The following is a 72089-nucleotide window of genomic DNA, read 5'->3' as shown; positions in this document are numbered from 1 at the left end:
TGGCAGTGGTGCAACATGGACATCTTTTCAACATAACATAATATAAAATCCGAGCTGCGTGGATCAACAAAGAAGCAACGATCCCTTACATTTTCCATCTATTCTCAATAACATAATTCAGACCCCTCTCTTTCAGATATGCCAGAAAATCTGGATGCCATGCAGAGGCCAGTAGTTTTCCACTAAATATCCCAGTAACATAACTAGAGCTGAACAAATGTACTTACAGTGCCTAAATTGCATACTGGGCTCAAATCTGTGCTTCACCACTTAACTTAAATGTGTGATCCTGGGCAATCAATACATGTTACTCTGACTAAGCTGAGAAAATTGGGAGTCTCTAGAAGATATTGAGTTCACTGTGTGTGCTCTTTGAAAGAGCAATTAAAAATAATAACTGACAAAGCCAACAACTGTGGCATGTGGAGAGAGAACACACTTTGTTTTTTGTAACATATTCACCATGAAAAGAAATATTAATTGTTATCAAAATGTGTGGGTCTCCCTTAAGAGATTGGTTACATGTGCTACTGCTGGTAGTTGAGAGGAGTTTGAGTGAATTAAATCGGATAAAAGCATATTTTAAGTCTTTAAACGCTGAAGCGCGGTTATTGTCTCTAATTATACATTCAATTGAGAGCAAAGGTATTACAAAAAGAGATTTCGCAAACACAAGAACAGTTTTGCAGCAGCAACACCTGGAAGTTCATGCTTCAGATAATTAACATAAATGTGATAATGCAAGTGATTATTTTGTCAGTGTTGTCTTCTTTGTAGAGTCCACTTATTACTTTTAAGTAATTTAATTCTAAGTCAATAAACTAGCCTTCGTTTGTATGACAATGATTTTATAAAGTTCAGAAAGGGTTTCAGTGCAGGATGGGCAGTTTGGGACTGCATTCTAGTTTTTCGCCTTAGGTCCTTTGCTGTCTGAATCTGCTCTGCAGATACTCATTCCAGAGCCCAAACCCTCTTTTTCAATGTGTTGGTGCTATTGTAACCTGTACTGCTTCCAAACTCATTTACTTAAAATGCCATATTTGTGGGGAAGACACCCTTTCTTGTCAGTAGTACTGTTGGGAATGTGATAGAACAGTGCCTCGAGAATGACGTAGGAAAGATACCTCTACGTTTGCTGTCTGCCTTCCCAGTTCATATGCAAATTGAAAAACGAAAGTAGATGTCCTATTACATAACTGCTTGTGCCCTTTCAGATTTGTGTTGATAAAGCAATGGTGTCCTGTGTAATACAATTATGGCATTGTAGGTCCCTCTTTACTCTTAAATTAAGAGTCAGTATTAATTATATTACTAGTAAAGTTGTGTGCTACAGAGCATGACAGCAGAGAATGCTCACACCGCCATAGGGTCATGCATGTAATGAGATGAACATGTGTTTAATGGGTGGTAATTTACAGAGATGTTTCAACCAAAGTGTCACTGCCAGTGAAAAATAGAGCCATGGTGTGAAAAATGTAGGGGCTGTGATGAGTCAGAAGAAGAGCATGGTCTCTTAGAGGACATGACATATACAGGTGTAAAGAAAGAAAGAAAGAAAGAAAGAAAGAAAGAAAGAAAGAAAGAAAGAAAGAAAGAAAGAAAGAAAGAAAGAAAGAAAGAAAGAAAGAAAGAAAGAAACAAAGAAAGAAACAAAGAAAGAAAGCCTAACTTTCCCTATGACTATGGGTGATCCTTGCCTATTTTTACAACTATCGTGTGCGTTTGTCAGTCGTGAATGTCCAAAGTAGCAAGTCCCCTGTCCAAATCTACCCTAACTGCCTGTACAACCAAGAGAATGACTCACCTCTACTCAGGGTACTGCTAGCAACTATCTTGAATACAAAATCTGTGAATAGTATATTGTGACGTTGTGGATTCATTCCTTCAATTCCCCAATTGGGTTATGCACTTTTTCTCTTCTTCTCGTATTCCCTTTGGTTCTCTCTTATTTGATTTACGATGTTGGTCGTAGATCTGCTGGCATTGACTTTTCATGGGTCTTCACTCTCGCTCTATAACAGTTCAATTGTTCCTAACTGACAGGATGTTGTCTCTGATTCCTATATATAGGGTCACTGCCCTGTCTTTCTTCTTCTTTTTCACTAGGTTTTTCTTGTTCAGTATAGCAATCTGTTTTCTCACCTTCCCAGGTTATTTTCTCACACTGATTCTCTTTCTTGTTGCCCACGCTTACCTCAGACTTTTCTTTTAGTTTGCCACCGTCGTATCTATTTCATTCCCAAGTTAATTGTGTTTCCTTTCTTCTACAGTGATGAGTTAAATGTGTGTTCTAAATACTTTCTCTTGATTCACAAGCTTTATAGTCATTTGGATTCAAAGCTAACTTTGTTTCATGTCTTCTACTGTGACAAGTTAGCTTTTTCACTTGCTGCTTGGGTAAACATGATCTAACCTACTCAAACTGAGTTCGATCCACCTGCATCACCGCTCAAAGCTCAGTTTGATATTGTCGAACCACCAAAGACCTGAAACAATGTACCATCGACCAATAACTGGTCCCTTCATCCATGTTGGGCCGTAGAGACTGGTTTGGTCACTTGTGAACCTTTTTAATACACATAGATATCCTTTTTGTGGTGTATAATTTGACTACCACCTGTGACGGGTCAGAAATGTGAGGTGGACAACTCTGTGTAGGTTTTCAAAAGATGCCATTTAATTAACTTAAAAGGTTTTATGAACGCCTCACTATCCCACCCCTGACAAGGATTTCCCTGCCTAAAATGAACTAAAGGAAAACACTAACAAAATGGTTTCTGTCCCTCACCCTTATACACAATAAATCAACAAGGAAATATATGGCAGTTTAGGAATAACAAATATAACAGTATAAGTCGTACCACAATCACTGCTTCTTCCTGGGTGAACTCCCCTTCCCCAGATTCAAGCAGGTCTTTCTTTAAACTGTCAAAAAGGATAAGGAAATCCTGTGTCTTAACAAAAAGTTCCACTTCATCTCTCTTTCTAATCCAACTTGACAACACAAAGTTCCAACTTGTATTCCAAGAATGGTTCACACATTTTTAACAAAGTTTTCCTCTTTCCACATGTATTCAAGGTCTTGAGACATATGTTTCAAAACTAACATGATGAGGAATGGAGACTGTGTCCTTTAAAAAATAATTTAAATCTATAATAAATCCTTAAAACATCTCTTATCATACAATATACACACACAATTAGTGAGACAACAATTCATTTTCTCAGCAATACCAATTTTTGAAAAAGATTTTTGAGCAAAATGCATTTTGTGCAAACATCTGACATAAGGTGAGACAGTAATTCTTTTTCTCAATATCAGTTTTTTAGATTTGAGTTTTTTTGTTTTTTAGAAAAAAGTTTATTTCTTTTGTAATTGCCTAAACTCTAAAACATGCTACAAGTCCACCATTGTGCATCAACTATAGGTGTCCAAACTTTTTAACAATATTATTTCATTATTGGACTTCCTTTTCTATAGTTTCGACTTGACATCAATTGGTTAGTTCTTTCACAACCACTGGTGAACATTTTCTTCAGGATTAGCAGACTTTAGCCCAATAGTTATTCAATGGCTTTACAAATATTAAAATAAAAAATAACACCACTTTATTAAAACATTTACAAAAACACTTAAAAACTTTAAAAAACACAATCTCTTATTCCACCTCATTTTTCATAATACGGGGAGCAAACACACTTAGTTTTATTGCTCAAACCCAATTTGTAAGGGGTCAAAACAACCTCCTTTGTGGTCAAAGAAACACATTACATCCTCCAAACATGGTTCAATCAGTCCCGTGGGTCTTCAGACTAAGCAGGAGAACCCTCCCAGTAAACACTCAGACCAGAAACTGCTGATCCTTTCAAAGCTAATGACAATGAAATATAATCATTTCAATTGGCCTACCAGTCAGAATCGTGTAAGAGTAGGTGGATAGAAACCAAATATGTCAAAAAGCAAACCATATCCTTTTGAATCTAAAGCCTAACAAGCCTATAGGTGAAAGAAAATAGCTTAGAAATCTCTTGTTTGCAGTCTTTTTCTAGTATAATGGCTGAGACCGTTATATAGAACACTTCGGAGTTCTACATATGTTTCTCAAACCTACTCCGGCTCATCATTTTATTTCCTATGTAGAACAACAAAGGGAAATGATCAAAACTATTCTGAGGACTTTGCTTAACATAGATAACATAATCACTACAAATACATTACCTAGTCATTAAAGGCAACATTTCAGTGAGCTTCCACTTCGCTGCTTGCAAAACTTTGTGAAACTTCATAAAGGAGTTGCTTTAGTATTCCCGTGTTCTAAATACTTCTAAAAATGTATGTACATGAGCCAATAAATGGCAATTGCCTTAAAGTTTTTCTAATTCGTCACAGATAGGATGCCAGTTGCGTGCTTAAGTAACTTGCTGCTGCGCAGTTTGTCTGTACTCGTTGCTGCGTGATGTATATTCCAGCACGACTGTGCACCTAAAGTTTAAAAAGCCTCATAATAATTTTTTCCTTTTTACAGGGTTCTCACACTTTACTAAATCTAGAAGATATATATCAATACAAAGGCAAAGACAATTACCTTAATAAATCCTGATCGCAAGAGTGGCACTGCTGGGCAACGAGCAATGTTTCCGAGCCTGTTAAAGCAGCGTAATCCTGCACAGAAGAGCGGCGTGGAAGGACGCATCCATATAGCTTCCAAATTGAACAGCGTCTTTCTATTGTGTGACCAATTATATTACCCGATTCGGCTCATACGTCACCGTAATCATAGAGTCTGATAGAGCGACTCTTGGGTATAGAAATAAAGGCAGGACTAACGGCTACGTGTCCATGTCTAATGTTGATAGGACTCCATGTTGGACAACTTATTTCTGTAGTTTGTTCAATTGTGAAGGCCATAAATATCACCAAACTTATAGAGTCAGAACATCTGAATGACTCTAGAAAAAATAAGAATAATAAATGAAGAAAAATAATATCCATATCTAATATCCATTCAAGGTATATGCAAAATTCATCAGATCTACAAATATTATATATCTAAAGGATATCTATCCTAGGGTCAATTGGTACACTTAAGGATGTTTCTAGATACCAAGCCATACACGTACCTCATGGTAATCGCAAGCAACTCTTAAGAGACCAAAACAGAGAGAGAACGGCACCTTCACTACTCATGCCTTTATTCCTAATATGTAGGAGATACCTCAAGTGTTCAGGATAGACCATGCATATATATGTTAGCCAGATTTCAGTTGTAACCAATATTAGTCCCAAGGGAATGCACAAATACTGCACCCTCAAATGTAAGATCAGATTCCTGGTCCCACATGTCAACCCCATTCCTCCCGTGAATTTAAGCCATCAGTATAACTCCTGGTGTGATACACCCACCATTGCTCTCTTTGTGCCAACCTATTGGCAGTATTGGATGAATCAGTGCCTATTACTTTCTCTACAGCCCACCATCTCAGGGCATCTGGGCTGTGATTACATTCAAGATAATGTGCCACAAGAGGTACATTCTGTTGTTTATTCCTAATCTTAGAGCAGTGCTCAGTAATTCTTAATTTCACAGGGTGGGACGTCTTCCCGATGTATGTTTTCTTACAGTGGCATGTAATAGCATAGATAACATTGTTACTTTTGCACGTGGTGTGATCCCTCAGCGTCCATTTCCTTTTTATAATTGTAACATTAATAGAAGCTGCAGTCAGAGCACAATTACAACAGCCCCCACATGGATAGTGTCCCAGAATGGCTGGCATTCCCCATGCGGCTGTAATAGACGGTTGTCTATCTTGTATCGTATTTCTATTTGCTTTGCAGATCCAGTTTTTCAATATTTTTTCCTCTTTTGAAAGCAAACATAGGTTTGGACAATGTCGGAAGATTTAGTTGGAGCAAATGCCAATGTTTGGCTATGATCTTCTTTATTTTGTTATGAAGTCTATTGTATTTTAGTGCACATACAAGTCGATCATTCGAAGGTCTAGATTTGGCATCCTTCTTAGATAACAATTCCTTGTGATGCTGATGTTTAGCTCTTTTCTTAGAGTTTCTTAATAGCTTTGTGGGTTATCCTCTATTCTTTAGTCTTTCTTCTTTAATATTAGAATGTTTAACAAAGTCTTCTAACTGAGAATAATTTCGACGAGCTCTCAGAAATTGTCCATATGGGGTATTCGATCTGAGTGCTTGCGAATGAAAACTTGCATGATGCAGGATAGTATTCCTGTCTGATTCTTTCCTGTACAGGTCAACCAACAGAACACCATTTGTTTCCTTGATTATTAAATCCAAAAATGGAATTTCTTTATTATTAGACTGCACAGTGAATTTCAAGTTAGGCTTCAATTGGTTAATCCAATCAAAGAATGCAAGATGATTACCTGCTTTTCCATCCCATATTATGAGTATGTCGTCGATGTATCTCGTATAAAAAGCCAATGCTTTCTTAAAGGGATTGGTGTCTGCCAAAATATTGCATTCTTCAAAGGCCCACATATATAGTATGGCGTAATTCGGGGCAAATGCAGCCCCCATTGCAGTGCCTTTGATCTGCATAAAATGGGAATTCTTAAAGCGAAAGACAGTTTTGGTACCTGTGATATATTTGTATAGAACATTGATTGGACATTCCCTTTATTTTTGACTTTGTTGCTGTGTTGTTTTGGTCACTACTGGGGGGTTACATACACACCCTATTAAGAACATAGCCTTCCGTCATCCCACGTTACTACACAAACAAAAGGGGAGGTAGGCATACCTCTTAAACGCACAGGTTTTCCTTTATAATTGTAAAGGCTCTTGGTTTGTAGAAGTATAAGGGCTGAGGAGAAATGTTAGTCTCTACTCATCCTGCTACTCCAACAGGCCAGAATTCAATCTCTCACACAGGCCTTCTCTGTCTTTACCGCCAGACTCTGGGACCCTGTACTTGTCAGCTGCAGACTCACCCCTTTGCTTCTGCAGTTCAGAAGCTACCTCACTGAGGAGCTTGGCATCTCTGGAGTTCTATGATCCATCTAAGAAAGGACATGTGCAGACTTTAACTCCATCACTGTAGGAAGGTAAGAACCAGAAGACAGGCCGTCTTTGCCCTCAGAGTTTGGAACCTCCTCCTCATCAGCACCAGACTTGCGGTTTCCCTTCTACAGTTTAGGAAGTCGCTCAAGACCCTTCTATTTAAGGAATGGCTCATCCCTAACACCCACGTCCACCTAATTTCTAGCATTGGTGCCAAATAGTCTGCACTCCGCCTCCTCCATTGTTAGCTTCCCGCACCCTTGCATCCATCTCATGCAATCTGCATCCCTCACTATGCACTTCCCCCGTTGAGTTGTAAAGTACTGTGTTGCTTCCCAAAGGTATGTCTCAACAGAATACATTCCCTAATATAGAAATAGCATTAATACTAATAATAACAATATAAATATTCTACACATAGTGTGTGTGTGTGTTCATGCTGTGTCCCTGTGTTTTTTTGTGTGAGACAAAGTGTGTGAAAGAGAGAGAGAGAGAGAGAGAGAGAGAGGGAGAGGCCTCCCTTTGTATACATCACAGCAGAAACTTCAGTGATCAATTAAAGAAGGCTTTTCTATGGAGAAAAGTTTTTAGAATGTCCCTGATCTGGGTTTTGTGGCGGGATCTGTGCCCCGAATGTTAACTACAGATTGCTGCCATAGGCACGTTAACCCCATGACCTATCTGGGTGCAATAGAAAATTCTGGCCTTCAGCGTACAAGCATAGCTGCGCAACAGGTATATCAGGACCTTTGATTGTTTTGTATAGATTAGAAATTAGATTGACCTATTCTTTTTTCCATTTAATTTGTTCATTTCGGACATGTAAACACAATCCTTAAAACAATAACATCAGAAAACAACAATAACCAAATCTGGGTCGAATAAAAACCTGTTAGGTATTTTGTGTAGATTTGGGACCTAGCGGTATTTTCTTACCGCCAAAAACAAAATCCTTGTATTTAGATTGGGTTTGGTATTATAGTGGTATAGTGGCTATGCATTATTTCAGTACACAGATACATTTGGTTGGCATACATTTCATTGTGGTATAGTGGTGAGCATAATTTCTTTGTTTTATTTATGGCCCCAACATACAAAACCCCTTTCTTTTGTTTAGACTGTTCTTGTGATCTCTAGAGGCCTCAGGCTTCTACATTATTCAATAACACCACATTTTCATATGGAGTGCCATTTATGGCTGTTATCACTGATTTATCTACACCAGTGAGCTATGCTTCCATAAAGTATTCACAATAACATGTGGTATTATCACTAATGTATTGACATTAGTGAGATTATGTTTCCATGGAGTATTCACAATAACATGTGGTATTATCACTAATTTATTTACATTAGTGAGGTTATATTTGCAGAGGCCTCTCTCTCTGCTGACTCATGTACGTCCAGCAGACTATTGTGTTATGTTCCACTCAGAAGACACATACATATACACTGAGTGGAACCACGCACACAGCTATTTATAATTGCTCATAACATTACTTTATCTACATAGGCAGTTTGGCACATATATTACCATATATTACCTAATAACCTCCTCTTTTATTATGTGATATGGGCTAAATGCACCAGAGAAAGACAGAAGCAAAACAAAAACTTTACACAGGTTGTGATTTATACCAGTTTCATTTCAAAATCATACATTACCAGCTTTGTGAGGCAGTCTTTTCTAGAATAAACAGAAGAGAAACAATTGCAAAAATACAAGGCATTTCATTAAATTCTTTGCAACAATAAAATAAAACAGTACATCAATTGACTTGCGTTTAGATGGCAACATAAGACTGTGGCATTTAAACACGGTCCAATAGTGACTATCGCTACACTGCCTGCCTAATAATAAATCATTTGTCCGTCACAGCAAACTCACTCCATTTGTATATTTACCAGTTATTTGTAGCTCTCCCACACGCAATCTCCCGGCTGGACGCCTCCGATAAGTGGCTCAGGGTCTTCTTTTTAAAGCACCCAGCGAGAACATGCAGTTCCAATCTGCAATCTTTTGTTCTCAAGCCGGTGCTAATTGACTGGACACTCCAGTCTCCGAAGGTCATCAGTGCACTAGAACAACGCTTTCCAGCAGTCCAGCCAGGCGACCCCACAGCAACTCCAGCCAAGTCTTCACTGAAGCTCTGCAAAATGTCCCCTCCCTTTCTCCCTCCCCGAGATGCTCCAAGAAACCTCTGTTACAGCCCCTAAAGTGACGTATACCCAATCAAAGTCCATCATGTCATACCCTCCTTCTTCAAACAATAGCTCACTTTTACAGTAAGAAACTGTATCAACTGATTTCCTGCTATTCGAATTTTTTGCTTCCTGCAAAGACCGTGGACAGAGCAAAGAGAGAAAAAAAAAAATCTGCACACCCGTTTAAAATGAATCTCAGCCTGCCTCATTTTGTACATGGAGAACACATTATAATATTAAGAAGTTAGAATCGTGTTAGTATTTGTTAATTACATTAATTAATTAAGTATCTAATGTGTCTCCTGCAATAGAGGCATTTCAGGTGAGAAAATTTAAAAAAATGGTGTGCTTTTAAACTAATTATTGAGAACAAATAATGTGTTTTTACAATGTGTAACTTGTCTTCATGTACATGTCCATATGTTACACTGGCAACACATGACTTGCTGTACCACATTATAGTAATACATTGATCCCATGCAGTGGTGCTGCGCTCTCAAAACACGCTAAATAATACTACATATCCAACAAAATATGAATGTAAAATCACTGAACACTCATCATAAAGTAATAATTCACATTACAGACGGGTATAGAGATGTTCTTCTTTTCCAAGCGCTTTGTAGGTAACGTGCACATTTGAAGGCGCTAGTAGCATCTGGTGCACTTAATTTATAGTAGCATAAAAGCAGACTTCGAGCAAATAAGACCAAAACCGCTGAATAAATATAAAAGGTATCAGTTCCGCAAATTAGATTGACCGGTTTGATGCTGTACCACAGTGCTTAAAATTGGAAGATTCTATTCTAATCGGCTACTTCCGGAATCAAGTAAATCTGGTGCTAATTTGAATAGTGTGGTTGCTCCATGGAACAACGCTTTTCTAATTTTGCACCTGCCTCAGAACTATGCTTTCTATTACATATGCCCAGGACAAAGTTGAACACTCGAGAAGACTACAGATGCTTCTGGACCGATTGGAGGATGCGGGCCTAACCATTCATAAGGAAAAGTGTGAGTTTTTCAAGACGGAGATATCGTTCTTTGGCTACAAGTTCACATATTTTACAAGTCCCATAGTTGCTTACACTTCTTATGCCATGGTGAATATTTCTTCTGCCCCATCAATACTTTTTTAATGAATTATTAGGGCTGCTCATCCAATTGAAGGCACTAATTAACCACCTAACCGTAGGAACAGACTTCTTAAAATTACCTAACGCCTAATGTAAACAAATTATCTGATCATAGTAGAGAGCAGTCATGACGGATGAGAAATGGCAGTGATTCTGGTAGAGCAATGTCGCCTCGGCTCGATTCTGAGGTACATGGAACAATAGAAAAGTGTTGCTCCATGGACATGCAGCACTTTCTTTTTAAAGCACCATATTCTGTGCAAGTAAGAATGTGGTGATCTGGGATCAAAGCCTCAGCTGTTGCATGTGCCTGATGAATGGCTTGAGAAAGGCCAGAAATGCATGGGAGGCTGTGTGAGGGAATTCTCCTTGCAAAGCCCAGGTTTTGAATGTAAAAAAAAGAGTTAAAATATGACACTTGTGAGGTGCTGTTAAAATCTACTGCATATGTTTTTTGAAAATGTTATTTTCAAGGCTTTTCCCAGACAGCAAGCACTGCTTTTCACATTTACTAAATGCTCAAGGACACTTTCATAAATCCAAAAAGTGTCAGACTATTTGGATGAGTGTTGTTGGTTCTGTGGTAAGGGACCTATTCACATATGTTCTTCGAATGACTGTTTGTTTATAGGTTTTGGCAAGATTTGGGAATTTTATTAAAAAAGATTTTCAAGATAGCACTCCCCTTATCCCTCACAAAGGTCGTATTGGGCAGTATTGCTTGGGGCAAAAATTTGAATCACCCCTCTGATGACCTTCTGTATGATCTTTTTATCGCCATTGCAATTAAATTAATAACGTCCAACTGGAAACTTATTCAAAACTTAAATATCACCCGTTGGTGGAACAATATATGTCATGTGCATAGACTTGAACGTTGTATGCCATTCGTCTCCATTTAAAGACCAGATATGATGATAAATGGGCATGACATTTCACAATATGTCTGCTTATGGCTCTTGAATTGTCCTATCAGACATCAATCTATGTAATGTACTATTTTATCTTCTAATCAATTATCAGTGAATGATTTCAAATTGTTTGTCTTTCTTTCATTGGATTCTTGCACCTGCTCACTATCAATCGACAGCATCCTATTTCCCCCCCTCCTCTTCTGTTTTCCTATCGTGTCCTGTCTGTCTTGTGATTTTTGTCCTTCTGCCTGCTTAGTGTAGTTTACCTCATCATATATTTAGATCATATTGTATGGTAGGCCTCAGCTCTAGCCTAGTAGTACATTTATACACGGTACTGTTGTTTTCTAACATATCACTTTTGATATTTTTTCTCTCCTCTTTGTTCTCTATTGTTAGAGTACTACTGTAAAGACCATTGCTCTTCATGATTTCATGAACACTCATCTATTCAATTCATAATCTTCATTGGTGTCATTGTGATCTAAAGCTCTGTGTATTCTGTTTTTTATTGTTAAAACCTCAATAAAAAGTATTACACTTAAAAAAAAGGAAATACAGTGTCACTCGTGAAACACACTTAGTGTCACTGGTGCACATACTTTGCCCACAACAATAGATTTTAGCAGCTTTTGCTGATGTAAACCTTCCTTACAGTCCTTCAACCCACCTCAAAATGGCGGTGCTGGAAGCTGGAGGGGAGAAAGTTGACTTTTGCCGCTACTTTTCTCCTGAGCGCAAGATCAGGTCCTCATTGGAGACATGCTCTTAAGATTTCAGCTGCTGTTGGCTACAACGTTAATGCATTACTGGCCTTCATCTTCTCATCTCATTGCACCAATTATCTGTGCCATACTACATAATCCATGTTTTCGTGTTTTCTCAGGCTATTTAATTGTACGCAAAACAAAGGGGGGTCTGTGAATCTCTCTACCAGCACGAACACAGCCCAATGACCTGTTCTTGGGTGAATAACCCCGGGAGAGACTCAACCAAGTCTTTAACTCACTGTCCCTTTCACAGAGAAGAAATGTCTCCGCATATCAGTCTTTGTCCTGCCCAGGGGCAGTCCAGCACCGAAATGCTAGGCAATTCTCCTCTGAACAAGAGTGCCAACAGCAACCCCATACATGTGTTTCAGCCTTGTTGGGCATATTCAGTGAGATGAAGTGGTGCCTCTCTAGGAACAGTGAGCAAGGGGTCCACGTCTGGATCGCCCTGGTAACTTAGGGTGAGACCCAAAGTTAATTTATGCAAAACAAAGGGGGATCTGGGAATCTCTCTACCAGTACGAACAACCCCACGAGAGACTCTACCAAGTCTTTAGCTCACTGTCCCTTTCACAGAGAAGAAATGTCCCGCATACCAGTCTTTGTCCTGCCCAGGGGCAGTCCAACACTGAAATGCTACTCAATTGTCTTCTGAACAAGAGTACCAACAGCAACCCCATACACGTGTTTCAGCCTTGTTGGGCATCATCAGTGAGGTGAAGCTGTGCCTCTCTAAGAACAATGAGCAAGGGGTCCACGTCTGGATCGCCCTGGTAACTTAGGGTGAGACCCAAAGTTAATTTATGCAAAACAAAGGGGGGGGTCTGGGAATCTCACTACCAGCATGAACACAGCTCAATGACCTGTTCTTGGGTGAATAACCCCAGGAGAGACTCTACCAAGTCTTTAGCTCACTGTCCCTTTCACAGAGAAGACATTTCTCCCATATCAGTCTTTGTCCTGCCCAGGGGCAGTCCAGCACCGAAATGCTAGGCAATTCTCCTCTGAACAAGAGTAGAGAGATTCCCAGACCCCCCTTTGTTTTATTTAATTGTATGTATTAATCACATATTAAGGAAAATCAGAAAAGGTAAGAGGTACAAGGTCCTATATCACAGAAGCGTTTTATAATGGCAAAAAAAAACCCTGAAAACGCTCTGTGATCAAGGGCCGAAGTCCGTTCAATTATATACAATTGTAAAAGTTAAACACTGTAGAATTAACGTACAAAAAAGCATGCTGTGTTCGGTATAACCAAAGCTCTCCGATGGCGTAGCGCTCTGCACAGCTGCAATGCAGTCACCACACAGTGGGTGCGTTGCTGAAAAAGGGCCATTCACTGATGTTTTCTCTGCTCCCCTGCTCCCCTGCCTTCGGGAGCCAGGAAACTGTAAGCTAAGCGTGGCTTCCAGTAGCTTTTTCAATTGAAACCACGAGTTGGCTATTCCTTGGGCCACTGCCACGTTTTTAGTTGTTGACCTACTTACTGTAGCTGGCGCTATAAATTAGGACCCCGCGGCAGTCAAGTCGATCACGCCTCAAAACATTTCCCACTGGAAAGGAGTTTTTCGCGGATCACGGCCGCCATGAAGCTGTTGCTCATCCTCGTCCTAGCAAACGTTAACTTTTTTTGCATTTATACCGCTCCCCCAACGTGTTATTCGCGGGTTTTGGCTTTAAGTAAAGAAATCATGGACACTTTTGAAACGTTGCAGAGATCAGTTCCAGCGGTGAGTCTTTTAAAATTCCTGTTTGTGAGTCCAGGAGTTTCCGTGTTGACTGCTTACATTTTTTAATTGAACAAAACGACAGTTAACATTCATAATGAATGTGTGTTTTTTTGTTTTTTCCCCGCAACAGGGTCCATGCATAGATTCGGTTCCTAATCTTTACTTGGATATACATGTAAGTTTAAGATGCATGATGGAGCAAATGAAGAACCTGTCCATTGCCATCCCATTTACTATAAGGGCTGCATTGCTGTTCTGTGCAAATTGTGTGCAATTGTTGTCGTATATACAAAAATATTTGTAGTGCCTTTATCCAGCACTAGGACTTGTGCATGCATGTAATAATGATAAGTTATTTATATAGCGCCTTTATCCAAAGCGCTTTACAGAGCACATAGTTACATACAATATCACCCAACCGACATTGGTGCTTATTTATCGACCTCGGAAGGATGAAAGGCTGAGTTGGCCTTGCCGGGATTCAAACCTGGGAGCTGCAGATCACGCTCAGATTGCAGCAGCCAGTGCTTAATCCGCTGAGCTATTTTATCAGTTTACATAATCCTTCAGAGGCACAGCCAAACACACTGCATTCAAAAGGGTCTTGTAAGGAGCAGATGTTGGGGAAAGGCAACATACATTAATGCATAAATACATGAATACCTCTTTTTCCATGTTGCTCCCAAAAGCGTGTACCAACCTATGTTTGAATCTTTAAACGGCGTTACTTTTAACTCCTATCAGTGAAGGATTTCTGAACACCTCCATTCGGATTGATATTTTGGCAATCGTCTGTTTCTATGTATCCTGATAGATAATGGCAATGTGCGTGCTTTGAATTTTGAATGTGTGTTTTAATGAATGATGTTATGTTTTTGTAATTGTTTTTTTTTAGTATTGGTATTTGCATCATGCATATCTGCTATTGGTTCTGGCCTTGTGACGCTATAGGCTGCATAGTTCTAGGGGCCATGGTCTTCGTGCTTGTGTAGAAGGGCGTCTGGCTAGGATGTGGTTGTAAAAGCACGTGCATGTTAGTTTGTTGACTGTTCTTTGGGACAGTGTAACAAGACTACTTCACAAATATATGGTCCCAAAAAAAAATGTAAAATCACTGATATTATAGGAACTCTTAATATAGATATTAGAGATTGAGTCGCTAATAAACAAGCATTGTCAATGTCAACAGTTTGGGATGTTGTGTAGGCATGGCAAAGGCACTTGCTAGGCAGCACAGCCGTAGTAGTATTAACTGCGCATTGATGGTAGTAGGTGCAGAATGGTGCCAGACCTGAGCATCTAATTGCAATGCCTGGCAAATGCCTAATACTTGTACACAAGCTAAAACTGTTGGCTTTGCCAATGCTTGTTTTTAGCATGACTTCTGTGAAAGACACGCACACTGCTTAGACATCGAATGGCTGAAGGCAGACCTAATGAAGACATTTATATTACACCAGTAGCGGGTTTACAACTCCAGTAAAGTCATTAACACTCAGAAGTCTGCTTTGAAAAAACAATGGCAGGCACTTCGAGTGCAAAGTTTTATGGTACGGCTTGAAAAAAGCGAGCTCAAAAAGTTTCCATGAGGAGGTGTTTTGGGCCGGGAGGGGCAGGAACTAGGTGTGTATGTCCACAGGGATTAGCATGGCCACTGGCAGTCAATGGGTGGGCAAGTAGCCAAAAAACACCTACAAGCTGTGTGTCCCTCCTCATATGCAATTCCTCCCAATCTGTACTCTAATGCAATAGTTTTGGCTTGTACCCCAAACTAAACAGCAAGAGGAGAAACTAAGCAACAGCTAGAGGTCTATGTTTCAAAGTTACTCAAAAAGAAGTCATTGTTAATTTTGAACATATAGTTGTAATATCATCAGGTTTTATGTAGAGCTTTAATCCATATTCCTCGAATTTTAATATACTGAAAAAATAAATGTTGGTTTTCACTGTATTCAATGCAAGGAACTAGTAAGAACGATGAGCTGAGTCGTAGTTGCCTGTGTATTTTAGCAGTCTACTCTGTTTAGTAATGCCTCCATGATGATTTGATCATATCTCTAATGTTATGTTATGATGTTAAAGGTAATTGTACTCTGCACCGTCACCACCGGAAGTGGTCCCCAGGCACTCTGGCGGATCGGAAAGAGGAGACATGTTATTTTTTAAGAGTGGCAAGGGAGGATAGTATCACAATGTGGGCATAGTTTTCTATTCCTAACACCTTCCAAAGTGTTTGTTTTTTCTATTGCCCTCTGAAAGCATATGCCTTAGTGTGTCTTATTTTACTGGCAAAGCTGGAGCATTTTCCTGCACAGTGTTGTAGCCGATCATGCCGTGTTTTCTATCAATAACATCTTGATATCGCGTTTTAGACACCCAGCATATGCATGAAGTATGCATGTGTACTTTCTACCACCACTTTTCCTTGATGTACTTATTGTGTAATGCTAGATGATTTATTTTAATTACATGGATGGATAAATGTGATTTTGTATTTTTATTTATTAAATGTGCAAACGTTTGTTCTTAACGGAATATAAAGTAAAAGGCACAATACAATAAAAAATATTTTTTTTAAAAAACATTCTACCACCAATGTCTTTTAGGGCCAAATATCTGGTCTACTGAAAGAAAGGAGAGGGTTCCATAAATCGGCATGATTTTTGCTGTTGCTCTGAGTATTTTTCTGCAGACATTCTTTTCCAGTGGAATATTTAAATGCATTTTCCAATATGGTTACATGTCCCATGGGGTTGCCCCCCAGCTCTTTGTATAATTATATGACTTCTACGTTCACATACATTGTATGTTATTTATTTATTTGAATTTTTTATATGCCGCGCCAAATGCCCGCAGGGCTCAGGGCGCACATTTTCGGTGAGAAATCGGGTTCTGACACTCAATAAGTGATGATCTTTCCATCAGATATTCCCATTGAAGGCTTGCTTGCTTTAGAGCAGACTCCATGTGGCGCCTAGCGCAAGGGACAGAGCACAAGGAAGGGTGGTGGTAGTGTGGATTAGAATGTGGTGTATTGAAGCGCGAAAGTACCTGATTCCTGTACCATCAAGACACTGTTGAGCTGTCAAGGGAGAAGGGTTTTACTTTTTGATACAGAATGATTATTTAAGTGGATTGTTCCTTAAGCATTATATGGACCATTTTCAACTGGTTGTCAATGAGTTGTTACCAGGTTTATCCACATATGCTTATGTGGGAAGCATATTCTCTAGATTGTCTTGGGTATCTAACTGAATGACTAACTACTTTCAGTGTATCAATTGTTTTTGTTGTGAAAACCTTAGCTGCTGTGGTCATTGTGTTCACTTGTGGTGCTCTAATTCTGAAGCGTAGTGCCAACGTTTGGACTAGGCTACTCATTTTATATTTTTTATTGACATATTGTGCATGTGAGCTTTCAGAATTCCTCGCTGTGTCCTCTACTTTCTTCTGCACTATTCTTCTGCAGGTCCAGAAATGAAGCGTAGTCCCAATGGAGCATTTCTGCATTTGCTATCCTGCATCACTGGTCCTTAAGGGTCATGTCCAAAATTAGAGGTGTTTCAGAGAACAGCAAGGTGAAAGACTGTGTTGTGTCTGACTTCTGTATGTGGGTGGGGGCGGGAGAGGGTAGCAGCTGTTTATTTATGCTCAAGATAATAGGGTGCAGATAATTTCATGCTTAATGGGGAATTGACTTGGGGTGAAATGGTACTGAGCAAAAGCATAATGAGCTAGCAGGTGCAATGGATATACTTAATAACATATTGATGGAAACAATAAGCATAGGGGTGAACAATGATGATGAATTTAGGTGTAGTATGAAATGCAGTATTATTCCATTCGACATTACGTTTGTGGTAACTCAGGATTGTTGAACATGCAGAATGGATTCAAATTGAAGAGAGGAAGTTAAGGCATAGATTGTAACATGATAAAAAGAAAAGGATCAGTCGAAAGAAAAGAGAAGTCAGTGATTGTGTCCAAATCCAGTTGAAGGAAAGAACATGAAGGTGATTATCAAATATTTACACTACTATTGAATTAGTGTAGAGTTTGTCCAACTTTCTGAATGCTGCTGTATTTGGTACGGTCAGGAATCTTGATAGAGTAACTTTCTACCAAGGGAAAAGATAGAGGCAAAACTGGAAGGGAATTAAGGTATGATATAGGTAAGAAGTAGGGGCGGGAAAGAGGCACAGGATGGAGAGGATTATGGTTAGATAAACATTTTAGAGGGTTTGGTTTGGTATAGAGATGTGTAGTGTTTTGGATGTTGGACATTAATAAATGTGTGGTTTATTGAGTCTAGGAGTGATGAGTAAATACTATACATTTCGTTTAGAGAGCAGTAGATGAGAGAGGAGTAATTGGAGATCAGGAATGAGAATTAAGCTTGGCATATACATTAGTTCTTACATCTCTTGTAACTTAATGTATTCATAGTAAATATTTTCTTAATCATGTCATCAATCAATCAGATAAAAGTAACCAAAAACAGTATTACACATTACAAAATACTAAATTAGATTAGATTAAAGGTGACTGTAGCTCTAGCTTCCAGTTGGAGACACTTGACACATAACTCTAGATATAGCCTATTTCTGAAATACAATAATAAATTCATGTCACCCAGAGCAGGCCATACCTGGATAATAGGTTCTGAAGATGATGTGATCCATTCTTTTCTATTATTTCTAGGATAGGTTTAGTTAAAACACGATTCAAACGATGGAAGAAGCAGCATCCCTAAAGCAAGAATAACACTTAGACTGTACACAGGATATTGTGGGGCTTCTTCTTGAGCATGATTAAAGAAACAGTGGGAGCTTCCATGATTGTAAAGTTTTGAAAAAAGTGTGATCAAAGATATGTGTTTTTATTGTGCGTAGATTACCACAATTGTGAACACATCTCCCAACAATAGTAGATGTTAAGGCTCTGGCCAAGATAAATCTAATGTTTGCACCATTAACCCAGGCATTGTTAAGAAGCATATCATACAATCATGCTATAACTTGCTATGACCCAGTGTCCTCACTAATAATTCTGCAACAGATTATGCAAATGAGAGGATCTCTCAGACAATCTGACCTGGTGACCTGGTGAAATACAAAAAACACCCTTTCCAAAACAAGTCTATCCTTAGTTTAGCTCACACTAAACCATTACTCTGCAACACTTGCTTTAAATATTAGTTTATGCTATTCTTGAAATGTGATTTGTGGAGTGGTGGTGCATTGTGAGTTATTAATTGGTAGTTTAATGCACTTTATAGGCAAACTTATTCCTTTCCAGAAATGTTCCTTTTCTGCTGATTTTATTATTTGTGAGGTTGTTAATGTACTGTACCATAATGATAAAACAATAACCTGGCCAGATGCTACTCTTCTGCACTTCCCCCGACAGTAACATCCCAGCTCACACGGCAGCCATCAAGGTGGTCATGGGATTTCAGCAGCAACACAGTATCGGAGATATCAAGTGGGGGTGGGCAAGCAGTATGCATCCTTGTTGTTAAAGTAGGTTCATATGTGCTCAGACACACCAAGTAGAATTGGTGGACCAGAAGTTGGGACTATTTCCTGGGAAGCAAATATCCCCAAGGAGCTATCAATGCTATGCAATGAGTTATATTCTCTCTTTCTAAAGTATTTTAATATGTAATCTTATGCTATGTTATGGTACCTTGCTCTGCGGACATTTGCATGGACTCTTGCCGCCCTATCAGATGAGAAAAAGAGAGGGGAGGGATTTGTTATTGTATAAAATGCAAGATGGCGTTGCTGCAGTATTGATGCTTGCATTTCAGAAGTTCCACATCTGTTTCTGAGTGGTCCATTTCGAGAGCACTTAAAGTATCCACAGCGTAGACCTATGTGCTTATGCCACAAAGATGTTCTGGTTGTGACTCTCATATATAAGTTACTTGGGGAGGTGTACCATTCTGATGTCTGTTTGGAGTGGTATTCAATTGCCATGTGACGGTAGAAAAGTTGGTATGCATATTTTGTGCATGAACACAGAATGTGGAGACTCTGATGGGCATAGGGAGCATCCAATCATGTAGCCGCGTTAATGATTTATTAGAGGTGAACCTCATTCAGGGTACTAGTGAAGAGAAGTGTAACAATATCCTAGAGTGGGCTGGTATGCCTGACAATGGGAAATGAGACTGCCTGGACCTGCATTACATTGGAAAATGGAGGAACAGACATACAGGAGTAAGCAACAGTTGGTTGAAAGGGAAAGGCACATTAGAGACACCCAGAGGTAAATCAAAATGTGTCAAAGCCTAGCCGTGAATCACAGCAAGAAAGATGGAAACATACAGGAGCTAATGGAAGTGGGTACTAATTCAAAAGTGGTGTGAAATCACTCCAGGAGAAAAGTCACAAATGGGATACATATGAGCAAATCACAGTGGGGTAAAGCCTTAGTAGGACACCTGGGAGCAGAATCATGGTGGAGAAAACTCACAGTGGGAGAAGTAGGAGCACAATAACAGTGGAATGCCTGGGAGGAAAGTATAGTGGGCCACTTGGGAACAAAGCTTCAGCGGAGCACAATTACAATAGAACACTCAGGTGTAAAATCAGAGCAAAAGGTCCAAGAAGGACCCCCTTCTGATTCCCACATGACCTTATGCAATGCCCACCACCTGTTGTACTGCACCTACCTCGAGACTACTAATCTTTTCAGAAGGGCTATCATCAGGGCTATGCATGTTCCCAAGCAACAAACATCAACAAATACAACAATAAAACATGGGCAAATGTTGATTCCACAGAGTTCCAACATTAGCGACAAGGGCCTTGGTATACCTAAAGTTAGCAGAACATATTTTGTTATAATTCACATGAGACCAATCATATTCCATAGTAAATAGTCCATAATGAATGTTCTTCAATTCAGTAACAGATGAATTTTGTACAAGCGGAAAATGAGCCATGATATAAACAAATGCCCCTTCGTCATGCTGAAAAATCATCCATTCTTTTGCGGGGTGCTCGTCTGTCTCCTCCCCAGGCAATTTTCATAGCTCCAAAATGGCTAGTTGATTCTGCAACTGTTTCCCTTTGTATGTGCCATGTAAATATGTACACTTGTGTTGCAGCACTGATTTTGAATGCGTGCCCTCCTGCGGCCAGGGCATAAACATTTTGCCTGCAGTGTCCTTCTCCATTGGGTGTCATATTTCACTAGTTTGTCCTTATACTGGGGTAATGCTTTACACACATGAATGATGGGAGTGTCTCCCATAATGATACATCACACTCTGACTTACTGATAATTACCAGATTTTACCACAATTCTTGCTCACCCTCTTTTAACTCCCTTTTTTAACACCTTTCCCCAGTAGTACTTTCCGTTTACTTAATGTTTGTGCATTTCTCTGTGAGACCACGCCTCCCATGTCACAAAATACTCCAAAAGAACACCACAGATGTCATCGCTCCCAGCAGCACTGCCTTGCTGATGCCTCCAAATGTTCTGAGTGATGCCACAAATGCCACACAACCCGAGCAGCCCCACTTCACCGCCCCCATACCGGACCACACCGGACCACACTCCTCAGTTCACACCAGCACTTCACATCCTCCACAATATACACCAATATAAAAAACAAAGTGACTTTTCACAAGACTTAAGCTTCCTTACAACACTTGACTGGCACCAGCAGCTACTACACAAATAAATACACTAAAGTCATTTTCCTAACTCTTGGTGATGTTATCCTTCTCTTTATTATTACACTGTAGCGAGGTTGACTACATGACCAGACCCTTGTCAGAAGATATCTTATCTCGCCTGTCTATCCCATCACAATCCCCCAATATACAAAACAATCCCGTCCCCTCATTTTTGCCAGGCCTAGTTTCATACTTACATCTGTGGATCAGCTGAGGGTCTTCGGTATTGAGTCTCCCCAGCTGCTCTTCGCCCTACGGGGTGTTCTGCTCATGTTGACCTCTCTCTGTTACGCATGCTCCGCCACGCACAGTAGGGGGCCCTCGAAATCCGAGCACTCTAACTCGTCATCCTTTTCTACCAACTGTATGAATGGCCTGTGACCCCCCTCCCCCCAACTTATGCAGATGACCAAGTGTGAAGCAAAACCCAGCTTTATTAACCATAAAAAATAAAGCAGGGACAGCATAGAATCACAAAAGGTGTCGATCTCAGAGCTCTCATTCAAAACAACAGTTTTTAAGAGGAGCTTTCAACATAACTGATGTCACACTACAGTCTTGGCTACAAAAAGCTATGGGGTGAAGGGATTGGTTAAGGGAATTTACTATATTCACATTCCATGTGGGTTAAACTTCTGATTCTATAGCACCTCCTGAGACCATCTCTAAATGGATCACAGAAAAAAAACGTCATTTATACGATTGAATATTGTTTGGCGCACTATGCACTGTACAGCATTCTACTGACCAACCCAGGACAACTGACAGGTCGTCAAGACATAAACCAGACAATAGTAGGGGCAAAAAGGCACAGAGACTGTTTTCCTTTCAATTAAAAACAATATGCCATCCCATATTCCTAGGCCATGAGCCAGGGCAAATCCTCTGTAGTTGGCCTTGCATGATGCCTCATGTCTGGGAATATGTGTGAGGAGTGCGGCAGGTGTCCTAACTGTGTTCGTTGCTGATGAATAGACAGTATTCTTCAATTATGGATCACGTGTGATGAGACCGCGTTTGGAATTATTTCATCCTACATGTATTAGGATTTTAGCTAAAATTGGAGCAAGTGTTATGGTTTTCTCTACCACTGGGGTGATCTAATCCCCATGAAGTCGTTGGGCTCATAAATATGCTGGATCTGGTTTACAAAGGCTGGTTGTGCTTTTAATTAATCTAAGAACATATGGCTTGTACCCTGGGAACACTTATATCATGCATAATTTTTTATGTGGGGACCCTCCCTAGTTTCTCAATAACCCATGCTTTGCTATCTACTGTCTGAGCTATGCACGGTTCTGTATTTCTGTTGTTTCAGCTTTTTAGATGCTTTCAAAGTCTTGAAGCCTTTCATTTAATTAGAAGTGTGTTATGGCTTACATTCTGGAAAATATGGCTGCCCATTACTATGGCGTTTCTATGTTAGTGAGCTATATGCATGTATCATTCATGTTGCATTCAGCTTATATATCGTTTATCTTAGTATTCTTCATGTTCTATGGATGCAATATTAATATTCCTTGTGTATAAATGCATATTAGATCTAGTGTTCACGTTCTTAATGTTGTGTGCTGTAAGAAACCTGACAATGTTCTCTCAACCACTCCCTCAAGATCTTACATTCAGGTGGCCACGCAAGGGCCATCACTTTTGGATCTCGACCCTGGGGGTGTACAAGCGAGGGAGGATCACTTCGGTGGAGGGTAATGGGGGATTGGGAGGAGAATGCCCTCAGGCGAGACATGGTATCTTCCCAGTCCAAAGACAACTTAACCTACTGTCCCTCAGCCTTTGTGTGGTGTTTACAATTACACCTCATCACCACATCTCCCCCCTCCCAAATCTCGAGAAATACTGAGACGAGGAGGAGGCCACTGAGAGCCCTGGAGATTACCCCTAGGAATAACATGGGAAAGCAAGGGCAACCAACTGTAGAAAACACTGAAACTTTCCCATTGATAGAGTCAGGTAGAATCAGGCACCCAATACTGACGGTTTCCACCTGACTTCACTTAACAAGCTGGTTCCCTATATAAGGTGCCGTCATGTTCGTGGGAATGAGCAAGCTCGGGAATCAGAGAGGACCCAAGATGCAGAGGAGCTGGGAGCTGCTGGAAGAAGCATCTGGAGGAGTGCGACGTGCTGGAATGCTGACCCGGTGTGCAGAGCGGGCTGCAGCATGTTAAAGGAGCCATGCCTCCTGCAAGCCGGAGGAAGGCAGCTAGGAACCTGCACCGAGACCCTGCAAGTGCTTGCTCCTCTGGGATACTAGGCTGTCCCAGAGGTATCTGTGGGACGGGTGGTGACAACCTGACCTCAGCCGCATCCCTGAGCAAGAAGCCACCAGTGCCGCTCTACATGGGATAAGAAACAGAGACCCAATGGCTTGTGTTTGGTTGATGCAGGCTAACAATAGTGTGAAGTGCCAGGTAGCAAGGAGAGAAAGGCAAGTAAAGCAACTTTAAAAGAGGTAGGTGGAAGCAGAAATAGTAAGCAAGAAAGTAAAAGTAGGAAAGCAATTTAAAGGAAAAGAGTGGTGCAGAAACAAAGACGACAGAAAGCAAGCAGAAATTAAAGTGTGCAAGGGACCTGAAGCAAAAGTAAAAAGCAAGTTGAAAATAAAGCTGGGCAAGTGGACAAAAGGAGTAAAGCAGATAGAAAGAAGCAAAGTGAAGCAAAGGAAAGTGCAAGTGTGCACAGAATGAAACAAAAGGTGCAGGTGCACAAGAAAAGCAAAAACATGCATGAGGCACAAAAATAAAGTGAGAGAAACAAAAGCCTAGAGAGGGGCAACAGGGTCAGAGTCACATCCTAGGAAAACTCAAAAGTCTGGCGTTCTCTGGTACTACCCCAAGAAGAAAAACTCTATGAAAGAACCTTTGGGTAAAACATATTCCAAGAGTGATGTGTGTTTAACAATTGGAATCAGACTGCAAACTGATAAAGAGTGACTTTATGTTTAAGAGTTGAAAGGGTCCAATGCTTGGGGATGGGAACCACAAGTGGCCTGAAGGCTTGACATTGTGATTGTGTTACTGAGAGGTTTGAAGATTGTGGAAGGGAACTCCAAGAAGCTTACAGAAGGAACTGTGATACATTTTTCTTTTTATGGTATTTTGGAGTTTGACCAAACTGAAACAGGGGGAAGAGAATCCAAGAGAACTTTAGAACTTTAGAACTTTGTTAACTACTATGGGGCTAAGAAGGTCCTACAAATAGCTCTATTGTTTGACATTGACCAAGCAGCACCTGGTAAGAAGACCACATAGAACCAACCGTTAATCCCATTTTTGTTGAACTACTATTTTCTTATTTTTTGAAAGACTCCCTATCACATTTTTGCATTGAGTGAGGGCAAGCGTAGGTTCCGACACAGCCAGACTTACTTTGGACTACTAGACAACGACAGCCATTAGAAACATTAGTTAAGGGAACTGTCCCCTTTAGAGTTAGCTCAGCTTGTGTTCATATCCTGCTGTATCTGTCTAGGATATGGCCGGTATGGCTGCCTCAGTGAGTAACACCTCTCACCTTTGCGATAATGGGCCGGGGAGGGGCAATTGCTATGGATGACATATTCACCTTTCCCTCAACATATTGATCAGTAGTGTCAATAATTTGTTTCATGACAAAGACATCAGCCACATGAATAGGTGTGGAGAACAACAGCCTCCTCAGCAAGCCCCGTGGGGTGCCACTAAAGATGCAGGTGCGGTGTGTGGGCTTGAGCTGTAGCCCGTGATGCAGCACTTCGTGTGTGTGTGTGTGTGTGTGTGTGTGTGTGTGTGTGTGTGTGTGTGTGTTAGTTATAAGACCTAAGAGTCAAGTAAAGTGAGATAAAATTATTTGTCCGGGAACATACATTTTGGTTAAGTGGAGAAGCTGGGATTTGAGACCAGTTTGCAATTCAGGAACTTGAACACGTCTGTTTCCAAGTCTAATTGATAGAAATATTGATTGTAAAGGGGATTTTGGAAACTTTTGTTTGAAAACACCATGTTATATTATGCTATGTTAAGCCTATTTCTGGTATGTTGCTTTGTATCCCTGCCACCATGTGCCACACACCCTTAGCTATGTTGTTGTTTTACCACACTACATTCACTCAGTAAAGTTCATTGTTCACATCTGTCTTTTGCCTTTAATGTAGTCAAACGTAAGGTTAGGTGTAATTTGTTGTGTAGCATAGGTTTATTATGATTTGAGTTTCAGTTCAGAGTTCTAAAGCGTTCCTATGTTGCTTAATTAAATGAATGTTTTACTGCACACTCGCATTGTCTCAAAGTTAAAGCGTGTTGAAGTTCATTATTCAATGTGCTCAGTAACTTCAATGGGAAGTTTCCCTATAATGTGGTATTCAATAAGCTTTAGTTTTATTTCAGTGTTAAAGTTTCAAATGTGTTGGTATTTAATATACGTGGGTTTCCTTACAATGTTACATTTTCATATAGTTCAGTATTCACTATACCTTAGTTTCTTGCAATATTAAAGTTTGTATAGTCTGTTATTCAGTATATGGACTGGCACTTGCCTGCAGTCTGTTTTGGAGCTCCCTGGTGTCTGCGTGTCCCTCTGACACCCATGGGAAGCATGCTCCTCTTGCTTGTGGTTCATTTTGGAGCTCCACGTCTGCATGTCTGCTCCTTCTCCCAGCAGCATCTGCTGCTATCTCTGCTCTGGTTCTGAGGCGGGGAACACAGCTAATTCTAAGCCTGCTCACCCTGCGGCTTTCTCGCAGATGCGGGTGGCGTCCTCTGTGATACGGATCTGGCAGAGGCCTGGTTTGGCAGCCAGTTCCACCGTGGCTGCTCCCACGAAGAGTGGGTTCCCTGCTGGACTCTGCCATGCCGGTCTCCCTGCTTCTTCTTCATGGTTCTCTTTGCGGTTCTCGTGCAGGTTCTCTTGCAGATTCCGTTACAGGATTTATCTTTCCTCTCTGTCCCTCACCTTTCATTTTAAATGCCTGCAGCCTTCTAAAAGGCTGCAGGTGTGCCTGGTCAATAGGATCGGCCTGACCATAGTTAGGCAGACATGCCTGACATTCCCAGTGTTCAGGGTGTAGCTTCCTCGTCCCAGTACCCAAGTGGTGTAGAGGGGTAATCATTATGACTTTTGGGTGCCTCTTCTGTGTCTCAGTACTGTTAGATGTTGTGTGTGGAATACAGAGGGGAACTGTCTTGTAACAGCCTATGAAAGTTGGGGAGGGTTAGGTTGACTGTCACTAGGAACAGTGGGATACCATGTCTTTCCTAAGGGCATCCCACTCCCAATCCTCAAAGACCCATTACCCAGGTGATCATCCCTCGCTTCTCCACCTCCACTGTAAGGATCCAAAAGCAATGGCCTTCCCCTGGCCACTTTCGTAGAGGATCAAAGGGGAGTATGGGTGAAAATGCCCTCAGGTTTCTCACATCACAAACATACATCCATTTACATAGCCAATTAGGCATTCAAGTATTACATCTGCCACTTGTCTGTTAATGTGTCAACACTTCCTTAGCCATAAAACCATTACCAGATCACACATAAAGTTACATTTGCAAATGATATAGAGCACTGCTTTCTCCAATAACACCTGTAATGTATGGAATCAGAGAAATGTAGCATGACTCTCATTTTCCAGATAGAAATGGTGCAGTAGGCTATTAATATGTATATGCAGTTTAAAATATGCTTATAATGAATTGCATTACAATTTTGCGGATTTTGATTAGGGAAGCAATATTATTGATTCAGAATGTACAAATATGTTGTTACATGATATAAGTGTCCCTCTCCTCTCATTTTACTAATAGAGTGCCATTTCAAGAATGAAAGGTATATGGGATTGCATTTACATCATTTTTTGTGGGAGTAGAAATGACACAATTGAACTTACTCTCATTCCCCAATCCTTATTAAATAGCTATGGCCTTCACAAAACACACATTATCGAGCAGATCTTCATAAGGATATGCTATAGATGTCTTCATATCACAGCTTAATGATATTTCTGTGAAAAACACTTTGTGGTCACGATTTGTGGTCACGATTTAATGAGATTATAATATACAAAAAACAATATACATATCACTGCACACACAGTTCAAAAATCAATTTTTGTTTGGATTGAATCGACATCTAACTTGATTTTAAATTACATGAGAAGACACTATATGTTTGCTATTTACTCAATGAGCCTCATTATAAGCATGGCGGTCTGGGAACTATCATACCGGGAAGCATGCCAGTACCGTAGTTCCCGGACCGCCATACTAAGAGCTATGCTTACGGGCGCCTGTCAGCCCACCAGCCCGCCAGATCTGAGTTGGCGGGCAGAACGGCACCTGCGAGCACAGCACGTCGGATGCCCCGGCACCATTCTGAATGATGCCGGTGCATCCGACGTCCCCATTCCCATTCGGCCCTAAGGGGCCGAATGGGAATGGGGAGTCCCTTATTGGCGATACATTCAAATGGGCAATTACCGGGTCCGCCAAACTCGGCATGGTCCGGTTGTTGCCATTCGCGGGTGCCAGTAAAAATACAACTCCGGCGGCAGCCGTGCTGGTTTTGCTGGGACGGCTACCACCAGCGTTGTAATGAGGCCCAATGTCTTTTGATATCCACATCCCAATCTTCTACCTTCTGGGATTTAACAAGATGAATAAAAAAGGTGGCTAGAGAGCAGATATCATTCCAATTTGGGAATTATCATACTCACTTTGGATTAGTCTTTAAAGACACAGAGCCAGCAGAAAACCTAAACTGTTCCTAAGGAAGTCTCAGTCAGCAAGCCACTTTAGGGACATTTTCAGGAAAAGCAGGTCTGCCACATGTTAAGTTGGTTCAGGATTCCTTATGGAGAATGCCTCCTTCAAAAGGAACATGTGATATTCTTTCCTGTAACTTTTACCAGAATATGAATCCTATCCCCTGTGTGCATCCACTTTTCAATATGTAAAATGTCCCCATGCGTATATCATGATTATGTCACACTGTATGGTTGGCCCGATATTTCCATTGGCCTGACTCATAGTCAGACGCTCCTATAGAATAAAAACCCCTAATATGCATTGGTTGATTATAATTTCTATGCTTGTGACCAGAGAAAAGGTGGGGGTCAATCTGCTTGTAATACTTTAAATGTGAAATAGGTGTTATCCCCTAAGTCATGGTAGTAGCAAATCACCTAAATGAAATAAGGATTTCTACAATCAGTCATCACAGACTCATGTCTGGGTATATAAAACCAATATATAGCTTACTCATTCATAATTGTATCAATATCAATCATGTAATGATTTTAAATAATGGTAGGCAGATCACATTTGGTGTCAGATTAAACAGGAGGCTCACGGGTTTGAAACAAACCCTGTCTCACCTTTGTAAATGGGGTGGTTTCAGCGATATGAGAAAATGTGTTTCTATGTATAATGTAATATTGGAATCATGCCCTGCCTTTGCCCTATAGGCAACATCTCATGTTTCCGCACTTATATAACAAAGCCCATGTAATTGGTTCAGTAAATGGTTAATTCAAAATTAGACTACAGCACTCCTTTGTCCAACTGGATCAGCGTAACAGTTGGCTTTATTACTAGGCAGAGTTCAAAGGTGTCACATTTACATTTTAAACTGTTATTTATTGTGCACAACGCACTTTATGCACAATCTCCTTAGTATTTAACACAAAAACTTAAAATCTCTGGACCTCAAGGAGGTCTTCAGAGCCAATAGTGCCTGCTTGTTGAGTTTCCAAGGTTTAAGCCAGAAAAGATCCTTTTCAGGAGTGGCAGTTAAACTCTGGAACCTTTTCTTAAAAGACATTTGACAGACTGGAAACTATCTTAAATTTTGGAAGAAAGTAAACATATTGTTCTGGGTACAGGCCTTTAAGTGGAATCAATAATATGTCTTATGAACACATTTGAAGCTTGACAATGATGCAATGTTTGTATTGGTCATTTTGATAGGGTTTTAGGATAAAGAGGATATCCTAAAGGTCACGCAAACAGTGGCTATTTATCCTAAAACAGTGGCAAGGATAAAGAGCCACTGTTTGCATGACCTGTTATGGGTGGACCGTGCAGTCTAAAATTGCATCATGGCCCGGAGGGGGCTCCAACGAAAGAGTTGTTTGGTGAGAAGAACCTGTGAACTTTGTTTTGTGAGAAAGAACTGTATTGAGCTCGGGTAAGATAACCCTGAGCCTTGAATGAATACAACAAAACTGTATTCTAGTGAAAATTGTGAACTTTTGATAACTGTATACCTCATGAACTGGCACTTGAATTTTGAGTAAGGGCGTCTGAATTTCTTATAAACCTTCTTTTTTTTTTTAAACTGAACTTTTGCCAGTAAACCTCGTATGGATTATAACCAGAAACTATCCCCCAGAGTTTTCTCACATACCCTTCCCCTATGTGCGTCAGAACAAAAGGCTTCACATGAAGGTTGAAAGAAAGTGTTGTCTTTACTTGGCTTTTGGTCTTTCTGATCTAGTGTGAAGCCACAGGACTGATGGTCCAAGAAATCCCACATAACCCTTGGGTTAGATTCCTTTCCCTGTTGTGCGGGGTTCATCCCCAAGAGACTAGGACTTTCTTCCCCATTGGTTCTTTTCTGAATGTGAGGAAGTTCAGGCTTCTCTGGTTGGGGCGAGTGGTGTGTTGAGCTCTGCCTGCATCTGGTGCAAGTGAGTGGAATGTTGAGATGGAATCCAGAGCAGAGAATGTTTACCTATGAGAGAGTTGCCAGTGGGTGTCCTATGTCCCAATTACTTACCCGACTCTAAGAACTATATTTGATGAACCCTAAACTAAGTAAAGAGTTATCAGTTCACTTGGAGTTGTCAGAGTCATTTATTGCTAGAGACAAAACTCAACATTGGTGATGAGGATGAAGCTGGCTGTGCTGGGGGGCAGCACCAAGGAGAGACACCCTCCACCCCCCTAAGAGAAGTGATTCTCTCTCAGGTAAGAGCGCTGGATGGCAGTGAGGTACTGCAGGCGCAGTGTGGGCAAGTGTGGCCAGGCAGAGGCACTACAGAGTCAGTGGGGGCAGCAAAGGCCCTGACAGAAAGACAGAAGAGTTACAAGAATTAGTGGGGATGGAGAAGGCTGACACTGAGGAAGAAGTGTGGAGGCAATGGGACAGAGGTCCAGCCAGAGGTGCTGCAGAGGCAGTGGGACAGGGGTCCAGCCAGAGGTGTTGCAGAGGCAGTGGGACAGAGGTCCAGCCAATGGTTCTGCAAGTAACTGAAGTTCAGTGTTGAAGCGATAAGTAACCGCCAATTGAGAAGCACTGCGAGGGCAGTGACAATGAAGTCAGTTATTGACGTGGCAGTAAGCCCCAATTAAGAAGCGCTGCAGTGGCAGTGGAAGGGGCAAGTAAGCCTCAATTAAGAAGCGCTGCAGTGGCAGTGGAAGTGGCAAGTAAACCCCAATTAAGAAGCGCTGCAGTGGCAGTGGGGTGTGCAGTCCAGTGTTGAGAAGGCACATTGAAGAGTTTTGCAGAGGCAGTGTTGAGGGAGTCTTAACTCATTTTGTGCAGCTGGTCCGTGAAGGCTGTGGCGACCTGTGGAGGTCTCTGGTGTTGGTGGTGCATGCAGCCTCTGTTGTAGTGTGGAGCCGCTGGTGGCTGCGAGTGCGGAAGATGTTGACAGAGAGCAGCCTGAGGGGAGGCTTGTGGAGGTGAAGGGAGAACTTTTCAGCAGATTTCGTTGAGTTCTGTACTGTGAAAGGAGCATATCGAGAAACGTTTGTTGGTGCAGGGTGCTCAGTCCTGTTAGGTGTCCCAGCTGTAATGATGACTGGTGGAATGCTGGGGAGTTGGCGATCGTCCCTCTGTGGTGAACTCGTCACTACTAATAACATTTGTGATTTGGAACGTTGCATGTGAAGAAAAAAAGAACACTGCTACATGCTGAGATGTGGCATTGCAGCGTATGACTTTGAAGAAATAAGCAGCAAAGCAACTTTGGAATGTGCCGATGATATAGGGGCTGTGTCCCCACAGGTACTGCAAATGGAGAGTATGAGACTGAAGCGCATGAGAAAAGGCAACTTCTCACTCAGCGGTTTCGGGAGATTCAGCCCTGTTACAATGTTATGTTACTTTCCATTACCGGCCAGGCGCGATCCTTCAGTTTCAGCCTTATACATCTTAGCAGCCTACTGCATGCGACTACACGGTCGCAATTTATCTTCAGATTAGACCGGCGCCGGGTTTCATTCATCCTGGCCTTCGCATCTGGATCTCTGGCAATTTCGTTCTTCCTAGTGAAAGGCAGGGCTGTTCCACCTGGCCCTCTGACAAGCCTCGGCTGCCACTTCCAGACAGGGTAACAAGCAGTGTTTTCACCAAATGGACCACCTGCAGGCACGGCTCCCTGCACGTATTCCATCCGGCTCACTGGACTCGCTACTCTGTTCTCTCAGCAACACTCTCGGACATAAGACCCCTTCCTACTGATCCTTGTGCACTGCGTTCCCCGTTATCGCTGGGTTATCTAACTGTGTCCATTTTATACTCCCAGCAAAGGTTGATAAGCTGCACTGGGGCTGTTAGTTTAAAATACCTCACTTTGCCTAACCTCGTTCTTTCAGCCTTCAAGTAGCATGCAAGTGCGAGTGAGTAGGAGATAAACCAGAATGGTAGACTGTCTGAGATTCCCAGGTGCATGCCAAGGACCTTATATTTCCGATGGGATTGACATCCATTCACAAAGCGTGTGAACACTACAGCAAACAATTAACCTCTTGAGCGTTTCTGGAAGGCAGATGGTGCCTGAAGGGTCTTGGCTAGTATCTTCTGCTCCAAAGGGAATACCTCAAATAGGGAAAGTAATTCTACCCCATGTTCAATTACCTGTGTTGTTTTTATGTTAAGAGAGCCATGGCCTTAATGATGCTGGGCTAAATCTATGTATGGTTATGACCTGTGACATCAACTATAAAAACAAAACCTCCATTACTGTCTAAGAAAGCCTGGCGGTGCATTGCGGACTGTAAGCAGAGCAGTGATTATGTAAAATTGGGCAGGACGTATATGGGCATCATGCCATCTATCTGCAGTCCCTAAAGATTGGATGAGGAAAGAGAAAAAGCATATATTGGATTCATAGAAGATATTGCTCCAATATATTGTCTACTCAGGACGTACAGGATGAATCTTTAAGAAATAATAACAAGTTTCCCTAGTTCCCCCTCTTCTAACCACTGTGATAAGAGATGTTATTTTTAAATGTACGGTTATTATTTTTTGGCCTTGCAGCAATGAAGGGCTGCGTCAACCCTGCCATGGTATTTCAACTCACACAGTGCAGCTGGCCTCATGTGAGAGGCCCTGTCTTGATTCATTAGCTATTCACCCAGACATTTTAACAACTAGGAACATGAAGGAATTTCCCTCCTATTCTGGAAAATGGACATGTCATGCATACTCCAATGTCGTCACTTTGACCCCTAGCAATTCCATTACAAACCCAACTTGCTGTCAACCAGGGAAATCCTAACAATCAGAGGAGACTTATCCGAAAACCGGTGTCGCCTATGCAAAGAGGACTCATCCATTGAAAAGCTGAAGCATATCGTGATTGATTGCGAAATTAAAAAGAAAAATAGAAACATCTACCTCACCCATTGGGGGAAAATCTTTGGATTTTTGAACCAGATGAACTATGGAAGAGACTGATCTCCGGCGAAAATACGAGATGGACCCAAGCTCTGGCAAAACGTATTGAACTCGCTTTTGACCAGATAAACCGTAATAGATCAGACGGAAAACCTGTTATGGGACCGGAAGCGGATTGAAGCGAGTGGAAAGTAAAGGGTGTTCAAGGTTCTGGACCTGACAGGCTAGTCGGGACGAGGTTCTGGACTTTCAGTCTCTGACTTCGAGTTTCGGTCTTCTAGACGCTGGGAAATGTATGTGTTGCACTGTTTGGCAGCACTCTGAAGATGATCTGAAAATTTGACAAAACTTAGTTAACTGAGTAAAGTTCAATAAAAAAAAAATTAAAAAAAATGTACTGTTATTATATTTTTTGGCCTTGCAGCAAAGAAGTGCTGCGTCAACCCTGCCATGGTATTTCAACTCACACAGTGCAGCTGGCCTCATGTGAGAGGCCCTGTCTTAATTCATTAGCTATTCACCCAGACATTTTAACAACTAGGAACATGAAGGAATTTCCCTCCTATTCTGGAAAATGGACATGGCATCCATACTCCCATGTCGTCACTTTGACCCCTAGCAATTCCATTACAAACCCAACAGTACTGCACTACTGCATACATTTACTGCACTACTGTATACATTTCCAAGCCAAATTCTGGCACCCTCCTGTTGTAAAGTACTAAGTTGTTATTGATCTACGTTTGTCCTATACGCAACAACATAAAATAAATAACACATGAATAACCTATTTACTGACAGTGCATCAAGCACAAAACATGGAGATGGAAATGGGAAATTGAATTGACACCTGTGAGAACCCTGAGTGTGTTCTCACTCCTAAACCTCTTGGACCCTTTGCGCAGGTGGCCAAAGAAAGGCCATCACTTTCGGATCCTGAGTCAGGGGGTGGAGAAGTGAGAGAGAATCACCTAGGAGTGAGATGACCTCAGGCGAGACATGGTATCCCACTTTTCCTAATGACGATTTACCTAACCCTCTGTTAGGCAGAATCCTGGGCAGTGCCCTTAGGGACCACTACACAAGATTAAGACTACAGGTGGTAGTACAATTTCACCTTTGGTACAAGCCTGTACTACACAGTTAGAGTGGTAGCAGTAGCGGAGCAGCCAGACTTATCTCAAGAGCAAATGAGCAGTAGTAGAGATTACACAAAGGACTACAATTACTGTGACTCAAGCAAACACTGACTCAAGGTTTTTGGTTAAAAAGTAAAAGTGCATTTCTTTTTAGACCATCTGGTCACAAAAAACGTCACTTCTATTAAATTAAAACCACACTTCAAATACACTACACACAACCAATTCCCCTTGTGCAGAACAATTCAAGGTAAGTACCTTTGGATTTGACAGACCGTTGTTGTGAAACAAAAACGTTACTGGCGGTTGTTACGCAATCACTTTTTGACAGTAATGACAGTTCAGTTTTACGAAAGAGCAGCGTACCCACGAGAAGAAAAGTTAACGGAGTCAAACATACTTAGCACCTGAATTAACACAAGAAAGTTGGGGATAAAAATCATAGGCAATACTTTTGTCAAGGCAGATAGACTCAAGAGACATTTTCTAAAACTTAGATAAAAGTTAATAGGCCTGCGCCAGTGTCAAATGGGACAGGGCCCTGTTGTCGAGGATCACAAGGTTAGAACAGTTCATGATTCGAGATTGCCAAGAGTACTTAGATATTGTCAAAAGGGAAGCAAAAGTTACAAGAGGGAAGGAAGACCAGGGCAAGCCTTGAGTGAGAAGAAAGGGTTCACCCCACTTCCTCAAAGCTGGACACAGTACCTTATTCGTATGAAGAAAAGCTGGTGCTACGGCAGTTGTTCCTGGTAGTTCCTGCAGACTCACGGTTCCTGGAGCTTCTGTCATGGGGACAAGAAGGAGGACATCTGGAGTGATCTGCTCTACCCAGGGATGAAGCCAGCAGCAGCAAAGCAACGGTGAATAAAAGGTGCGCTCCTTTAAAACAGGAGAGGCTCTTCAGATGGCTATACAGACCACTACAGCTGTGTGCAGCAATTTCGACCAAGAAGAGGATCCTCTGGCTGTGGAAGGTGAGCTAGTTGATCCCACGGGCTCAAGGGAAGAAGACTCCAGGCTTGATCTTCTCTTGTCTTTGAAGGGTAGATAGCTCAGGACTGCAGCAGGGCTTCACCGGGACTCGGAAGTTGCAGCAGCCACCTTCTTCTCTGCTTCTCTTCCATTCCTTGCAGTTCCAGTGGCGACTCTGACTTCTAGCCCTTCTAGAAAGGTCGATAAAACACAACTGGAGCCAAAATAAAAAGTATTTGGTCAAGCGGGTTTAAATTCGAGGCTAATACAATAGCCTAATCCAGTACCATGTTTTCATAGTATAATCGTGGTAGAAAAGTTAGGAGAGATACCACTGCCCCCAGCCAAGTCTTAGTGTTAAGAGAGCAAAATAAAGCTCAGAGAGGCACAGACAAAAAGGGATAGGAACTAACCCTTTCCAATACTCCATGTAAGATGGGTCTGTAGTTTAAAGTGACTATGTAAAGTTAATGGCAACTTTACATGTTTCTGTGGGACAGTAGTCAGCCCCAGAAAAATGGAGTCAGTGGAAAGTCTCAAAGACAACCCGGTGTTACTGCACTGAAGGTGCTGTGTAACACACACAAAAAGTGTGGCTCATGGAGTGGTGTAGCTCCAGAGCCCAAGATCACACAAACAGCAGAGATACACATGGCAAAACACATGTAAGAGTGGGAAAAAGGCGCACACTCTTCCCAGGTGGAATAAATAAACCCCAGCAATCCAGCAAAGCTGGTGAGGAAAATTAGCCATAAATGAGAATTCTCCCTAACACCCTCCCCAGACCTTTATTGGTTATTGCAAGTCAGCTCCCTTTAATTCAACATATGAGCCATTTGGCAGTACTGAGATGAGGAAGAGGAAGAGGCAACTGAGAGTAATGAACACCATACACTCACACCACTTTGGTACTGGGATGAAGAAAATGCCTGCAAGATGGTATGAAGACCAGGCATGGGTCAGGGAAGGCTGATTGAGGGAGCACACCTGCAACCTGTTAGAGGGTTGCCAGTGTATAAAAGGAGGAGGAAATAGCAACACTGAGAGCAGCAGCAGGAAGACCAGTGTGAAAAACAGAGAACCTTGCTGGAAGGCCCCAGGTGCACAGCAAACTGAGATGCTGAGGACTGCAAAGAGAGGTGACCTGAGACAGCTTGGCATAGGAGCAAGAGCTCTCTGGATCGAACTGGCAATAGAAAATGGAGCCGGGTGGAAAGGCTGCCCTTTTCCCTTACAATTAAATTGCTTGTTCCCCGAGAAGCCAGCCCAGGGTTGTTAAAGGGGCAGAGGTTGGCCCCCAAGCAACAGAGGTTGCAGATTGTGTTCTCTGCGCTGGGAGGACAGCTACCAAAGAGGCCGGTGAGTTTCTGTGCAATAAGAAACCCTGTGCGACTGATTGAACATTTCTGTTAGGCTGAAATACTTTGTAGCTAGTAGTGGAAGTTGTCATGTGCATTAGGAAAGCATGTGTTCGAAGGGCTACCTACACATACTTTTCCCATTGTTGAAGTTTGAAGAACTGGAAATACTTTGCATCGAAGTGCTGATGTTTCATAAAGAAGAACGGTTTCAAAGTTAATCCCATTATTTATATGGAAACCTGAAAATACATTTATTATATGAAGAAAGGAAGTGAACATGCATGGGCCCAAAACCAGATAAAGAAAACAGCTAAAGCCCTTTTCCTTTGTGTGTTTCGAACTGTGATGGAATACCAGTCTTCAGGAAGGGAGCCGACAGACTTCCTTATCTTTTTCTTTTGAGTTGTGAACTATGGTGAAATCCAAGTCCTGGAAAAGGGAATCCTGAAACTTCATAATTGTTTCTTTTGTGCTTTGAAATGTGAAGTATGTAACTTGGGGAATAGAACCCAGAGGATTGCTTCAAAACGATATACTCTTGAACTTTAAAAAAGACAACGCTGAGACTTTTTGTGGAACTGTTTTATACTTGGGGAAAGGACTTGAAAGAAAGCTGCAAGTTGGAAGAAGATCAGAACGTTTGGTGAACACTGTTCCTTTACAGTAGTACATACCTACACATTGGTTTATTGTTGATGTTATGGCAAGGATAGGTTTTGGACACATACAGACTTTTAAGTTGAACTATTTGGCTCAGTCTTTCCTTACTTTAAGTCAGGTAGGGAAATCCAACCTTATCATAGGGCAAGTTTGGCCTTTATCCTGACATGTAGGTCATAAATATTATTTTGTTCAACTTGATATCTCTTGTCTGTGTCGTACTTTATGATGCTTTCACATACTGTACTAACTGATTAAAAAATATATGTGAACAGCCGTTAATATGAAAAGAAGAATGGGAGCTCTACTAACGAAACATACAAATTTCCCCTAGTTCAATCAATTACTGTAATCTAGGACTACTGTGAAGAATACCTTTTCCAGCTGGTTAAAGTTTAATAATTGTCCTTCCAGGAAATTAGGAAAGACCTATTGTACATCACAGACCTCTTTTTTGAAATACCTTGTGTTTGCACAGTTGGAAGTGCATTTGTGTGCACTTCTATGAACACGATAAGGATTGTTTGCTCTATGAATTGCAAACAGTGCATGGAAATCTAAACAGACATAGGTTTAACACCATGTGTACACATTGTATAGTGCCTTGGATCATAATGTCTCTGGTCATTTATGTGAATCAAAGAGGAATTTAAAAGGATCCCTATGGAATCTACCAACATCTTGCAGGGTGCAACCATCTGACAGATTCAATCAGAATACAGAGCATTCGTTGCACACATCAAAATCATATCTTGGTGAAAGAATTATCAGATTACTACAGTGGAATGCATGATGTGGCAGTTCCAAAATATTGGATTTAGGTACTCATTCTGCATTATAAATGCATACAAATGTGGTGGTTCCTAAACATCATGCATGTTTTTAACACACGGTTTTCATAAATAGACACATTGGAAATTACCCTCATTGTGGGATGCAGAAAGATGCTGTCACAAACCAAATGCAGTCCAATGTTTTGTAAAAGCTTGTGCATACCTCCTGAGTTCATGACCAACATATGCACATGATTCCCCAAAAGGTGTTCCATTTGATTTGCCAGTTAACATATGGAGCTTTCTTTGTTTAGTTCCTGAGAGACTGTCCTCAATAGGGCATTTCCCGCTCCATTCATCATTTTTAGATAAAGCCCTGCTTTCTTTTTCAAAACCAATGCTTTTAAAGATATCAATCCAAGGTCAAGTCTTAAGAGAGCCATTGGGATGCAAGTCGGGAGTCCCAATACCCTTCGCCAATATTTTCCCTCAATGAGCTGTAGCCAGTTTAACTCCATTTGTATGAGTGCATCTAATCCATAACCATCATAGGGGACAGTACTTGAATGTATAGATGTCGAGTTCCCCAAAGGGTATGGCCACCCTGTTTTATTGTAAAACTTTTGAAAAGGGCTGTGATTTGAGCTGCTCTTATCATACGGTTACACTTACATATGAGGTAATTGCCTGTAGGTTCGAACTCAATTCCGAGATATCTATATACAGGAACATATGTGATTTCCACGTTATCAATATAGAGCTTAACACGTGTAGTTCTTTTACTTGTGTATCTTATCACGTGAGTTTTCTCTACATTAATAGCAAGACCATTTCTTTCAGAGTATTCCCAGAGAGCAAGGGCAGATCGGCGTAACCCACTAATAGTGTGATCAAATACCAATAGGTCATCTGCATATGCAAGAACCAGGCAAGAACACCAATGCTCGGGGGACAGTTACTAGACAAGGCTATTGCCTGAGGTATATCGTGTACATATAGGTTGTACATTAAGGGGGCAGTAACACACCCCTATTTGACCCCTATGTTCTGCAGGACCTCTTTGTTCATGTGGCCTTCCTGATCTAATTTTAGCCTCACCTTGGTGTTCTGATGTAATAACCTAAGATAATATAAAAGGTCTACTGGGCGGCCTAGCTTTTTTAGCTTCATCCATAATTTCTCTCTTGGGATAGAATCAAATGCCGCCTTAAAATCGACATAGAGTGCATACAGGGGAGGTTGCCCACTCTGCCGCGCCCTGCTACGCATTATGTCCGTGACCAAAAGGTTATGAGTAGTGGAATAGCCTTCTCTAAAACCGCATTGGAACTTGCATAATATGTTAAACTGGTCCACCCATACCTGCAATTTTTTCAGTATTAGCGAGGCAAATAGTTTGCCTGTAGTATCAAGCATAGAGAGTAGCCTATAGTTATTAAGATCCTGACGATTTCCTTTTTTAAAGATCGGTATTAGGATCGCTGATTGCCAAGAGCGCAGAACTTTGCCTTCACTCAAAATCTTCTTAAACAAGATATTAAGCAGAATAGCCCAAAAGTCAGGATAACTCTTAATTACAATATTAGCCAGTCCATTAGGACCTGGCGCTCTGGGCGATTTCAACAATTTGATCTTGGCCAGGATTGAGTCATATGAGATGTCTATCATGGATTCAGGCAGTAATTTACTTATCAGCATCGTTTCCTCAGTATTGATTACAATAGTACGATTTTCCAGAAACCTGATCCACTCGGCACTACCAATGGGGTTTACTGTCTGTCGTATCTTATTTCCCCTGGCTTCATTTGATAGTGCCCAGATGTTAGATATTTTCCTCGAGCATATGGTCTGCACTAGCCTTTGCCAAGATGTATTTCGATCTACAATCCTCTTGGCCTTAATCTTAGCCCTATATCTGTTCTTTAATCTCTTAATAGTCGAGACATATGTCTCCCACATCATACTTGATTTCTTTGCATGGCGCAACTCCGCCCTCAAGGATCTCTTTGCATCCCTGATGTATCTGTCATATGTAGGAGGTTTCCCCTGTTCGCTGTCCATAGCTCTAATCAGCATTGATGCATGTTTGTCAGAGAACAGGAGAATCCATTCCTCCAAATCATTCACAGACATCATATTGAATTCATCAAGATCATGATAGCAATCCTTATTTAGGGCTTCTGCCGCTCGTTGCACATTCATATCTGACCACCGAATACTTGTGCCCGAGTGATTCACTTTTATGTTTCCCATGCCACACCGTGGGATATCAGCTTCGAGAGTGTCGAATGAACATGCCAAAATGGCATGGTCACGCCAATGGTTTTGTACAATGGCCATATCGTCAACAACATGTAACATGCTTGGAGAGACACAAATGTAATCTAATGTACTGACCGGTGATCCATTGTTCCATGTGTGCTTACCCGGATGATCACTTTCAGTTCAACCGTTGATCATCTCAAATTCCCAATTTTGAAAGAATTGCACCCAACCATCCCCTTCCCCATCCTCCTTGCCATGTATCATTACACATTTTGGATTCAGTTTCGGATTATTCATACTCACTTCTCCCCCTAACATATGAGCATTAAAATCCCCCACCACACAAACATCTATGTTCTCTTGAATCGTTAGCCAGTTAGCCAGGAGCTCATGAGGGGCTTCTTGTATTGACTCTCTCAGCACTGCCACAGGTGGATTATAAAGGCAAACCACTAACAATCTATCCAAGCTCCCCTTGCCTTTGTGTGCTATTTCAACAGAAATCTTGTTATCCTCTTGACTCACATCAATCCTTCTAGAGCTAAAGACATTAGACACCCCAATCCATAGTCCTCCATAAGGCCGCCCTCTTCCTCCTCTTTTAGCATAAATCTGATATCCCTTAAACCCATCCAAGAACAAGGCGTTTGTCGCCAATGTTTCTTGCAGACAGATGCAACTATGTCCAACTAACTTGGTCATCGGTCCCTTAACAGTTAATAAATGAGCAAAGCCCCAGCAGTTCCATGACACCAAAGATAATTTTCATATGCATTCTGCAATCATAGGTACTGCCTCTGCTAACCACTTCAGCACCAGTTGTACATCTGTCAGCTCCACCTTCTTCCCAGTGGGTTAACAAGGGCATGTAACTTTAGGATTGGAGGAAACTATTTCTGTCTCCAGGAAAATGGGATCACTATACTCAGCATCTATCTCAATGTCCACTGTCCTCAGTTCATCTTTATATGTCCTTAATAATTGGGCAGTAGATAGAAATTTACAATGCAATGTTGACACCTTAGGGTTGGATCCTGACAAAGGTTCCTAAAATTGAAAATCATCAGAATGAAGTACTCTTAATTGGGGTACTGAAAACATTCTCTTCAAAAATTCAGAGCGTGAAAGCCATTTACATTCACCACTTCGATACAAGTTTTTAGTGAGACAGATGCGGTTTCCCCAGACTTCGTCACCCTCTTTATTGACTTCTGATGTAGAAAATGCTGGTTCTAGAGGCCTGACTTGGAAACTCGTCGCCTTGGATGTACTAGAGGGAATAAAGTCTTCCTCAAGCAAGGACTCAATCAACGAGGTTTCCATTTCCATGGCTCCGTCGGGGGCTGCTACACCCTCTGGTATCAGCCAGCTGGTCAGTCGGCCTTCCCCCAAAGCATTCCTCTTTTTAGCACGGGCCGCTCCCTTTTTAGCTTTCTTGGTTCGAAAAAAAGTTGTCCCAGGCTCTGTCAATAGAGGCTCATTGCTGCCCATCCTCCTCTCCACAGGTGATTGCCTGGCCGTTCTACGCTGCTTGCGTGTAGATATTACATCTATGTGCTCCGAAGGTGCTAGATCTACGTCCAGCACTTGTTAGTGCTGTGTCTCATTCACAATCTGAATGGCTTCTGACAGATTGCTTTCCACCTCCTCAGAAGCATTCTGTCTTTGTGCATTATCATTGGTCAATGTATCAGTTTTTGCCAAAATACACCCAGACATCTCTAATAACATTTTTAATGCGAACTGCAGAGACACCACTGACACATGTATCTCAGCAATTTCCATAGTCCCAGGATAGTTGTTTATAGCTCTCTCAGCCTCAGACCCGGAGGTTGTGTCTATAATTAGATTAGGTGAAGCAGATAATCTGCCCATGGCCATCACACAATTGGATGGGTCCGAGAGATCTTTAGACTGGCTCTCCATCTGAGGGATAACCAGGCTCCCCGCAGGCACTGTTAGCTGCGGAGTCATGCCTCTCTGTATGCTCAGGCATAATTCTAAAAGTGAATTGTTGTCGATATTATCCAAAGTTCAACGAGCTGCCCAAGTTGGAAGCATTTGTCTCTAGCACTATGGGTGCCTCCAAAACCATAGAATTAATTTCCACTGAGGAATTCAAAGGGAAAAATCTGGTGATCCTACTTTGGTCTGCAGGAACGCTCCTCTTAGGTTTATTTTTTTACCCTTTTCTTCCTCTACAGTGACCACCATAGCTTGCTCCTTTTTCTTTCTTCTTTCTTCTTAGATTATATTTAGAGTGTTTTTTTTTTTGTTGGTGCCATGTTTGATTATCCCAACTCTAAGATTTCCAAAAAATGATCTTTTAAAAAATATAACCCTGCAAGAACACTTTTTTTTTTTACTTTAGCCTTAATGCACAAATGCTGCCATTTTGGAATGTGCTGAATTACATCAGTATAAGCAGCCCGGTAGTGTAAATGTACACAAAATGTGATTGTTACCCAAACCAACAATGGCAATATCCAAATAGTCATTGATCACTGGAAAGGAGAGTTATATAGGGAATATTTGATACTCCCTGATTGAAGTAGTCATTTACTAAATGTATAAATGTGTAAGGTGCAGGATACTGGTACATTGTCAAATATATTGAAGATATAATTTGATAATTCTTGGAAATCAATACATTTGGACCAATATATTTTATTGGCCCGTGAAAGCATGCTCCCTAGTGGGTTGCATAGATGTCTCCTAATTGCATATGCAGGTGGATTTCTCTGATGTATACCTGCCTTGTGGTATATAAAGTGTGATGTGCAGATGTTGGTTAAAACATGTATTGCTGAAATAGTACAATGATTATCGGCAGTAGAAACCTTTGCAGGTGCCTGTGTCCTTCTTGTCTATGCTTGTGTAAATGTATAATATATACAGTACAATGTTTCTTTATATTTTGAATATCCTGTTTTGGATCACTAACAATAGACTTTGAATCATGTCCTACAATGGATCACTGCAGTTAAAGGAATGGTTCGGTCAGAAATGTTTATTGTCCCTACGGGTCGGCCATGTGTTTTTAAGCCTAAGTCGCTCAATTTTAGAAAAATTTCCTATGGACCTTACCCGAGATTTCGTCCATTAAACGCACGCGAAAACAGGCACCAGGGCGCTGCCATTTTTTGATCATTCTATCACTTGCCCCATCACCCTGGCTGACCTGCTTTTGCGGCACTAAATCATATCCCCCGCCCCTGAGTCTGACATTATCAAAACATTCATATTCCCCACCTCTCTCCGTGACGTTACTGTGCTGCGTAGGCAAACGCGCCCAGTTGTCTTCTACGGGACTTCACACAGAACCCAGAAACCAACACATATCAACTCACAAAACAGCGTGCCACAATTCGGAATATGGAACTGTACTTTAAAATCAAACAGCAATATGGTACATTTGGTAAAGTACATTTATTTGACATTAAATGTTTAGAGAATATTCAGCAATTGGCATATTAAATCGGAATGGATTTTTTTTTCTTTTCTCTCGATCAGCAAATCTTCTAAAGTTTATCGTGAGTCACGCGCTGTTCCTTTATGGTGCACAGTGTGTTGGTTTTCATTAAAAGAAGCACTTTGGTCACACGGTGAACCGCAAGGCTGTTCCATCAACTAGGCACTAGGCCACCGTAAAGGTTGATATGTTGCTTCTAGCCGCTAGTACTGCGTAAGGGCCCTTGGCAATCGTCCCATAAAATTGTCAACTTTGTGCAGTTGTTTACAAGAAGCTGCAGCTGGCGATTAAAAAATCTGTCGGCCGGAGTCTGGAATAGGTGGCAGTATCAGTATGGTAGGATGTACCTGTTTAGAAATCATAAAAATTGAAATTAGTCTCACCAGCCGATCTTTATTACTATTACTCATTTTATTTATTACGGCCGAGCTGAAACTATTTGCTTGCGAGGATAGTGCAATGGAGTATGTTCGGCTCTAAAAGCAATGCGTAAACTAACGAAATAAATCGAGGTTAACACACAAAGTTATGATTCTTTAGCGTTGAACCACTGAGAAACGACTGTTTGTCTACATGCATGTCGAATGGGCACATGCATACCCATGTGCCCGGTAGAAAGACGATCCCACAAATGTTTTACTTGCTATTCATTCATTCATTCATTCATTCATTCATTCATTCATTCATTCATTCATTCTTCATTCCGTCATAAAAGCATCTAAAGAGTTACTTACATTATATTTGCCATTTCCATTGTGTCTCTGCGTAATGCAGTCCGTGAATCCCACTGTGTTCGTGCCAACGATTTTTCATATACTGAACTAACATGAAACTCGGTCTAGTTTCAGAATTTTCAGCCTTATCGTCTCTTACGTTATTGCACCCCTGCACCCCTCCTTCAAATGAAGTCCTTTCGGCATGGTCCCTGTCTCTCAAGGTCAAAAAACAATAGAACCTTATACTGCCAGTGCGAGTCGCGGGCCACTTCAGCCCGCAAGCAAAAAATCAAAGCCGCTGACCTTCACTCTGCATGAGCAAACATTCTTACTTTGCAACATCCCGTGTAAAGCCTTCTGTGAGGCCTCAATGTGCAAATGCGAACTGGCTTCTCTCCCATCTGCAACAACTCGCTTGGCGCATTCTACGGCCCCCAATTTTGTCCGATTTGTCCGCGAGCTTCGCAGCCCTAGAGAACCATAACCATGGAGACATTGACTTTTTGGGGGAAGGTCAGGGAAAGTATAAAGTACCCGAGGAATTGAGTTGAAAGTGAGATTTATTGTTTGTTTGTTTTATTATTTGCAATGCGCAAGCCTCCCCTCGCTTAACAGTGTGCAGCATCTACATGAGATTGCGAAACTTAGTTACAGCAACAAAAATATATACATACACATATTCACAAGGTCAGCGATATGAGGGGAATAGGGAGAGAAGTCAAAGATGACACCCATGTTGTTAGCCACCCAGGATGGTGAAGGGAGGGTTTAGGGTTAGCATACTTTGTATGTACACTGTACAATAACATTATTTTCAAAAAGACAATCAGATTACAATGATTTAAACCGGGATTTGTACTTCTCAATGAGCTCTGCTTTGGGTGGACATGGCACAGTGGCAATGTTTGGTGGCAATGCATCAGTGCTTTGCCCAGAAACGTTCAAAATTCCATATCTGTGCTTCTCTAGTACAGTAACAATAAGGCCTTTTACAAAGTCAAACTCCATTTCCTCATATACTGGTTTCACCACCCAGTTCTTACTTCTTTTTGCAAAGACCGTAGTGTAGCGAGGCATCCCTACATTTCCCGTAGTCCTAGATCGTTCACGGCACACATTCTCGTTGTGGTCCAACACCGCTAGTAAAGTCCTATGTTTCATGCCCTGTTTGCAGAAATGCAATCGTTTGGCCTGTACTTTAGGTACATATTGTGGAACACCTCCAAACCTCCTGTGTGACAGAATTCTGTCAGTCCCCTCAAATCTCTTGATAGAGTTTTATCGAAAACAATCTTCTCAATGGCTTTGTGTGTAGGTGAAGATGGAATCAACCACTTCTTCTTCCGTGCCTCCTCTGTGGACAAAGGGCCATGTTCACATTGGTGGAAATGTTGGTTTCTGTCGAGCGGTGAACGTTGGTACAGTGGTGCATTAGTGACCGCCATGTTTCGAGTAGGATTTCCACTGACCCTTCACAAGTTTTGGAGCTCCACCAAAGATGGTTGCTGATAGACTGGGACCACTGTGAAATACTTTCCAAACCTTATTTTTTCCCTGCAGCCGAGATTTTCTTATTGATTGATTTAGCAAGATGCCATACATCAAATTGATGTTTAATGTGTGGGAACTGCTCTCTCATTGTCTTGGCTATTGAAACGTGTCTGTCCGTGGCTATGAGTTTGATGTGCATTACCCTCGATTGTAGATATTCCAATGATTTTATAAATCCTAGTTTCTCCATGGCCACTGAGGATTTACATTGGGGCACCTTCACGACCACCGAACCCACAATTTTCTTACTATCCATGTCCTGAAAGTGGTAGGTGCAGTACTTTGCAGAAAATCCAGGGCTGTCGCACTGTCCATCGCCGGCTAGCCTGAATAGTTTGCCTTCGGATGTACTTTCCAGAGACAATTGTTCGATTTTCCAAGCATCACTAATGGCCGGAAATAGATAATCATGTTGGAATTTGTAGTACTGCGTTTTAGAACTGAAATGGAGTCCCACAAACTGAAAGAAAGACTCTAACTTTCTAAAACTGGACCCACTAAAAAGTGAGGCAGCTGCACACAGTAGATTGCCTGCTGGCAGTTTCCCCAGCATCGGTTGTGCAGACCATGAGAACATATGATTTAATCTACAGGAGGCATGTATTTTGACGTTACTGCCTTGTTTTTGACGAGTCACATGAATCAATGGCTTCCCACATACTTCCCCTCTAACTGAATGCCCACATTTCAGCATACTTATAATATCCATCAAACAACTGTCGAATACTACGTATTCATTAGGCTGTCATCCGGTGTCAAAGTTGCTTCAGACTGTATCGTTGAGGACATATCACCACAATTGAAAGAAATATCGCTGATATCAAGTGGTTCATTCTCTATATTAACACAAAGTACTAATACGTGTGTAGGTTGGCCTATAGGGAGGTGTGAATAAATTAATTAAGGTCCTACCACTGGACCAAACCTAAGTGCCCCATTTGGGGTAATAGCATCTACATATAATTGGTATCCATCATAATGCAACACATTGAGGAAAATCATACAAATTATTGTAAGTTAGAGACACGACTTTATGTGCAAACATCCGTGCAAAAAGTGAAATAAATGCCCTAAACCATGAGGGCAAATACAATCAATAAAACATTTTGAGGTTACATACATATAAAATTCCTTCTAAACATAAATCACAATGCAGAATTGCTAAACATAAATTATGAATTTTAGTTAAAAAGGAAAGAAGAAAAAATGGAAAAGTCAATGAAACATAAAAAGAAATAAAGAAAGTATTTCTCCCAATGTAGTAGCATCAACACTGGAAAAAGGTAACAAATACTTTTTTCAATATTATATGGTCATGATAAGTACCAATGAAACCCCAGTGTGAATCTTTGTCCATACAACAGTGGGGTGGGGTCTGCCAACGCATGAGGGGGAAAAAAAGGAAAAAGGAACAATGCTGATATGACAAAAATGAATAAAGCTAATTCAATAGACAGTGATCTCAGGAAAACAACTGAGTTACTGAACAAATGTTTTTGTAAATTCTGGCTAACTGAACAAACAACAAAACATGTATTGTATAGACGAGAGGTCCAATGTAGATCAGATGTTATTCTGAAGGACCTCCAAACCCTCTAGACAATATTGCGTTTCGGCAGTACCAGCTCTGCCTTCATCAGGGCAGTGATAGCAAGACCCTGTGGGAAACAACAGAGGAAAGGAGGAAGGAATGTTTTAGTAAAAGAAAAGAACTGAATTCGAAGGAAAACAGAAAAAAGAGAAACATGTGTAGAAAATGATGAAGAGAATGATTTATATGGAACAACATTATGTAGAAGAATTGCTAGAGTCAAAAAACTGCAAAGTGCATGATCCTAGTCATTTTTGCAACTCACATCATGCCAAAGTCTAAATCTCTTAACGTGTTGGGATCACCTGGTAACATGCTAGTGTGACCCCCCCGAGGAGAACAAAAGGACCTGGCCAGAAATCCCCTTCTGAGAACAAAACCGCAAGGGACTTGGAATACACCAAACGGAACCCGCCCCCCCCGGGGGGTAAGGGTGAAAGGGTGGAAAGAGAGTACAATTAAAATTGAAACCCCAAATCGGGCATAAGTGGATAGTCAAAGCAAGAAATTGCCAGGGAGATCGTAAAGATTTCTTACCAAAGGTGATGGTAAAAAATTGAAAAAATCATGGCATGTAATAAACAGTTCATGCATCCAGAGAGTGCATGTGGCGTCTCTATAGAGAGCTGGGAAAAAAAAATTAATCTTGCAGTCAGTTGCATCTGACCGTATTCCCTATATCTGTGAATCTGGAGAGAAAAAGCATAGCAGGGTATAAGCATATCTGTAAGCTTGGCCCATATGGAGGAGAAGAAAAATGAAGCAAAAGTATTACCTTGAGCGTGAGCCCATTATTGCTCGTAGGAAGTGGCTAAGTCCTGTGTGGTGTCAGTTAAATGGGCAGCCGCCTCACAAAGGAGATTATTTCACCAGATGCGTTTGAGGTCCGTTGAAGAAACCAACCTGTTCCAAAAGAAAGGAACAAAACCCAATTAAAGGGCGGTTAACCTTCAAAGTTGTAAAACACAGGAAAGAAAACTCATGTCTAGGGAAGCTGTAGTGCAGGTAGTTCAGTACCTGTTATTAGGTGTAACTGAGTTCCATAGCGAAGAGCTTAGGCAGATAGGGAAGGGAGGGAAAGACAGCCTCCGGCTGGCGCCTGTGCCGCGCTGCAAATTCTGCTACGACTGGCTCCTGGAATGCGGAAAAGGAGCCTTTCTATTTAGAAGGACGCCATGACGTGTGGAGGCGGGCGTGTGGGCCGGTGTCTGGTAATTGTCGGGGCACCCAATCAGGACCCTATGTGTCAACCGAGTGGCAGGGGGTGTGTGTCCCGCCTAGCCTATCAGCTGAGATAGAGAGTCCTAGCCGGGTTGTAATAAATACAACGCGGCATCAGGCAAGCAAGTGATAGATGTTGGGGCCGGCGTCCGCCTGGAGACACAGAGGGGATCGCGTTTCTTCGTACCGCCTCTGACTAAGTAGAGAATCCAAAGCCCGGGGGCATGATAGTCTCCACGGACCAGGCCAGAGGGGACACCCCCTTGTGCCAAAATGTTGGTCTAGGAAAACTATACAATTGAGAAGAGCAGATTCTTGTGCGTTCAAACACGCCAGGAATTAACCGCGTGGGGTGGTGCTGGGACCCAAATTGCACCCGTATTGTTGGGATCTGTGTTAAACCCATGTTGTTAGGACCCATGTGACGGGGACCTAATCTCCTGACCGGCTCCCAAGGTGTCTAGACTCTTGTGCAATGGGAATTCTAACTAGACATGGAATTCTGTCAGGTAAGGAAAAACTTGTGGGTGTGCATGTAAACAATGTATGCTTACCGGGACTGAAAGGTCTTGTGGGGGCAGTCCCGGGTGTAAATGTGCGCAACATGTTAAATAACCTGGAGGTCCCTATGTTTTTTTTAAGGGATAATATGGATGACAATACGACCATAAGAAAGCTCAGCTCAAAAAAATTATCTAAAAGGGATCTCTGTTAACGGTGAAGGATTCAGGAAGGAGGTAGCTCATTGAGACCATTGTCCAGGGAGTCCAATCTGTACACCCATCTCTTTTCCGATTCGAGAAGTCTGTGCTGTACATTTTGACCTGTATGGATCCTATCAAGGACCCACCATAAGATGTCATCAGGGGTATGGGAGTTGGTCAGGTAATGTGTGACCAACGGAGATGTAGTTTTCTTACACCGGATCCTCGAGCGGTGTTCTGAGATTCGAGTCCCTACATTCCGCATAGTTTGTCCCATGGTTCATTCTCTGTCATTTCAACATCTGTTACTTCAACATTGATGGGAGAACACAAAAATGTCGACAGCTTTTTGGGTGGCATTTTTTGGCGGGTGTAGATTGTGTGAATTGGTCTGCGACTACTTCAGAGCTATCTTCAATACATTCAGTATCATCTTCTTGTGGTGGCACGGTCGCAATGTAGCAATGGTCCAATAAAACTTTACTGGATTCTCCTGACACATTCAATTCATGTTCTGGCCATTGGACATAAGCATCTCGAGTCTCAACACGCCGCGTCTGAATTAATAGTTCCTCCATAGTGTAAATGGTCTGGCAAGCAACATCTCTCATTTGCTTCATTGTCTGTGTATGTATAGTTCGTACACCCACGGGTATCTAGAGGACAGATTGGAAAAGGGATGTTCAGTTTAAACACAAGATAAAGTATAGTACAATTGACAGGAAAAAAACATAATATAGTCCCCAGCACAAAACAATTTCTAAAATTATGAACTGTTTGTAACTAACCTTATTTTTGTTTCTTTACTTTGCAACTTTCTTGACTCGAACTTCAACATCTGCACGCCGTTGCTCCGATTCGTTTCCGCATGTCTTGCCTTCCTCTTGCGATACAACGACTATATTTTCTGGATCCGCATAGACAGCATGGAAAGACGCTCCATCGACTCCCTGAAACGTAGTACTTTCATTACTATGTATCACAATATTGAAAACATAAAACACATGTGAGGACGACCACACAGGTACATCTCGATAGCTAACTACGAATTAAACATTGTGTAGAACAATCAAATGACAAGTATTCAAGCTCTGATGATCTTGTTCGATGGAACTGTCAGTATCCATACCTCTGGCTCTGCATAGACTGCCATGAATGATTGTATTGGAGAGGGCGCCTCAGCAACTCCCTGAAACACTGTACTTGCATTGGTATGGTTTTCAATATTGTAAACATAACACACACTTGGGGTCGACGGCACAGGTACATATAAATAGATAACCACAAATGATGCATTGTCTAAAAGAATCAATGGATATCTAAATATGAACCGATTTAATGGACTTTTTTCTCCGATTTCTTTACATCTGCATCACCTACAAGTGATGTTGTGATTGTAGAGGAAACACCGTCGTCTCCCTGAAACACAGTACTTGTGTTAGTATTGTTTTCAATATTGTAAACATAACACACACTTGGGGTCGACGGCACAGGTACATATAAAGAGATAACCACAAATGATGCATTGTCTAAAAGAATCAAGGAATATCTAAATATGATCAGATTTAATCTAATTATTTCTCCGATTTATTTACATCTGAATCATCTAAATGGGATGTTGTGATTGTAGTGGAAGCTCCGCCGTCTCCCTGAAACACAGTGCTTGCGTTAATAGGGAAGAAAGTATAGCAAATGGAATCACGTTATATGATCACGCTCGATGGAGCTGTCAGTATCCATACCTCGTGCTGCTGAAGAATATCTATGGATGTTGTAAATGTAGTGCGCACTTCCGAAAGCTGTTGCATCGATTCGTATACACATGGTCCCGTTTCCACTTCCCCTGGAATTACTTGAATGTCAGGTTCCGCATCAAGTGCAGGGGTTGACGCTCCATCGACTCCCTGAAACATAGTAATTTCATTACTATGTATCACAATATTGAAAACATAAAACACACGTGAGGACGACCACACAGGTACATCTCGATAGCTAACTACGAATTAAACATTGTGTACAACAATCAAATGACAAGTATTCAAGCTCTGATGATCTAGTCCGATGGAACTGTCAGTATACATTCCTCTGGCTCCGCATAGACTGCCATGAATGATTATATTGAAGAGGGCGCCTCAGCAACTCCCTGAAACACAGTACTTGCATTGGTATGGTTTTCAATATTGTAAACATAACACACACTTGGGGTCGATGGCCCAGGTACATATAAATAGATAACCACAAATGATGCATTGTCTAAAAGAATCAATGGATATCTAAATATGAACCGATTTAATCGACTTTTTTCTCCGATTTCTTTACATCTGCATCACCTACAAGTGATGTTGTGATTGTAGAGGAAGCTCCGTCGCCTCCCTGAAACACAGTACTTGCGTTAGTATGGTTTTCAATATTGTAAAAATAACACACACCTGGGGTCGACGGCACAGGTACATAGAAAGAGATAACCACAAATGATGCATTGTCTAAAAGAATCAAGGAATATCTAAATATGATCAGATTTAATCGACTTATTTCTCCGATTTATTTACATCTGCATCATCTACATGGGATGTTGTGATTGTAGTGGAAGCTCCGCCGTCTCCCTGAAACACAGTACTTGCGTTAATAGGGAAGAAAGTATAGCAAATGGAATCACGTTATATGATCATGCTCGATGGAGCTGTCAGTATCCATACCTCGTGCTGCTGAAGAATATCTATGGATGTTGTAAATGTAGTGCGCACTTCCGAAAGCTGTTGCGCCGATTCGTATATGCATGGTCCCGCTTCCACTTCCCCTGGAATTACTTGAATGTCAGGCTCCGCATCAAGTGCAGGGGTTGACGCTCCATCAACTGCCTGAAACATAGTACTTGCATTAGTAAGGATTACAATATTGAAAACATAACACACACTTGGGGTCGACCGCACAGGAACATATGAATGGCTAAACACGAATGAAACATTGTGTAGAACAATCAAACAACAAGTATTACAGCTCTGATGATCTAGTTCGATGGAGCTGTCAATATCCATACCTCGTGCTGCTGAAGAACATCTAGAGATGTTGTCAATGTGGTGGACGCTTCAGCATCTCCCTGAAAGACAGTACGTGCATTAGTATGGATAACACTCATTATAACTGAAAACAAACACCAGTGGACGATAACTAAGGTGTATATCAATTGGAAAGCACTAACCAAACATTCGGTAAAATGATTACACGATACATAAAAACTATTACTTTACATGCATAAAACAAGTCTGTAGCAGAATAGCCAAGTAAGATTACCTGATACGCGCTAGAAGTGGTTGATAACTGCGAGCATGTCACGGATGTAGAATGTTCTTGCTTCAGACTCAAGGGATAGTCAAGCAGTTGTAAAGGTAAATTATTGTTTGATAATGAAATGCCAATATTAAAAATTGCCATGTAAGGTGACAGAATACTTGAGAGTAATGCTATTGAAAATGCGCACTATAGCACAGTTCCCTGTGCCAATATATAGATTTCGTTTGTGTATTATGAAATCTAAAAAGAATATATTGAATAATGTCATTATTCAAAAAGCTAGACACTCATATCAATGTTGAAAGTATTACAAGGGACACAACACCTAAAATATCAATTAATCCATTCAGCTACCTACATACTACCGCAAGGCCTAAAGCTAAATCCAGACACTTGACTCACCAGTGGCGTAATGTGGACAAATAGAGTGGGAATAGCATTTGCGAGCAATTTTCGTGTCCTTCGCCGTTTATTCTTCTTTGTTACCCAAGATGTGGCGTACATGTTCAAGGAAAATTGCCGGCTGCAGATGCGGTACCCATCACCCCTCTTGTCCTCTAAGACTTGTTGGACTCTACTTCCAGCTCAACCAGTGGAATTCCGCAATGTCTAACCCATTCTCTTATTCGATCAACAGTTTTCGGGAGTACATGCATTGTAGTGCCTTCAGATTTAGCATGGGTCTTCAAAGGGCAACCGCTAATCGAACAGGCATGCATTGTTGAACATTCTGAAAAGTAAATATCCCCATTATTATACAATCTTGATGAATAAAAATGTGATACAAAAGTAAATGAACCATACAATGTTCAATGGAAGGTTTGTTTTGTTCGGCAAAACGATACCTGTTCATCATGAGCCGCTTAGTATTTGAATAAGTTGCAGAAATGTATAAATGATGTGACTGAACTCTGAACATGTGACTCATCCCTTGGATGTTCTGTCTTGCACGAGAAAGAAACATGCTTACATTATAGACTGGACCCCCGAAGGATGCAATTCGATGACAATTGACACAGATGAAAATAAATAGATCTATTGATAGCATAACAATTGAAACTCAAGTCAATAGCAATGAGACCAATGAACATAGCACTATTGAGTACTCTACTCGCAAATAGATAGAAATTTAAAAATCAACAAAATATGACTAGAATACGTGGCCTTACCTTGACCAACAAACAGTTGCATTCAGCAAGCCGAGCAGTATGTTGCAGGAGAACAGGTAGATGGCCACAGGTAGCACACTGATGAGTTTGCTCGAAGTGGTCACAGAAGTTCACGGATAGCACAACGATGAGCAGATTAGCATAGCTCTCAGTGGTTCTCAGGTAGCACGTTCAGGAGTTGACTTGCAAAGCACAAAGATGTTCTCATGGACATATCAAGTGGTTTATAAAGTATTAGAAACAGGGGTGTGTTTGTGAATGAATGACATGTGTATGTCGTGGTATTATGTGGTATGCCGGGGGCCGGCCAGCGTGAGGGGGGGAGGGTCCTGGAGACACTGGGTCTGAGGAGGCCATGTGAGCGATGGCCCCTGGGCATGGAATACCTTTTTAAATGTACATGGTGTTTGGCACCTTGGCTGTTATCGCCCCTGACAGCACCATGGCAGCGCTCATCCTCTGGTGCAAACTGCCTTTGATGGGGGGTGAATGGGCCGGTGGCCGTGCAGACAAGGCACAGGAAGACTGCTGAATGGAGACACACTTATGTGGATTGCAGGGGGGCGGGCAGCATCAGGGGAGGCCTTCCTGGAGACACGGGGTCTGAGGAGGCCATGTTAGTGATGGCCCCTGGGTGTGGAATACCTTTTGAAGTGTACATGGTGTTTGGCACCTTGGCCGTTATCGCCCCTGACAACACACCATGGCAGGGCTCATCCCCGGGTGCGAACTGCCTTTCATGGGGGGGGTGGATGGGCCAGTGGGCGTGCAGACAAGGCACAGGAAGACTGCTGAATGGATACACACTTATGCGGATTGCAGGGGGGTGGCCAGAGTCAGGAGAGGCCTTCCTGGAGACACAGGGTCTGAGGAAGCCATGTGAGCCATGGCCCCTGGGCGTGGAATACCTTTTGAAGTGTGCATGGTGTTTGGCACCTTGGCCGTTATCGCCCCTGACAGCACACCATGGCAGCGCTCATCTCCGGGTGCAAACTGCCTTTGATGGGGGGGTGGATGGGCTGGTGGGAGTGCAGGCAAGGCACAGGAAGTCTCTTGAATGGAGACACACTTGATTCATTTAAAAAATCGAAACAACCGTTGTTAAAATATATGTGGTGTTTTATTTTGTTTCTTATTTTGATGTCACAAAAATACAAAACTTTAACATTGTACAGTTCAGGTTGCAGCAAAATCCCCTGTACTGACCGCTGTCACTGGGGAAAGTTTGTCTCATGGCACAAACGGCACAGGCGGGTATTACTCTTCGAACGCTATGTCCAAGCCTCCCGTGAAGCCACCATGTAAAGGAACGATAGGCCACCAGCCTGTACCACCTGTGAAACAGAATGATACAAACTGTTTTTAAATGACCAAGATAAGTTTATTAAACGTTTGTTGTCAATAACAATTCTTGTAACTAATGGCATTCTGCTCGGACAAATGCTATCTAGACACTGCACACTATTGAACGACTTTCATGCGTTACAATGATATGTAGATGTAATTTTGGATATAGGAGATGACCCTGAAATAGTAGTGGCATCACAACCAGAGTATACTTACTCGTTACTCGGATTACGAGGACGAACAGTTGCGCGAAGTTCGTGCATAAGCACCATCATTCTCCTCAACACGGACCGTGTGAGGCAGGCTACCATGAAGTCTGGCAGCTCGGTGATGCATTGCGGCCGTGGATCGCCTTCCGAAATGTAGGCCACGCATCCCGAGTTTTCACAGCAGCAGCAGTTCTCGTCCTCGGTTGGTATTAGCTCGCACCAATTGCATGTGCACCAGGTTGCAACACCGTCCATGCGACTAGGTCCAGTGTCTTCATCCGTTGATTCGTCCTGCCAACTACCGTCCGAAGCCCCATCGTTTTCGCATGTTTCCCTTTCCAGTAGTTCCTCCTCGGTATACTCGGGCTCGTACATGTAGGGTATTATTGTAGCCATTGCTTGGTAAACAAACTAAAATAATTTATAGCGATGGTACAGGTGTTCACAAGGGCTACAAAACGGCGAAGGTAGCTGACCAGAGCACAGAAACGAGTCACAGAATACTCAAAGTAACACAGAGAGAGGAATGGAATCGAAAATCTGCTGCTGTGTGTTGTGAAACGGTCTGTTAATACATATTGAGGAAAGAGGCGTCCTGCCATTTCCATGCCGACACGTCATTAGCTGAAGCGCAGCGATTGTTGACACGAGACGTGCTTTGGCGTTGTGAAATGGGCGTTACGCGTCTGCTGATTACAAGCTCAGAGGCGGGGGATATGATTTAGTGCCGCAAAAGCAGGTCAGCCAGGGCGATGGGGCAAGTGATAGGATTATCACAAAATGGCATGCTATTTAATGGACAAAAACTTGGGTAAGGTCCATAGGATATCTTTCTAAAATCGAGCGACTTAGGCTTAAAAACACATGGCCGACCCGTAGGGACAATAAAAATGTCTGACCGAACCATTCCTTTAACCCTTGTATATATATTACAGGTCCTGCGGTAGCGGGCCTGTAGTTATGGTTAAGTTTCTCAACCCATAGGAAGAGCAATTTTTGGATGGCTAATAACTGTGCCCCCCACTCCCGGACGAATCCTCATGAAACTTTGCAAAGAAAATACATGGCGCCCTCAGGTCAGATTGCTTCTGTGAAGTTTGGTGAGGTTTCGTGCAGAGGGGGGCAAAGTTATAGGGAGTCCCAAAATGTGTGGTTTTTCCCATAGACACAATGGAAAAAAAATGTTGCTCATGCCTACAGGCCAAACCGCTGGATGGATTTTTACCAAATTTGCACCGGGAGTGGCGGCTTAGTGCCGAAATTGTGCTTTTGTTAATTTGGTGTGAATCCATTTGGTTTTTTTTAATGGCCAAAAAGTATGTAAAAAGAATTAGTGATATCTGTGTTTGTACCGTGGATTAACTTCCCTATTCGCTCCGCGGACAGCTATCTGATTGGTCCAGAGGGCAGCGTGATGTCCGCGGTCATCGGACACTCCCACTGATTGGATGGTGAAAAGTGTGAGGCCGTCATATTGTTGGGAAATACCTGCCACGTTGTATTCGCGGACAGCACTCGTTTTCCGTGAACATTGCAGTAAAAACAAATTAAAAAACACAACATTGCACTTGTCAAACTACTGAAACAATCTCTGGGGAGGAGAGGGTTGATGAGGATGGCATGGATATGCCCACAAAAAGCCCAAAACAGGGTTTCTTTCATATCCGATTTCCGGACTGCTCTGTGATGTTCGTGAAGATTGCAGATGTTTGTGGACATCGATATATAGTTTTGCATTACAAGGTTGGTGAAAAGCAGTTTTTGATTGTGTATAACTTTGGCGCCACTCAATGAAACTGTATGAAAGTTTGTGATATCGCTCTAGACGTGACTTTGAATGGTTCTACAAACTTTGGTGCTGTTTTGGCAGAAGGGAACAAAATTACAGCGGGTCCCAACATTTTTGAAAGGCTAGCACATTTGGTGACATTTCACGAATCTGCACAAAGTTTGCAAAAAGTTTTGAGATTCGAATTTGAATGTTTTTGCAAAGATTGGAGGGAGTTTGTGAAGAGAGGGCAAACTTAGAAGGGGGGTTTCAACATTTTTAGACAGATTATACATTATTTGTCATTTGACGAATGTGCACAAAACATTTTAGAAAGATTATAGACAGAACCTTGAATTTTTCTGCAAAGTCTGAATGGATTTTGTCAACTGGGAGCTAAGTTATTTGACTATTTTATATACGTGCATTTTGACACTTTTCTCAAAATAAAAAAATGTCAAGAAATAACAGCACCAACAAAATGACAATAACATTAGAGTTGATTATCATATACACAAATGAATTGTGTGTTTGAGGTCTGCTTATTGCCCCATGTATTTGCCCTATGAGGTCAACTCAAACTATATAGAAAGTACTTTAAGAAGATATAAGAAGGTTAATGTTTATATATAACACCTTGTCAATTTTTAAAATTCTCTTTATCAGTAAAAAGAAAAACTAGCATACAAATGTCAGTGATCAAAAACAAATGTAAATCATAATCAACTGTAATGTTATTGTCATTTTTTGGTCCTGTTCTTTCTTTTTTCCTTACTTTTCCCCCTTTATTTAGCTTTAATTTGTATGCATTCTTGATTTTTATATGTATTTTTTGTACTAACACAAGTGTGTCATGAGTTTGAAATTGTTAGCTATTTATTCAATGTTTACAATTGCGCACAACTTTGATAGGGTAGCATTTTTTATTTTTTTAACTATTGCAAATTACAAATCTATGTTGTTACTGCAACGCCTAAAATGTCGCCTCTGAAAATACCGAAGACATTCACGGCAATGCAGTGACAACATAGCTCCGTACTTTGCAGAAAGTTCTTCCATTTATTCAAGCTAAAAGTCAGGCACCAGTGGTGGCAGCACTTGTTTTGAGTGCTATTGACTACTGCAACTCGCTCTACCTGGTACAGCCTCATTTTCTTATCAATCAGTTTAAACTTCTTCAAAACGCAGCAGCCTGATCCATTCTTTATCCTCCATATGGTGCTCATATGTCCCCTTTATTGAGACAGCTTCATTGGTTGCCGATGGAGAAACGTATTCATTTCATATCCATGTGCATCGTCCATCGTGCCTTCTATGGATCGGGAGCGGAATACCTACAAGCTAGGTTTCTGCATTATGCTCCTGCTCGCTGTCTCCGTTCTCAGTCTGCTCTTCAAGTGCTGGTTCCCTGTTTTAGACTGTCATGTATGGGAGGCTGTGCCGTTTTCAGTGGCGGCTGCAAAGGCTTAGAACACGCTGCCTTTCTCCCTCCGCGCTACGGCTGACCATCTTAGATTTCGGCGATCACTGAAAAACCTTTTATTTTAATCCCCTTTTAGACAATCTGTACCTCTGCATTTAGTGCCAAGGTGCCCTCGGGTGTATGTGTGCTTAATAAATATATATAAGATGACATAACATAGATTTCAGGCATGATGAGTGCAGAAATAAAACAGCACTCGCAATCTGCAGGATGTTGAAATGTTAAAGGTAAGTTCAGAATTTTGACATTTAATTAATCGAATTGTGAAAGGTACCATTGATAGTAGATTCGGAGGACCGTAGGAGTTGTATTTGTTCTTTACTAAAGAAGTAACAAATGCTTTTTCATTTTTTGGTTTTACATGCCCACGTGCATGGAAAATGGAAAAGACTGTGTATATGCTTATTGCAATGTTGAAAACAAGGCTTTTGCGAATTCATAGTAGAAGATCCTTGTAAAAATGTAATAGGTTTGCTTGCATATGCAACTGTGTATGCGTATTTCGATATTTTGATATTTCGATATATGTTTTGTTGCATTGTTAAATTTGGATTATTTGTCGTTTAGTATTGGTTATTGGTTATTGGTTAGTATTGGTTATTAGAATATTTATAATTGATCACAACAGATACAAATTAAATAATAAACACATGACTTGAAAATAAGTAAATTGTCAAACATTAGATATAGCTATAATGCTGCTAAACTGACCAGATTGTACATAACATTAATTTACACCAAAGGAGACCCGACCGCATTGTGATTAAAAACACAGATAAACTATGAATCAATAGGCTGCTATCTAACAGGAAAGGAAACAGCCTGTCTGGAACATGAAATCAATGGGGAATCTATGATTCTGGGCGGCGAAATGGAAAGTGGAAGAGACAGAACATGAGGGGACACAGTAAATCAAAATGACGGTACGTAAGTAATAATTTGCACAAATAATGAATTGGTAAACTGAAGCGAGATAGGGAGGGACAGAAAATGATGGGAAAGAGTAAATCAAAACTGACTGCTTTACACTTAAAAGCACAGAAAAACTATGAATCGTAATGCCGAAACAAGACGGGGGAGGGACACAAAATGAAGGGAAAAAGTTAATTGAAACAGACCACTTTGCAGTAAGAGTAAAAGGGAGGGTTTCGGGAGTCGCAGTAAGTTGACAATAAGACATGAGAGAAAAGCGCAAACTTTTGTGTGTGTACTTATGTAGGCGACATTTTAGTACAATTCCTAAATTACCAGATAAAAAATATTGTACTTCTTTGATAGATCCTGCAACCATTGCCTATGTGCATAAACCTAACAGTGTCTCCCTGACTAGTCCCTGGGGATCTGTCATCCGGGTGGCCAGGACACGCCGTCGCTATCCTGGACGTGGACCAGTGAGAGAGGATCACCTGGATGGGAGGCCCTCAGGCAGTGGAACTGGGACACTGTTGCGTGAGACACAGGATCCCCCTTCCTATAACACCTTTTCCCCATCCTACACATAGGATATACAAACACTCTACTTCCCCTCCCTTTTCCAACACTTGTTACATCATGAAAGAAGACGGAAAAACACCAGAGCCGGATACCTGATGTGTCCCAACACAAGGGTCAGGCAATTGACCAGAATCACACACACCTGACAGCCCTTTCCCTTCCCCTCAGGGATAAAAGGTGGAGCATGAGAGCATGATACAAGCAAGGCAGACCACACGACGAGACAGCTATCCAGGCACGACAGTTCTAGAGGACGAGAAAGACGGCGTGAACCCAGAGGGTGAGAAGGAGAGAAGCCAACAATATCCCAACTGTGTTGCAGCAGATGTCAACTGTATACGGAGTATGACTTTCATAGGTTTTTATTAGTGCAACTTAACCATAATGTCCTTTAACAATGTGTGTTTCACTGAAGTTTATGGGTTTTTATTAGTGCAACTTAACCATAAACTCCCTGTAACAACGTTTTTTTCAGTTAATTTTATGGGTTTTTACCAGTGCACCCTATTTTCCTGCAAATTACTAATACCATACTTACCCCTATTTAGCAACATTGTTGTTCAATTTAGAATGTTTCAACTTAAAACTCTGCCATTCCTCACATTCTAGCATAATTTTTAACACTTCTATACACTTTTTGCAATTTTTTCCACTCTTTTTAGTGTTAGTCGATGTTCACAAATGTATTACGTCATTGCAGATTTTTCGGACAGTGTCATGTGACCATGCACTAGTGCACGGCATGATGACATGTTCGTGAATTTGCCTGCACTTCCCAAACATTTCCATGCTTCGTGAACAGTTCGGAACTTCATTTTTCAGCTCATCTAGGAATTTTGAACCTCAAAATGTACCCTTCCACAGTTCCTACACCTATTGTTACTCATTATCCATTAACAATATAGCACACAGCACATACTTCGAAGAATATTAGGAAAACTGCTATTTATCTTAAAAATGCCATCAGCTATTGCCATCCCTCCTCCCCAAGGACCACCACCACAGCCATTTGGATCTACGCAATGAAAGAAGCGCAATACTTCAAAAGACAATCAAGTAGACCAGGAAGATGAGGTAGAAGAAGTGCCTACCTCTAGCACCCAGATAAAATCATGGGTGTGACAGTTCCTTACCACTGTTGTAAATGTACCAAAGGCTAAAGCTTCCAAAGTGAAATGCACTGAGTGCAGCGTTGTACTCCGTCACGGACAACCTGGACAGTACTCCTACGGGACCACCTCCATGTGGCACCACACCAAATCCAACTACTGCAATGCTCTCAGAAAGGCTGTTCCTTTCTTAGGAAGTAGTAGGCTGTGTTCCTCTATGTCATCTTCCTCAACCAATGCTGTAACCATGCAGTCTATGTCTGTGGGATACAACATCTCACCAGCTACCTTACAAGCAATAAAAGAGGCTGTTGATCGATATCTTTCAAAAACAACAGTACTCTGTACATACTGCAACACACCACTCCGCAGGGGGGGGGTAATTTCAAAGTGTGTTTGAAGCTGTAATCAAGGAGCATGGGAAACAATGCACTCTACCTTAGATTTAACATACGTGCAACATCTTACCCGGTCCACCTGCCCCTCCACATCTGTGGTTGGCGCGGCCTTCCCACTGTTGTAAATGTACCACTTTACTCCCCACTCCCCACTTTACTTTCTGGCCTCTCATGCAAAATAAATAAATAAATACAGATAAAAAAGGTTTCTTTAGAAATTACCTCTCACAGTTAAAAAATAGAACTAAAAAATATGCTTATAGACTCCATCTACTTTACATTTTTCACTAAAGTAGTTAGATTCAATAAGATTCTCCAACATTCGCATTAGCATTTTCTACTATGCTAATGGGAATAATGGACAATTGTATACTAGAGGAAAAGGAAAAAAAAGTACATAAACAAATTTCTGCCTGAAATTCTTCTCTCTAGTATACAATAAACACCATATTCCATTCCCTTTATGACTAGCCACAGTCTCTGCATCCCTCTGTTTAGCCCATGCCTTATTAGAAAACAAGTTTTGCACAAGCACACCATCGCATAAGACAGTCCTTCTACTCAGTTTACTGTTATGTTCATAACACTCCCTCATTGCCTGCTTTACACCATTCACACATATATCCACCAATCACCTAAAAAAACTCTACATATAGCCTATCAACATTTTAAACTTCCACCCAACAACTGCCACTTAACAATGTTCAACACATCTTTTGCATATTTATGTCCCATACTTATATCAAACAAATTGTACATACTACTCCTATAAATGGACATATGCACTATGCAGTGACAGAATTGCATAAATAAAAGGGGCAGTATGGGTGGACAAGTGCTCATGGGAGCCAAGGAGGAAGGGATGCCGAGGTGGGAGGCCACTCGCTAACTGCTGGGACACATGGATCTCAAGGGTGGTGTACATCTTAACCATAACATCCTTTTAACAACGTTTTCTTGTCAATTTAATACATTTTCATGAGTGAAAATCTTTCATAATGTAATTGCATTGTATATAAATTAGCAATAATTCCTCTTTTAACATAAATAAATTAAATATAAACCTCCTTTAACATATTTTTTGCAACGCAATGTCCATGCACCAAATTTACATCACTATTTTTTGTGCTTACGTTTGTACACAAAACATATTTGCAAAACCATGCTTTTAGGTGCTTGCTGACGCTCCTCGCACAGGTTTGTTGTCATTCAGTATAGCACTTCAGGCTGTAGCCGCAAACAGACTATTTCTTCCCATTCAAACCTAGGGTTCAGCCATGCTGCATACCCCAATAATCAGATAAGAGTATATGGTTATCAAATAATTGCAGTACGGTAGAATGGGTAGATCACTGCACTTCATCTAGTACTTTAAATGGATTACCCTGCTGCTGTTAATGGGGTTCTTTTGTGAAGCTGCCCTTCCATCTTCAAGTGTTAGACTTCGAATAGGACATTGAGCCGTGGTCCCTCAGCGCTGGGTTATTCAATAAGTAACTGTTGTCGTAATGAAACAGTCTTCAAAACCATTCTTGATGGTATATTTATTGATAGAAGTCAGCCGACACGTAATTCGACTCTCAAGGGTGTTTCTCAAGGCATGTTGTTTGTGGGCCAGTCATTGCTGTGAAGTTGCAGAAAGGAGCCTGGCATCCAATTTCAATATCTTGTCCCACTATGGTCACAAATAATGATGGATAATAATTTTAAGGAGTGGCCTGGTCACCACGAGGGCACCTGGTGCAGCGTGCTTGGTAATTATCTGGACATTGTCTCAGAGTATATGCAGCGATAGTCACAGTAATATGTTTATGCAATCCTCTGCAGCACTTCTGGCTGTAGGCATGGACAGAATTTTAGCCACAGGCAGATTTTATTTTCCGATTCAAACCTTTCCTGATTTTCCTAGTGGCCATGCCCACTTTAACCCCATGTCCAGTCCCTCATGGTCATGGCCAGTAGCTAGATTATCTGAGTCATGGTGTTTGGCTAGGACACAGACAATCTGGCCACTGCCCATGGCCAATAGTTATACCTCAGTCACCAAAGGTATATCACTATGTTTTGTACCTACATTAGTACACTGTGCAAAAAACAAAACACAGACACATTTCCAAAAATGTGCTTTCAAGTCCTTGCCAATGCTCCTTGGCCCACTTTCCTGCAAATCCATCCATGTTTTATTTTGAGAAAAGTTTCAAAATGTACATACATAAATAGCCATATAATTTAGCTCACAGTTCACAAAACCCATTCAGTCTTTGCAGAAAAATCCAAGGTTCGGTCTTTAATCGTTCTAAAATATTTTGTGCACATTTGTCAAATAGTTATAACCGATATAAAAATGGTGAGCTCCCCTCTCAAATTTTGATCCTTCTTCACAAAATCCCTAAATACTGTACATAAACATTCAAATCTGTGTTTTAAATTTATTTGTAGGCTTGTGTGCAGATTCGTGAAACGGCACAACATTTATAAGCCTTTCAAATATTTTGGGACGCTCTAATTTTGTTCCATCTTGGCAAAACAGCACCAACATTTGTAGAATCATTCAAGGTCACGTCTAGAATGATATCGCAGAATTTCATACAGTTCATTGAATGGCGCCAAAGTTATATGCAATCCAAACACTGCTTTTCACCAACCCTGTAATGCACAAATATGTATGGATGCCCCCAAACATCTAAGATGCTCAAGAACATCACAGGGCTGTCCGTGGACTGTTCACAGACTTCAAAGATGAAAAACCACTCGTTTCTAGCTTTTTATGGCCATGTCCCTCCCCATCCTCATCTCCGAACAGATTGTTTCATTAGTTTGACAAGTGCAATGTTGTGTTTTTTGTATGATTTTACTGTGATGTTTGCGGACAAAGCGTGCTGTCCACGAATCCAACATTGCAGGTGGTACCAACAAATATGACCCCCCTCATGCTTTTCACCATCCAATCAGCAGGCGTGTTCGATGTCTACGGACATCAGGCCGACCCCTGAACCAATGGGAGGTCCGTCTGCGGACTGAATAGGGAAGTGGACTCAGATATCACACATTCTTGCTAACCTACTTTTTGGCTGTTTAAAAAAACTGATATGACAGATTTACACCAAATTTACAAAAGCAAGCTTTCGGGACCAAGTCGCTACTCCTGCCGCACATTTTGGGAAAATCGGTCCAGCCGTTTGGGCTGTAGGCATGAGCAAAACAATGTTTCCATTGCATCTACGGGAAAAAACACAAATCTTGAGACCCCCCATAATGTTGACCCCCTGCACAAAACCTCACCAAACTTTGCAGAATCAATCTGATGGGCCATATGCTTGTTCTGCAAAGTTTAGTGAGTATTCGTCCGGGGGGGCAAAGATATAAACTGGCCAAAAAGTGCTCTTCCTATGGGTTGAGAAACGTAACCATAACTATATATCTTGTATACCGTTGTAGAGGATGAACATATCCAAGGATGGTTCAGAGTCCAATTATAATGTTTTCACATAAGGAGGCTCTTAGAGGAATTTATAATTGTAGTCTTCTGGTACTCCAAAAATTTTGCAATACAAGAATATTTCAATGTTTCTAAAATCGGAAAATGCATTTGAATCAAGCTGTGAGTCCTGGTATAAGTGGAACAAATCTTTATGAAAATGTACTTATAAAACATTTCATGTAAGCTATCATGTCGAGGCAGTACAAATCTATGGAATACTTTGTGAAAATCTACAGAAATATTTTTCATTCTTCTGTGAAATGGCATAGTTACAGAGGGCAAATCTCCTGGTACTGTCCACATATTTCAAAATCTGCAGGTGATGTATCAAATTTAAGCAGACACTTAAACATATTTTCTCAAAAGAAACCTTAATTTGAAATGTCTCTTCACCTTCCACTTTGTGAAATTACATATACAGTCTCCCTTTCAGAGCTGATGTTGTTCTTGTCTTGATTTAAAGTGATGGATTTTTCACAGATAGATTTCAATAGTTTCTAATGTAGCAATATTTTCATAGATTTCTCATGATATGTACCTGAAAACATTGCAAGTTGCTTCATATTCCTGACAGACTAATTACTGGTTTCTGGATGTTATGTCTGAGTAATGTGATTTATGAAAACATCTAACTTTGAAATGTATGGAAGTAGCCAACCAACTTTCCTGTAATTGTAGAGGCTTGAACCCAATGTTTTGTATGTATATACGTTAGTTAGTTAGTTGCAGTAAACCCCTGCGAATTAAGTGTACCTCTTCAGGTTTAGTCAAGAGTAAGTTCAGGAGTAAATCAGTGTTGCTACTTTGTGAATTGGCCCCATACGACGTAAGGAATGTAACGCTCTGACAAAAAATAATGAGCAAACGGAAGCAACAATTCCCAAGAGGAATATTGATTGTTTTAGCCATCAAAGAAGACGTCAATGGTGTGGTTGTATGGTTTGAAAAAAGGGCAAATGGGCACTGGCTGAATTAGAGGCCATGGTCCTGGGAAATGCTTGTTTATTCATATACATCATACCCTTGGTTGTGCTAAATTTTCAATTAACAGGAAGACATACTTAAAGACATTTTTCTATCAAAGATCTGGTATTGAACTGTAATTGGTTATTTATAACATGCTTAATACCCAGAGGTTTCTAAGCGCAGACCCGGGGATCTAACATGTGTTGCACCGCGTCGTCTAACTTCCACGGCAAGCACGTTTCCCCTATGCTATCCTCCCGCGAATTAGCAAGCCAACTTGATGTACAACATAGTTATACATAATATTTGTAGATGCAACATTAATTCAACAGCACCTATGATGAACATTAAAATTAGGTTCTGATCTATACAACAAAGTGTATAAAATTAAATAATAAAGACACTTTTTGTTTTTGCGAAATATATTTATTAACCAACATGTGATAATCAGCTATTTTATCTTCGGGGCAGCACAATTTAGTTATTTTAATTTGCTGCATCCCTAATTTTTCTCCAGGTGATTTCATTACACGTTTGGAGTACATTCATCCAGGTAACATTGAGGTAAAATTTCCAGCAGGTAGCTAAATTAAATTATCAATTAATTTTGAATATTACTAACCTTTTTCAAATAGGTTGGTGTGAAGTTAAAGGACTTTTAAACTCCGCAAATAAAGTGCACGTATGGGGAGGATCTTTGACTAGATAATCTCAATCTGCAAAGTGAAGTGGCAGGGACACTTGTCATGATTTTGAACAATTACAAAAACATGGTTCTAGGTTCTGTAGATAATTCATTATTATGTGCATTCTAAATTGATACTGATAGTGTACTTTTCCAAAACCCTCAGAAGTGTCTGTTGATTCAATCTACCATAGCTTGTATTTCACTTACATGGATATACTAGAAACCAACCATACCTGTTTGCACATAGGAATACATTACTATTTGGGGCGGGGTGAATAAAGACTATAATAAATGTGAAATGTTGTTTTTCTGTGTAATCTTTTCTGATTATTCTATTTGTATTGAAGCTGCCTATGTTCATATGAGACTGTGGTGACTTTGGTCTCAATCTTTCATTCTAATAAAATAAGAATTCCAACTCCAAATACAAGCTATTTTTGACCACAAATTTGGTAGTATAGTAAGGGGTGGGAAATCAAGCAGGCAACTTAGCAGAGTCAATGATTATGATGACAATAAATCCAATATTATAAAGGTTTATTCAAAGGGACCTATAACAGAAGTTGTTATAATTGATCAATTACAAGATGTTGCTATATATTTTGTATATTGCGTCACATCTTTGTTGTCTCTGTGTTATAATCTCTGTGCTGCATGTGGTATCCCTCACTTGTTTCTTGGCAATCAGAATGCTCTCCCCCTGTTCTTAAGTATGTTCTGTGGGTTCTCCTTTACAACAGCTTAAATATTTTTAGGATGTATCCAAAGTCATATATATTGTAGCAAGCAGAAGTTAACTAGATGCGTGCCCATCAGATTCTGCATACAGCATGTCCTGCATACAGGTCCCCTAATTCTCAAATTGCAACTTAATTCAGAAGCAGGGCAAAGATGGCTCACAGCTAGGCACTTTTATTTATCTAATTGATGAGAATTTCTATGGCACATAGGTGTACATTGGCCTACACGTTCAGCCTCCTGCCCACATCGATGCTCAATGTACATTGGCAGTGAGAAGCTTTGAAGGGCCTTGGAGAGCTTTGGAGGGTCTATTAGTGGCAAAACATATTTTACACTTCCATGCTCATGTCAGGACTAGAAATGTAAAAATAAAGTGAAGCACATATTATTTTCTTGAATGAACAGAGTTATAATGCATCTGTGCTCCTACCTTATATGGACCTCTCACCTGCCCTTGATTATGTGGTTAGGTCAATGTTAGAGCGAGTGAGGGCAACACTGGGCATAACTAACAGAAATGTTAATACAACCAATCATAGAGCTATACCAGTAATGTGTCCTGCAGGTAAAATGTGTTCAGGGAGGAGAAGTTGCCTAACTGGTTAGCATTATGAGTGGTGTTTAAAAGCCTGCATTTTAGCAACATTGCTTATAAACCTATATTGGGATGGATTATCAGCTGTCCTTGAGAAAGCGACACCAGTGGTTCAGCATTTGCCAGTGAGTCATTTGCCACCATTGCGATAAGAGAATATGCCATTCCCAAAGGTAGAACACGGCTTAATCTTCAGAAGGTGATAAATGGACATGTTCTGTTTCTTGAAGTCAAGACACTGAGGAGCACTCCAAAACATCTGGTACAATGCCCTTAAAGTGCAAGTGAAACAAAAGTGAACATTTGTTTGCCAGTGGGATGCCATTATGGGTCTGCTAACACTATAACTATTTGGGGATTAGGTTTGCAGGTTCTCTCTAATGGAGAGCTTACACTATTCAACAGGTAGCTCCTCTGATAAAGGAACCAGCAGTATATAAGATTTTCACCAGGTGCTACCTTGCGGCCTGTGGAAGATATATTCCAAATGTATAGGGACAGCTGGATGGCTATTATCCTATATATTTATGGTACATGGGATATGGATAATGCAGACAGTCACCAATGAATTCAAAAACCCTTCTATCTCCACAGTCCAGGGGCAGCCGCAAAGACCTTTACCTGTGACATTAATTAGAAATATCGTATTCATTATATTACTGACAAGCTTGCTACTTGGTTACTGAGGGCTGTATACAGATTCAACAATATACAACAATTCTGCCATTCTGTATCATCTCAATCTAAGATGCAATCATTGTCAAATGTAGCCCAATCCCTTTTGCTCTCCACCATTTCTAAATATATTTTAATTGGATGTCAGTAGATTTATGAGTACTAAAAGAAACACAAAGAACAGTGTTTCTATGTGCCTTATGCCAAGAAATTGATATTTAATTTATACAAATTAGCTAAGCACATTCCTTAAACCGTTTTTTCTGAATTATTCAGAATGATGAAACTTTCTGAACCATGTGTGCAGTTGCCACACAATACATTTTTAGAGCTATTTTTTATGATTTAAACGCATGTAATTGCTTACATTTTCAAACGTTTTTTCAGTGCATCTGCATAGTAGCTAGATTGTCAGGTTGCCAGCACGTGTTTCTCACAACATACAATTTAGCAGGACATACACATTTACATCACAGAGTTCCCATCTACCATTTAAACATTACTGGATGTGTTAGGCCATTAGCAACAATGGCCTCAATAAGTGTTACATGAATTGTTATTTCACTCTTGCAGAATTCGTGTGTGATGGCAAAGCTACGAAGCTTCATTTCAGCCCCCAGGTGTGGGAAATTTCCAAGAGTATCAGCTTTGAAGGAGAAAGTCAGGAACTTGTACAACATTATGAATGGAGTGTGCAGAAGGGTATGTCAGAGATTATGTAGCACTGATTGCAAGCTGACTCTGTATGTGATCTGGCTGAGATGTTGCAGTCTCTATGGACCGTTGTATTAAAGGTTATAATGTGTTTCTCATTTCTTTTCAGGATCTAGTGTTCTTTTATCATGACTGTAATGCACTGGAAATCCCAAGGCAGCTTCCTACTCCCACTCTACTGGCAAAGATACAGAGCAGTATCTCATGATGACCAACGTCTTGGATTTTTCCAACATTGGATGTTCTTCTGCTTGTGATATTTGTGAAAAATGTATCAGTTTTTAAAAGATTGGTGGATAGAAACTGAATAAAAATCATGACAAGAAAACAGGTTTATACCTCAGTTTATACCTTTAGAAACGGTCTATTAAAATATATATATACATATATGTAAAGACAATTGCATTACAATTCATAGTTACTGTACTCCAGTATAATCAAGCTGCTAGTAGGGCATTTCAGGTATCAATTGTGTCAGCACATTGGTAACTGCTTAACACTGACTCAATAAAGCTAGTAGTGGCAGACAATGGATATTGTTATAGAGACAGAATACGTTTCTATATCCAACAGCCTAGTAAACACGTATTATCTTAATTTGCTAGATTTTCTGTCCGGTCACTTTGCAATATTTTAAATGGGATTAGCATATTCTACTTTAGCTATCTGAATATTTGTACATGTATATCTTCCTGTCTGTCTGTTTGTCTGTCCGTGGACTTGCATTTCTATATATTTATGCCCTATTTTATTTGATCATATAACTTCTATATATCATTTATCTGTAAAATATCAAAGGACATCCTCTATACAGTATCTTATAATTAATCATCTACATATGTATTCATCTATATTATGTCTGTAAAGAGCATACATTTGTACACATAAATATGTGCATATATGTAGTTCAAATGTAAAACATATAGACAATGATGATGAGTGAATATAAACGCACGACATAAAGAATGCCTTGATTTTTAATGCCAGAAAATGTTCCTTGTTGTTAGTTAAACCACACAATATTCACTTTCTCTATGCCATCAGATGTCAATCAAAATGATATTCTTAGAGTATTGTTTGTACGTTTCATGCACTAAATGAAATGTCCATATAGCAGTAAGGCAACCAAATGCTATGCAATATAAATAATTGACACCTACAGTGTTATGTTATGTTCCTTAAAATGTAATTAATGTTTTCATAAGAAATGCAATGTAAAAAGGTATGCAATGGTTAGTTATATGTATAAGATATTATCATGTCAATATGCATCAAATCCAAATGAGATGATTCGTCCTCCAAGATAAGGGTACCAAACCAAAGACAATGTGCACACATGAGGGTGAAGGTCGCCTACCACACTATAAAGCTCAATGATAAGGGCTCATAAACTATTGGGCCTTGTGCAGAGGGAAAAAGGTAAATCTTACCTGGAGTTTCTGGTGACATAACTCATGTCTTTCTTAAGCAGTGCTCAGTGTGCAGGCATCGAAAAGGGAAGTTTAGAATACAGACTTTACAGGAAGCCAAAGCGTCCACTTCCAGCTTGTTGATTGGCTATGGAGCTGGAAACTGTGAGAACAACAAAGAAGGAACATTGAATGCGTGAGCACTTGTCTGTGATATTTGCTAATGTACAGGCGGAAGGGACTGGGGTAGCTAGTACATTCTATAATTGAGTGCCACATTGTTTATATTATTCATGTGCACTTTTCTTTGCACAACTACAATCAGCTATTCCTTTTCTTGAGGGTACTCCTATAGAATAAGAAAAATAAATGAGTAGCCCCTTATATTTTTTTCACTAGTTACTATTCTTTACAGGCAGAGTGATAAATCCTTCATAACCGGTAGCATTTTCTAAATTATTTTCAATATTTATAGATGTTTTTTGGACATCATGAATCAGCTTACCCAATGCAAGCAACCCAGAGAGCAGAAGCCCTCAATCTTTCAAAGGATAACACCAACAAACTTATGACCAGCTAGGATGGTGACATTTGTATTATATAATTTACCAATTTTCTAATGAAAAATATTCACTTGTACTCCCGCTAGATATTACGTCTTGTAATTTGTACTTGGTGGTCATCAATCATTTAAGATTGTGTTTGTTAGGCCAGGGTCACCAGACTTCAACATTTTGTTTATTTATTTTTTGTTGTGTTTCAGTTCAAAAGAACTTTTCACAAAAGTAAACATACATTCAACAAATAGAAAATAGAAGTCCGAACAATTCACACAATTAATCAATAAGATACATAAAAATAATAATACCTACATTTACATTTGTCACAAATATAGATACTATACATTATTAAAACTGAAAAACATTTTCTTCTTTACATGCGCTACATTGTAGAGTAAAATAAAACAAACCTATATACATCTCTCCTGCATGTAGCTAAATCTCATTCAATTCATTTTCA

At 40.8% G+C, this 72089-nt stretch overlaps 1 protein-coding gene across 1 annotated transcript; it reads left to right on the top strand.

The window, feature by feature from the left end:
* Positions 1-13495: 13495 nt before the first annotated feature.
* CYTL1 (cytokine like 1) lies at positions 13496-70821 on the top strand. The gene is made up of 4 exons (XM_069631969.1): positions 13496-13794; positions 13925-13969; positions 69520-69648; positions 69770-70821. Exons 1-4 carry the CDS (start codon positions 13651-13653, stop codon positions 69866-69868), a joined length of 417 nt encoding a protein of 138 aa, XP_069488070.1. The 5' UTR covers positions 13496-13650; the 3' UTR covers positions 69869-70821.
* The last annotated feature ends 1268 nt before the right edge of the window (positions 70822-72089 follow it).

The sequence above is a fragment of the Ambystoma mexicanum genome, chromosome 6q, assembly GCF_040938575.1.
Source record: "Ambystoma mexicanum isolate Mex_15411 chromosome 6q, UKY_AmexF1_1, whole genome shotgun sequence".
Taxonomy (NCBI): Eukaryota; Metazoa; Chordata; class Amphibia; order Caudata; family Ambystomatidae; genus Ambystoma; species Ambystoma mexicanum.
The sequence above is the reverse complement of the archived record's forward strand: the minus strand, read 5'-3'. Positions and strand labels throughout refer to the sequence as shown.

What these genes read in the sequence shown, in the direction of transcription:
- CYTL1 (XM_069631969.1), top strand. Translation starts at nt 13,651, where the DNA reads ATGAAGCTGTTGCTCATCCTCGTCCTAGCAAACGTTAACTTTTTTTGC. An exon ending in TGCAGAGATCAGTTCCAGCG is followed by an intron (nt 13,795 to 13,924) that starts GTGAGTCTTTTA and finishes TCCCCGCAACAG; the next exon opens with GGTCCATGCATAGATTCGGT. An exon ending in TGAATGGAGTGTGCAGAAGG is followed by an intron (nt 69,649 to 69,769) that starts GTATGTCAGAGA and finishes ATTTCTTTTCAG; the next exon opens with GATCTAGTGTTCTTTTATCA.